The following is a 72,089-nucleotide window of genomic DNA, read 5'->3' as shown; positions in this document are numbered from 1 at the left end:
AGGGGAATTCTATCAAACATGTAAGGAAGAGTTAACACCTCTTCTCTTGAAACTGTTCCAAAAAATAGAAATGGAAGGAAATTTCCAAACTCTTTCTATGAAGCCAGCACTACCTTGATTCCAAGACCAGACAGAGACCCCACTAAAAAGGAGAACTATAGACCAATTTCCCTGATCAACATAGATGCAAAAATCCTCCACAAGATATTAGCCAACCAGATCCAACAATACATTAAAAAATTTATTCATCATGAACAAGCGGGATTTATACCTGGGATGCAGGGCTGGTTCAATATCCGCAAAACAACTAATGTGATTCATCACATCAATAAAAGAAAGGACAAGAACTATATGATCCTCTCAATAGATGCTGAGAAAACATTTGACAACATACAGCATCCTTACTTGATAAAAACCCTCAAGAAAGTAGGGATAGAAGGAGCATACCTCGAGATCATAAAAGCCATATATGAATGACCCAACACTAATACCATCCTCAATGGGGAAAAATTGAGAGCTTTCCCTCTAAGGTCAGGAACACGACAGGGATGTCCACTCTCACCACTGTTATTCAACATAGTATTGGAAGTCTTAGCCTCTGCAATCAGATAACACAAGGAAATAAAAGGCAACCAAATCGGCCAGGAGGAGGTGAAACTTTCACTCTTCACAGATGACATGATCCTCTCTATGGAAAACCCAAAAGATGCCACCAAAAAACTGCTAGAACTGATTCATGAATTCAGCAATGTTGCAGGATATAAAATCAATGCACAGAAATTGGTTGCATTCCTATACACCAACACTGAAGAAACAGAAAGAGAAATCAAGGAATCAATCTCATTTACAATTGCACCAAAAACCATAAAATACCTAGGAATAAATCTAACCAAAGAGGTGAAAAATCTATACACTGAAAACTATAGGAAGCTTATGAAAGAAATTGAAGAAGACACAAAAAAATGGAAAAGGATTCCACGCTCCTGGATAGGAAGAACAAATATTGTTAAAATGTCGATACTACCCAAAGCAATCTACATATTCAATGCAATCCCTATCAAAGTAACACCAACATTCTTCACAGAGCTAGAACAAATAAACCTAAAATTGTATAGAACCAGAAAAGACCCCAAATAGCCAAAGCAATCTTGAAAAAGAAAACCGAAGCAGGAGGCATCACAATCCCAGACTTCAAGCTATCCTACAAAGCTGTAATCATCAAGACAGTATGGTACTGGCACAAGAACAGACACTCAGATGAGTGGGACAGAACAGAGAACCCAGAAATGGACCCACAAATGTATGGCCAACTAATCTTTGACAAGGCAGGAAAGAATATCCCATGGAATAAAGACAGTCTCTTCAGCAAATGATGCTGGGAAACCTGGACAGCGACATGCAGAAGAATGAACCTGGACCACTTTCTTACACCATACACAAAAATGAGCTCAAAATGGATGAAAGACCTCAATGTAAGACAGGAAGCCATCAAAATCCTCGAGGAGACACCAGGCAAAAACCTCCTTGATCTTGGCCGCAGCAACTTACTCAACACGTCTCCAGAGGCAAGGGAAACAAAAGCAAAAATGAACTACTGGGACCTCATCAAAATAAAAAGTTTCTGCACAGCGAAGGAAACAATCAGCAAAACTAAAAGGCAATCGACAGAATGGGAGAAGGTATTTGCAAATGACATATCAGATAAAGGGTTAGTATCCAAAATCTATAAAGAATTTATCAAACTCAACACCCAAAAAACAAGTAGCAAGGGTAGAAATGGGCAAAAGACATGAACAGACCCTTCTCCAAAGAAGACATCCAGATGGCCAATCAACACATGAAAAAATGCTCACATCACTCATCATCAGGGAAACACAAATCAAAACCACCATGAGATATCACCTTACACCTGTCAGAATGGCTAACATTAACAACTCAGGCAACAACAGATGTTGGCGAGGATGCAGAGAAAGAGGATCTCTTTTTCATAATTGGTGGGAATGCAAGCTGGTGCAGCCACTCTGGAAAACAGTATGGAGGTGTCTCAAAGAAGTAAAAATAGAACTACCCTATAACCCAGCAATTGCACTACTAGGCATTTATTCAAGGGATACAGGTGTGCTGTTACGAAGGGACACATGCACCCCCATGTTTATAGCAGCACCATCAACAGTGGCCAAAGTATGGAAAGAGCCCAAATGTCACCGATGGATGAATGGATAAAGAAGAAGTGGTATATACATACAATGGAGTATTACTCAGCAATCAAAAGGAATGAAATCTTGCCATTTGCAACTATGTGGATAGAACTGGAGGGTATTATGCTAAGTGAAATTAGTCAGAGAAAGGCAAAAATTATATGATTTCAGTGATGTGAGGACTTTAAGAGACAAAACAGATGAACATAAGGGAAGGGCAACAAAAATATAAAAACAGGGAGGGGGGACAAAACAGAAGAGACTCATAAATATGGAGAACAAAATGAGGGCTGCTGGAGGAGTTGTGGGAGGGGTGATGGGCTAAATGGGTAAGGGGCTTTAAGGAATCTACTCCTGAAAACATTGTTTCACTATATGCTAACTAATTGGGATGTAAATTTTAAAAAATAAAAAATAAAATTTAAATAAATAAATAAATATTTACTGACCGGGAAAATAAAAATAAAGACTATTTGTCCACCTTTTGGGCAAAAGAAGCCAGCATCTCCTAACAGTTTTCAGTTTATAAACCACTTCCATGCTCACACTGCCATGTAACCCTCACAGTGGGGTAGGCATTATTAGCTCTATTTTACAGATGAAGAAACAAAGCACACTTATATATACCCTGTTGGTATTTAAAAAAACAAAAAGCAAGTGATGGGCAACTAGTCTTATGTATTTATACACGATTTTTTTTAATGTTTATTTTTTATTTTTGAGAGAGAGAGGCTGGAAGGGAGAGAGAGCACAAGCAGGGGAAGGGCAGGGAGAATGGGGGACAGAGAATCTTAAGCGGACTCTGAACTGAAGCAGTGAACCCAACTTGGGGCTGGAACTCGCAAACCGCAAGATTGTGGCCTGAGCCGAAGTCAGACACTCAACTGACTAAGCCACCCAGGCGCCCCTACTTACACAGGATTTTTAAAAATTCTTCACCAATTGAAATATATCTTATGCAAATATTTTGTGTAATTCCCAAATAGTTAGATTGATCATATTTTTAGTAAGCAGTTTCCATTACTCCAGGGCAAATTGAGATGAATGAACATCTAGTAAGTAATGAGTGATATATATGCATAAATCAATTCAGGAGAGACTTTTTAATCATTTTAACTACAGCAAGAAATTCACAATATTATTAGTGATTATTATTAGGGCTGTAATAACACACAAACAAAAGTTTTCATCTTTCTGGGAATTTGGAAACACTTAATATGTAATCTTCCCTGTGTCTACTGGAGGTTTTTCTTTTCACTTGGTGTTTTTAATCAATATAATATTTCACCAAGATACTATTCTTTAAAATTGTCTATAGTGGATTTTCCAGAAAGGAAGTTCAGTGTGGTGTTTATGAGCATAGATTCTGATACAGATTGCCTGGGTTCAACTCCCAGCCCAGCCATTTACCTTAGGCAAATTATTTTACCTCTGTCAGTTTGCTCATTCATAACATGGGAGTGATTATAATAATGGTATATATCCTCAAAAGATTTTTTCGAGGATTAAATTATTTAACACCCACTAAACTCTTAAAAATAATACTTTCCTTGCATGCTGTAGTCCCTCAATAGTTGACAGACATTGTCAATACATTTATTCTTTATATCTAACTTATAAGGAAGGTTAACGTAAGCAGATTTAACTTGAGGAAAGGGTAGGTCTCCAAAGGTTTGTTTACAAATTAGAATGCACTGCCTCAAAGAAACAGTATTGCCAATAGTAGACAAATCCGTCTACAGTGGTAGACAGGAATCCAAAGAAGCTCATACATGTCCCTTTCACCCATGATGCAGTTGAGATTGTATGGTACTTCCAGCCACTGCGCTGTCTGAGCCCCTCTAAGTTCTGGGAGCACAAGTTACAAGGTATGGTAGGAACTGTGCATGTCCCTTGCCACACCAGGGAACACCAAGAGGTTATGGAAAAGACGTAGGAGGGGGCTGTGAGGGACAACATAACTCCAGTATAGGATGTGGGAGAACTCTTCTTTCTGATGTTTGAAGAAGGCTCAAAACTCCAGACTTCAAGAGTATCAGTTGCAAGGAAAAATTCCAGGTTGCCAGCATATTTAATAATTTTTAGAAGTAATCTACTAAAAACTTTGTGCCAGCATTATAGTTTTCAAGATGAGAAAAGTAAATACCAAAAGACCTACTCAATCTTATTTTCCATTCTGGTTAATAGGTGGATCTGCATGAGTAATGGTGGGAAGAGCACGTTTTCTCTGAGGGCAACAAGTCTCAAAACAATATCATGAATGAAAAGAAAAGGAGGGAGAGGCTGACATGCTTCTGGGTTTGGCACTCTGCCACCTTAGATTGCAAGTGGATGTGTCCTGGGCATTGTATTTGAAGGCCACACTTTTGCCTTCTCCGTTCCTCTCCAACCATTTCAGGAAGGAGCTGGGACAGAAGGACTCACAATGTAGAAGGGAAATGAAAAGGCATCTTGGCTTTTGCACATACTGTTTCATCTGCCTGGATTCTTTTCTCAAACCAAATACTAGTGGTTATGGCCAACCTGGGCTTTGAGTCTTATTTAGAAATCCCTGGTTCCAGAAAACAGCTTTCCATATCCGGCCAAAGTAGGTATGTGTTTATCTCCATTACAGCAATTGTGCACTCTATTGGAATGGCTTGTTTGTTAGTCTTTATTAATTTGTGAGCTCCTTGAGAGTACAGAAAGTGTCTTACTCATCTTTGGGTCTTTGGGTCTGCAATGCCCTATGTTGTGACTTTCACATAGGAGCTACCCAACAAATACTGCTTAAATGAATGAACGAACTAAAGCAGGAATTTCAGGGAGGTGGAAAGATGATTCTTCAGTCCTTTCCTATTCTTTGTTTTGTTTTGACTTGGAACTGAGTGTACCCTGATCCTTTGTCTCTGTAGAATAAACTAGAGCTAATATAAGGTCCAGAGTAAAAACTGCAAGAAGCTGGCTGTTCAGAGCTAGTTTGGTCCAGGCTGTAAAGAGGAGAGATGAAGAGAGAATTGTGGTTTCCCTGCTATCCAGGCAAGTTGACAGGAGCAAGAAATCAGAAGTGTCAGAGCAAAACCCCTAACTGGGAAAGAGCTGACATCCAGTTACAGTAACCTCTGCCTTCTGTGTCTTTTAGGAATGCGAGCATAGAACCAGGCAGATGAACAGGTATTGATCAAATAGAAGAATGAAAACTCCAACAGTGGCCACTCAATGAAAGCTCACTTCTACAGAGGGCAGATCTGTCCTTTACTGACACACACTAGGTAAGTGTGAATTGGGAATAAGGAAGGAGAGAACCTAATTACGGAAAGCGAGCCGGGCGCGCTGGGTAAGGCCTCCTCTCACCTGCTAGGTGCGCCATCTGTGAGCTCTGCCTGTGGAAATATGCAAGTTACTGTCCTTATTGCTGCTAAAATAGCTTCAGGTTATTCAGCATATTAGTGGAAAGAGGTGGTCTCAGAATTAGAGAGAGGCAAATACCACTGTATTCCAGTTATGGAGATCAGAGCTGAGAAGGTAAATGCCACTCAAAGAGACAATTTTCTAGCTCAATAAAACTAAGGAATTCTTAGCTTTTAAACTCGGGTTTATCAGATGGAAGGAAGTACTGTTGGAGAAACGGGAGATTAAATGTCAAGACTAAGGCAGTATCTACATAGAGCAATCACACTGGCCAAAGTGGAACGAACCCATGATGAAGGTGTGCAGTGATCAACCATGTCAACTGTGGTGTGATCTAACTCAGTCTGTAAGAAATAACCCAATGAGCTCTGCAGTAATGTGACTTTGGTTACAATCCTAAATTGAGAGTCTCTGGGCTTCCTTTTAAAACTTTATAAGGAAACGCGACTCCATTAAACTGGCCAAAACTTCTCTCAAAGATTAAAAAATTATTCAAAATGTAGGATTTCTGCAAACCACCGATGCCTTCTAGAAGTTACTTCTTACTTAAACATATTCACTATGGTTCATGTTTTTCATTACTGATATTTTCCCATGTGACGTATTTTTCTTCAAGTATATAGTTTATCAGGTTTGCCAAATGGCCTAATAAGTAAGATATCAGATTCTGGCTGCATTTTGTCTACCTTTTTATTAAGTGTGATGTGCATACAATTCTCATACACAGCGTAACAGTAGCAGCAAATGGCCAACAGCTAATAATAACATCAGTGACCATAACTGTGAATTGACCATTTAGATAAACGCAAACCATCCCTTCTCCTGGACCCTTTATATGAATTTAGAATTTAAATTAATCTTCGTACCTTTGATGTCAAGCCTTAATTTCTTCTCTAGGCCCCAGCACCTTACTTCTTCCATTTTCTTAGATGTTTACACACATGCAAGGGAAATTAATAATAAGAGCTAATATTTGTTGAATGCTCTTTACATTCTAGAAACTGCACTGTTTTCTTTGTAGACTGTATCTTTTTCCCAATAATCCTAAAGGTAGCTACCATTATTAACATTTCTACCTAAAATATGAGAACACTGAGACTGATTGAGATTAAGCCATTTATTCAAGTACACAGGTCGGATATTTAGATTATTGTTCAGCAAATGCCCTCTCCCCTTCACATTCTGTGCAGAGTAGACTTGCCTGCATTCTTGATATTGGACTTGGCCCTACAACTTTCTAGGTCCATGGAATGTTAGCAGACATGATGTGAGCAAAGGCCTTAAATGTGCTTCGTGGGTTTGGCTTGCCTTTTGCATTCTGGTCATCTGCCATCAGAAAACATGCTCCAGGGGGATGCTGCCTTTCATCCTGGACCATTTAATGGAATACATGAAATAATGAAAGCCCTCTTCCTCCTTACACTCAAGCCCCATATCTATACTTCCTGTCTCTCCCTCCTGTCCCAAATCTCACTTCTGGACACAGAGAAAAAGTTAGAAACAATATATGTGCTGGCCCAAAGAAAGCAAACTGCTCTAGAAAAGTCCTGAAGTGTCTGCTTTTACATATATTTTTCTCATCTTTCATTTTAAAGGATTTAGAGAATAGTTTTGCCCATATTTCCCCTGGTTGCAGAGACCCAGAAAACTACTTATGAGTCAATATTTAACAGCTGCTCAAGTAGAAGTAGATTCTTTTTGATAGCAATATCACTTCCTGATGAGATGGAGACCCAGAAATTCACAATAGTGGTTTTCATTAAAGAGCATCCTTGCACTTTTTATGGCAAAAATTATTAGCACTTGTCTTTTGGCAAAATTCCAAGCCAAGCAATTATATTATACCTGTTCATACTCCTCCCATTCTTTCAAATGTCACTCTTCTTGCTTTCTTCCTTGAAACAATGCAATGTTACTGTGAGTGTCGAATTCAATTCCAGAGGCCAGTGAGCCACGGTTTCTCTTTTCTTAATATCAAAGCTTTTAAAGTTTTAATTAATTGTTATAAAGCAATTATATGAAAGGAAATATGGTATTTATAACTTTGATATCAACTGGCTCATAATACCTAAAGCCAGTAAGATCATTAAGAGTGATAAATTAGAAAACCTCCTTAGATCTACTCCACTCCCAATGCCTGTGATATTTTAGGTATTTTGCCAGAGTTGAGGTCTCTCTAGCAATACTTACTGCTGAATCCATATTTCAGATTCACTTGATAAAAACTAGAACCACATGGCAGAAAGTATAAATGAGCCTAGATTTTATTTTACTTTAGGATTCTAAATTTGTTAATATCATCCTTAAACCTGGGACTTCTTATAATGTCTCAAATTATGCCCTTCCAGAGGTTGAAAGTGCTTCTCTAACTCATTGTATGAATCAGAGTTCTCCAAAGAAGTGACAGCAGAAATTCTGTGTGTGTGTGTGTGTGTGTGTGTGTGTGTGCGCGCGCGCATGTGTATATATGTATATGGAAGAGGCCACAAACCTCTCTATGTATATAGAGAGACAGAGCTTTAGTTTAAGGAATTGGATCACATGATCACGGAATTTGGAAAGTCTGAAATCCTCAGGGCAGGCTAACAGACTGGAAATTCCGGCAGAAATTGATGTTGGAATCTTGAGTCCAAAGGCAATCTGGAGGTAGAATTCTTTCCTCTGTTGGGGGACTTTAGTCTTTTCTCTTAAGGCCTTCAACTGATTAGATGAAACCCACTTACATTATGGAGGGTAAGCTGTCTTACTCAAAGTCAACTGATTTAAATAGCAATCACATCTAAAGAATACCTTCACAGCAACATCTGGATTGCTGTTTGACCATAGCATAGCCAAGGTGACAAATAAAATTAACCATGACATGCATTGATCACCAAAGTGGAATGACTATATTCCTGAAGATGCTATAGACAATCACATGGCATGTGGGAATTAAAAATAGAACTTCTTAATATTTATTTCATCCAACAAAATTATTTTTACCAGTATTTAGTGCATAGATTGACAGCAGTACCCCCCTCCATCTATATGTGAGGTGTCACATGACATGACCAGCATTTAAGTTGTCCTAGGAGGAGGTGGGTAGGCGATCTCCAGCACGGAACACTGACAAGGGTCCCTCACAGCAGAGGTTTCATTCTCGTTTACTTGAGCCCCTGGGTAGACAAAATAATAGCCTCCCAAAAGACATCAATGTCTTTATCCCTAGAAACTACTGTCAATATGTTACCTTATGTGACAAAAAGCACTTTACAGATGTAAACAAGCTAAAAATCTTGAGATGGGGAGTTTATCCTGAATTACCCAGGGGTGGGGGCAATATAATCATAATTGCTTATAAGAGGGACTACAGGAGGAGCCAGAATCAGAAAAGGTGATGTGGTGACAGAAGTGGAGACTTAAGTGATGCCCTTTAAGAGAGAAAGAGGCCACAAGCCTAGGAATATGAGTGTTCCCCAGGAGCTTGGAAAGGCAGGGAAGCAGATTCTCTCCTAGAGCTTCCAGAAGGGATGCGACTCTGCCAGTACCTTGATTTTAGCCCAGTGACACTCGTGTTTGCAAAAGCAATGTATTAATAATAAAAATAGGTAGAAATTTCTTGCTAAATTTCAAGAAACATCTCTGCATCATTTTTAATGGGATTTAAAAATGTTTAGCATGATTTTTTATTAGTGCTGCCCTTCTGCAATTGCGAGATCGTGTCTTCGTGAGTTATTTCAACTATGGCAGTCATTGAACCAACTATAAAAAAAACCCTTATAGAATCATGCTCTCAAATTATTTCTTCATAAAGGCAGTGCATTGAGATTTCAAAACAATGTTATATATTCATTCACAATGAGAGCCCAAGACACCAGAAAGACCACCGCTGATGACTCTGGTTTGGGCCACCCTGCCAGGCTGTATTTCTGGGCAGGATTTCTACTTCAAACTCGTAGGAAAATGCAGCATTGGGGTAGACGGTCACCTCAGCTCGAGATCCAGCAGTCTTAAGAATGTGAAGAGAGAAATTGAGAAGGGAATGTCCAAGGGCAGCTCTTCAGTGCACACCTGATTTTGTTTTAACTTGAAGATTACTGCCCCCAGGTAGAGCCATCCAGCCTGTGGCTGTGGATTTCTAGGGAAAACAGACAGGTTGATTATAACAAGGCAACCTGAAAAAAAGGGAAAAGAAGAAACTACATGCTAATTCTCCACCTTGGCTAGAATGCCTTTAAGACTTATTCACACCATCTGGCGCCCTCACAGACCCACCACTAAACCCTTTACCAATTTACTTAGAATGTCAAGGACATCACCTTGAATTCCTTCAAGTTTTCTGCTGTCCATCTCAACACATTTTCCTTCTTCTGAAACAAGAAGAAAGTGTTACTTTTCTTTTTGAAGGCTAGCCCTTTCTACCTTCCCTGTGACTTTGCTCTATCAACAATCCCTTCTCTTTCCTCCATATCCATTCTCCCCTGTCCATTGGCTCCGCTTCTTTCTCAAGCATAATTAGGTCCCACTTACCCTTAAATATAAGCCATGTTTTTTAAGTTCATTTATTTTATTTTGAGAGAGATAGTGCAAGCAGGGGAGGGGCAGAGAGAGTGGGAGAGAGAGAATCCCAAACGGGTTTGCACACCATCAATCCGGAGCCGAACACAGAGCTTGATCTGATGAACCACGAGATCATGACCTGAGCCAAAATAAAGAGCTGGACACTTAACTGAACCACCTAGGTGCTCCTATAAGTCATATTCTTAATTTTGTTACAGCCACAAACCAACATTTTCTCTTATTCCTTTCTTCTAGTGTCAGATTTGAAGAAATTGATGTCTCCCATGATCTCCATTTCTCTCTGTCCCTTCCCTCCTTCACCCTAGTGGAGAAGGAAAGTCTTTAACTGGCTCCAACTATACAAGCCAATAGTCTCTTTCCATTTCTTCTACGTTCCAGTTGATGATTTAATACCGACTCCTCATGACTTCCTTTTTCCTTTACTATATACCACCCAGATTAACTTGCGACCTTTTAACCATCTTGAATTTTTCTCAACATCCTTCACCCCCTGAAGCATAGGATCCCAAACTTTGATGTTTATAAGAAAAATGTTGACAACTTGTTAAAAATATAGAGTTCTTAATGCTATCCCTAAATTCTGATTAAGTAGGTATGAGTGGGGGCTGGACATCGGTATTTTCAACAAGCCCTTTCCTGCTGTGGTGCTCAGGCTTTCACTCTCACTCAGGGGAAATGTTCCGTCACTGTCAGTTCACAAACTGGCTCCATACACAGAGGGCAGGGAGAGAATGAAAAGGAAGCCCCCCCCTAGATTGCTAAGTGGCAGGTTTCTTAAGCAAGGGAACTTACATATGAGGCTTGTCATGGTGGCCTCAAGACCAGTAGATCACTTTATCTGCCCAAAAGAATCTTAAAATTATATACAGAAGCCCTAACTGGGTTCAATCTTGTTCTCTAGGCTGTGTCCTTGAAATAGTTCCCACTGTGGGACTGGTCAGCAGAGCATACATCCCAAGGATGGGAAAGGTTAAGGAGCTTCCGATTGCCTGGGTGCAGTCTGAAGGTCAATTGGCAGTCACACTCTCTTAATTACTTCCTCCAACAATGCCCTCATCTGTGTCCCTCACCTCAACTTCCACTGAGATGAATCCTCATTCTACATTTCTTGGTTTACATTTTTGTTCAACATCAAAACTTACATTTCCAATCAGTTGTTAACTTCATTCTTTCATTTTACAACTAGACCTTACACTTAAATGTAGTTTAGAAACAAACCCATTGGCTTCCCCCCAAACCTGTTTCTACTCCCATCTTTCTTAACTTTTCTAACCACCATTTTCCTAATTCTGTGGGCTCCCAAATCTCAAGAAACCTCAGTCATTGTGAACGTTCAGGATCATGCTCTCTCTTGACCTCTGAGGGGAGGCTGACACTACCTTCCCCTTCTGTTTTCAGTATCCTAACTCGTCTTTACTCTCCCAGCAACCCAACATGCCGCTGCCAGCTTAATCTTCCTTAGGAACAATTCTGTTTCTAGAAAACCTTAACAATTCTTTCCTATTAACCAAATTTTAACTCAAACACTTTAGTTTGCAATCAACATCCTCCTCTCAGGTTCTGAAATTCCTCTGGAAAATTCACATGTGCACATCCTCCTCCCAGTTGTCCTAAATGCGGGATATTAATCCTTTGTCAACCAAGGGTGCGGAAAGTATTTTTTCCTTTTGTTTTGTCACCTGTGGATTTTTAGGGTATTTTGTGCGTGTGTTTGAAAGTTTGAAACTTTTGGGGCACCTGGGTGGCTCAGTCGGTTAAGCATCTGACTTCGGCTCAGGTCATGATCTCATTCATGGTCGGCGGGTTCAAGCCCTGTGTCAGGCTCAGTGCTGACAGCTCAGAGCCTGAAGCCTGCTTCAGATTCTGTGTCTCCCTTTCTTTTTGCCCCTGCCCCGCTCAGGCTCTGTCTCTCTCTCTCTCTCTCTCTCTCTCTCTCTCTCTCTCTCAAAAATAAATAAACATTAAAAAAATTTTTTAGACAGTTTGAAACTTTTAGATGGTCAAATTTGTCAACCTTTTTCTTTTTTTGCTTCAAGTTTTTTTGTTTGTTTGTTTGGTTGGTTGGTTCAAGGTTATGTGTGGGTCACTCCAGGGTGCAGTCTATCTTGTTTTATATGACTCTTGTGCATATCTTCTCTTACACCTTAGATAGTAAATTCCTTTATGGTAATAATGTTATCTTTTTTATAGGTGTAATGAACATATTAATGAACACTTACTATGAGCTATTATTATTTTTAGCACCTTACGAATACTGATTCATTTAATCCTGATTTCTACCTATATGAAGGGTACTACTATTAGACTGTTAGTTCTGTTTTGCAGATGTGGAAACTGAGGTAACTTGTCCAACTATCACACAACGAGGTCATACTAGTAGCAATCCTGATGGAGCCTGGATTAGAGTCCAGGCAGTTTGACTCCAAAAACTCTACATGGGATAAATTCCCTATGCTGCCTTCTCCTGTGTGGAAAAATAGTGGGCACTCGATAAGTGCTCGTTGAAGGAATGAAAATTAATACATAGACAAGCTGCGTTGGTATTTCTAGGCTACACCCAATTTCCTAGAAGACCTCATGAGAGTTTAAGAGGTCACAAGAAATGATCAAGCAGCCATAATGTGAAGTGCCAAAGAACCCCAAACTGAGACACCAAGTTATGATGCTTGAGAGCACAGCAGTCTTGAAGCACCTGGTTGGCTAAAAGGAAAATCTTGAATGATGAATGGAGGGAGCACAAAAAACGTGGGATCCAAAGCAATGGGCAGTTTTCCACATCATTATAGCAGTATTTTGTAACAATTTCTTTGGCAACTGACAGCAGGCATTTAAATCAGCTATTTCCTCCTCAGAATTCCTCTCCAAAGAATAATAATGGCCTCTGCGACTCTGAAGGAAATGTAGCCCCTACTCGGATACAATCTTATCTGGGAAATTGCCATGGTATTCGTCACAGCTGTCACTGTGCTGAGCCCATTAGAGATGTGCTGAGTGGGGATCTACAGGGTTGTGTGTTCTGAGGGCTCTTGCTACACATTCTTCCTGGTTGACGCGGGAAAACAAAATAACACTCAACGTTTTAGGGGCCAGAGTCTTCTCAGGACTGGGTGGGCAAAAGAGAGCCATTCATACAGCCCTCAAGGAGTTACTCTATGGCTCAGGTTGTAGATTTATAAAGACTTTTGCAGTGACACCAATAGGAAGGGCAGAACAGAAGAAAGAGCATACAGAGAAAGCCCAGCTTTCTATTTCTTTAATTGGAGAGCCTGTGGGGAGCTGAAGACCTAAGAAGTTGGGGTAGGAGGTTAACATCGGAACCTTGGACTGGAGTTCTTTTCAGTCTGTTTCAAGTAAACAACAGGCGGTTACAATTTCTATTCTTCTTATGTAGAGAATGTTAGAGCTGGGGGGGGGGGGGTCTAACTCCTTCTCCGTGATATGTAATTTAAGAAACGGGGCCCAGAAGTATAAAGCCACTGATTGGGGCCCCACATTTAGCAGGCAGCAGGACCCACGATGCCTGGATTAGGGCCAGTGGGACTTTTCATGTTTGGTTTTGTAAGGGAATGCTCCTGCAAATCTAACGTAAGGTTTCTTGATTTAAAAAACAACAACAACAACAAAAACTCCAAATCATATTCCCTTTTAATATTTATTTTGTTTGCTTTTAACCCACAGTTGCCTTTATAAAGAAACAAACATAAAAATAGCCTTCCACTCAATATACCAGGGGAGATCATTTACACTGATGTTACATTGTCCTAGAAACTAGCTTACTGCGCCATGTGAGTTACTTATTCCTAAAAAGTCGTTTATCTGCCTTGACTCAAAACGAGATCAGGCATCTCTGCCACGCACAGCACAGCGCAGCGATTTCTAAGCTAGACACTCTGGGACTGGGTATAACTTACTTTGTACGGACAGCATGCTGCCTGGGGCCCAGTGTGGTCCCACCCCTCCACCCCTTTCCTATCACCATAAGACCCTCTCTAGGTCCCTGAGGATTGTGGGCATTGTCCGGAGGCTCCACGGTTTTCTTTCTGTTTGTTTTTTCGTTGTTGTTGAGGAAGAGGAAATCGGCAAGGCTGGGAGAGGAGAGCTGAGGTAATGGGACACCTGTTACACGGCAACTGTTACGTAATTTACATAATCTCAGCAATATCTTGGATGTCTTCCCATCGGCTCGCTTAATGTCTATCCTACTCTCTTTCTCATGCTCTCATTTTGATTGAAGAAGCTACATCTCCATTCCCACCTCAGCGCCTAACCCAGAACAAGCACTCAGCAGAAGTCCATGGACTGCCTGCATGAATGATTGGGCTTTACTTCTTTGCATCACCTCCTATTTCCCATCCCTCTTCTTTGCCAAGGCCAGTTGTAAGACAAACAGTAACAAAAGCAATGACTGAAATAGGGGCAAAATACTTAGCTTCTTTGAACTAGTTTTTATTTGATGATTTGGTAGGACTTTATCAAATCATGCCTGTGTTTCCTAAAACATTCTCTTTGCTATAACTCACTTACTAACCATTTTGCTTTCTGTGGGTCCATAAAATAATTTTCTCTTTGGTGGTAAATGAACCAGAGCAAAGGTCTGTGAAACTCTTCTCAAGTGCATAGTAAAGTGTTCTAATTACAAAGGCCCCTGAAGACTTATTGTTGATAAATGGCAACCTGACACATATATCCAGGGTAGGAAAAAAAAAAAAGTCACGTTAGAATTATTAACACAGAAAGAAAAGGACATACCCTGTTTAACTTTTGTATAATATTTCCCTAGCTCACATAGTTTTTATTCTCTTTATAAAAAGTGTGTTTTGCATTTATAACCATGGATGTGTCATCAATCTTTTTATTTATACTAATATCATTATTTGCAATATATCATAATTAAGTATATCTCAACTGTACCTAATTATACCCATGTGTAACATGAAAAATGTTTCTGTATTAATTTAAAATTGTTTTTAAATACTACCTTTAATTTTTAAATTTGTATTAAAAGAGAGCATGGCAATATTCCAAGGCCAGTAAAATTCCAGCATGTATGTCTTAATTGAGACATGTGGGCCTATATGTGCATACGTAAACAAATTTAAAGTTTCTCTTTATTTTTAAGCGTAATGTGATTAAATCAGTTACGAAATAATCAGATGTCTTACAATCATATTCTACTGTTCAAACTGAAATGAAATATACCCCCTTTATTTAAAAAGTCTGCAGAACTGATTAAGTAGATGGCAACGTAATATCCATTACAAGTGCTTTTTCTGCCATCTAGTGGAAAAATGAAATCTGTGAGGATTCACAATTTACGTTTTAAATTCTATTGTCTTAAAATATTTGGCAAAGCCTTATTTGAAATCTCAAGAGAAGAAAACAAAACAGTATATTCTCTCCCTGTTTCTGATTTGATCTGCCGGTGGACCAGATGTGGGTCATCCTCGGCATTCATTCCCCATGATGCCGAAGGGGCTGCCGACAATAATGTAGAGGGTGCTTCACGCTTTCTGTAAAACTGGTGGAGGCCATGGGCTCCAAACAAAATACCAGCACAACTGCATTTATTGTCCAAGTGACCAATGATATCTCAAGTCCGTCCAACCCTTTCTGTTCCATACTCAAATCCTGTAAACTGGAGGAGAGAAGGTTGAGAGAGATGGCTTGTTGGACACTGTCTAAATCAGTGGCTTTCAAACTTTTTAAACTGCATCTCACACGTACTTGACATTGCAACTCATTCTGCGTACATAAAACAGAAGCCCACGTTCCACAAAGTAATAACCTTTCTATGTGATCACTCTATTTTACATTCTGTTCTGCTTTATTCTATTTCACTTATTTTGGTATTATTTTATAACATTTTAAATTGACTTCATGATTCACGAATGGGCCTGACGCTTGAAAAACACTGGTCTCCTAAAAACTCCTAAAAAGTTACCTCTACTGCCTTAAAAATATGTGATACTAAGTCTAAAATTATGACCAAATAGTTAAATAAAATAAGGTATGATGGACATTGGTTAATTAATACAAAGACCTTTGAGGTCTTATCAGTTCAGGATATTTGATCAGATGACTGTTCTCTATCATCCTCTCTATCTCCCAGAATAGGAGGCTTGACCTCATTTTCATGAACACCTCTGTTAAGTCAGCCATCAAAGGATTCTATCCTCATCAGTCTTGTGTCTTTGCTCTCTTTTCATCTTCATCTGGTTCAGACCCTTCCTGTTTTCCCCCTGGATGATTACAGAAGGTTCCATACTGCTCTCCCTGACTCCATCTCTCACCCCTGTGAACCTTCCTTCACACAGCTTCGAAGACTTACCCTCTGCCTCACAAGTCAGATAAAATCATTCACTGCATCCTCTGCCTGAGGAATAACACCCGAGTGACTTAGGGTGACATTCAAGATCCTCCCTGTTTAGTGCTTTGCTGGCATTTACTATTTTAAACTATCTCATTAGGTTGCGAGCTAGGTCTTTATCTCTATCTCTTTTTAAGCATACTCTATTTGCCCCAGCAGGTGCTTAATAAATATTTGTGGAAGGCGCTGAAAGGAACTTCCTTTCTGACCTTCAGTTTTGTGCATGCCCTACATTCCAGTTGCCATTCTACTAACCATTCCCTGAACTCTTCTTTTATTAATTAATTCATGTATTTGTTTATTTTTAAAGAATGCGCATTTGCTTGAGCTTTTTCCTGAGCTGCCTTACTCTCTGTTTTCTGCCTACGGAAGTTCTTTTCACCTTTCAAACACCAGCTCAAATGCCATCCCTTGCGAGAAACTCCCTTGGTCCCCAGCAGAATAAACTCCCACAGCTTGTTGATAGTAACCCCTAGTTTCTATTCAGAACTCATGCTCTCTCGTGCAGGTTTAGACGATGCTTCTCTGTGTCTATCTCACTTGATTGAGAACGTCTTGAAGGGCAGGGAAGATGCTTTGGGCATCTTTCTAGTCCTTAGTGGTATTCTAGGTCTTAAATATATGTTTGTTTACTTAAACATACTTGTTGCATATATTTATTTTTTAATTTTTTTTTTCAACGTTTATTTATTTTTTGGGACAGAGAGAGACAGAGCATGAACGGGGGAGGGGCAGAGAGAGAGGGAGACACAGAATTGGAAACAGGCTCCAGGCTCTGAGCCATCAGCCCAGAGCCTGACGCGGGGCTCGAACTCACGCACCGCGAGATCGTGACCTGGCTGAAGTCGGACGCTCAACCAACTGCGCCACCCAGGCACCCCGATATATATTTTTTTAAATAGGTAGAACTGGAGCCTGAGCCTGCTGGCAACCATTTTCAATACAGGCCAGCCAATCTTGGATGGGCTATTTTGGAGTATATACACAAGTTTCAGAGCAGCATTTGACCAAGATTTTTACTTTGAATTATCATTCTCCACCCCCCTCCCCCAAGGACACTTTGTTTCAGTGCATGGTGAGGCCTTCTCTGGGGGCCTCTCTTTGTGAACCCCTGCCAGAGGAATGTGCAGCCTCCAACCATTGTTCAGCCTCCTTAATGGTGGGCTGTGAGCACTGAAGGGGGCGGTACAGCATGAAAACAGAAACCAAAAAACCAAAAACTGTTTCAGTATCTGCTGGGCACGATGTCCTGCTGAGAATCCCAAGAAGTGGAAAAGCCAACTGCCACCCTGATACAATGAAAACCCTATTGAGTGGCCCTTTGTCATGTTCCCATAATAATATGTGCTTCTTTCCTGTCACTGGACTTCCTTCTTGTATTGCATTGTGTGTGTTTCCATGAGTTCGTTGTAGGTAGAAAGTCTCATTCATTTGTATATGCAGCAACTAACCTACCACCTGCAATAGCACACATTCAATAAATATTTGTTGAATGAGAATGAGAGACACAAAGAATTATAATGGATAAAGAACTATTAGATATGATGTCCATCTTCAAGGCACTTATGCACCTGTTAGAAAATAATTACCTAAACATTCTGACCATAATGTTTTACACTTAATAGACATTCAATACATGTTAATGAATTACAATTAATGAAATGAGAGCCAATTTCTATGTCCAAGAAAAATGCTACTTATCAAGAGGTCTAAGTGGCTGTTTCTGTCCTCTAGGAGAGAATAATCAAGTGTGAGGTAATAAAAATGTTCATAAATACATTACTCAGCAGTTGGTTTTCCTGCCAAATGTGTGTTAGAGATATCGCTAGAAGTTGGAATAGTCAGAAAAGACTTCCCAAAGGAGGAAGTTCTTTGTCAAGAACTATGAAAAAAGCTAAGATTTTACCCAATTTGCAAGCTGGAAAGTTAGTCTATCATTTTCATAGGTACTTGAAGAGGACACAAAACTCCTCGGTCAGAGATAAGGGACTTTATTACTCACAGTATAGCAGCCCATAGGGACTTGGTGTCCACACTGGTTCTCCTGGCCCTCCAAATCCTGTAGGACTGGCACAGAGCAGCCCAAGGGGGTGCAGCACACTCTATGGGTTTGTATCATAGCTGAGGAGCACTGAGGTAAGAAAACCCCAGTCTTACAAAGGGGTTGTTAGCAAACCTGTCCAATCTGCCCTGGAAGGTGACACTATCCTTCTTAACCTGTAAGAAAACAAATCTGTCCTTTCCCAGAAGGAGATCTCTCTCTGTTCAACGCTGTATGCTATACAAACACCCTTCAAAAAACAGCCCACACCAAAAGTTGTCAATGTCTTTACTAAGAAGATGGATACAAACACAAGACATCCATGAAGAATGAATTTCCAACAGTCTTACTTTCATTCTTGAAGGTTGGGTATGATTTGATCAAGCAATAGGAAGAGAACAGATATTCTGGGAATAAGAAAATTTTCCTGTGCACATATATATTTCATGACAGACCTCTCTGGGCCTCAGTTTCTTGACCTGTAAAGTTGGAATTCCTACTTCACAAGGTTGCTGTAAAAATTACATGAAGTAATCTATGTATGGCATCCAGCCTGGTGATTGACACATAGCAGGTGACAAACTGTTACTTCTCCATTTTCCCCAGAATGTACAGGATGTGACTCTGTAGCCTGCCCTGACACTAAGAAAGGAGTAAATGGAGGAACTTAGTCATTCCATTTGCAAACATTTTATTGAGCATCTACGATGTTCCAAGTGCCAGGCTAGATACCACGCCTGCCTCCTGAAGCTTATTGTCCGCTTCAAGGGGAAAATACAGGAGAGTAGAAATATATTGCTTCCACCAAGTAAGCTTGTAGAAGCTAGATGCCCAAAGTTTTAGGGCAATTCTATCTGACCATGAAGCCAGGGAATTATTGACATGGAAGGACCATAAACCTAAAATAAGAACAATGGAATGTCAAAGTTCAGTGATGGAATACACCATTCAACAACAAGCTTTTTCAGGATCTTTTTGGAAAAAGAATACTAATAACTGCAGCAAGATTTCATGTGAACATTATTGTCACCAATGTATGATTGTTACATCACTCATTTGGTAAATACGTGTTGAGCATTCACTACATGTATGGTGATAAGGGCAAGAATTCAAGAATCAAGAATAGGAATTTCTTTGAGGGTAAGATGGCCCCCAAGGGACAAGGGATTGATTTTTCATAAGTTGGTGTCAAAATTTATCTATATATAGATGGAGAGAAGTGTGAGAATCTGAGAAATACTGTGAATAAGGTATTCAATTTAAAGTTAAGATAATTGATTCACTGAGGGGCGCCTGGGTGGCTCAGTTGGTTGAGCATCTGGCTCTTGGTTTCCACGCAGGTCATGGTGTCAGTTTATGGGTTTGAGCCCCACTTAGGGCTCTGTGCTGACAGAGTGGAGCCTGCTTGGAATTCTCTCCCTCTCCCTCTCTCTGTCCCTCTCCTGCTCTCTCTCACAATAAGTGAACTTTTAAAAATATTTTAAAAAAAAGATTGATTCATTGAACAATCCTAAATTACACCTTAATTAGGAGAGAAGGAAGTGGTTAAAATGCCTTTATCTATGGAGACAGTACACAATTATTTGCTATAGACTACATGCATCAAATATTTAATAGAATAAAATAACAATTCTTTTGAGAGATGCAAGAATTATAACAACCATCCCTACTTTGGGGGGGTGGGGCTTGATAATTTCACCACTATGTTAAGCCTATTTGATGCGTTAGAACGGTACATGAAGGGGCATCTCCAGTTGGTTTTGGTACTAGTGGTAACAGTACTTTGTTCTTACCTTGTTTCCAGTGCAGTGTAGACTGGATTCCACTTGTTTGTTTAGCATCTCCCTACTGGACTAGACTGAAAAATGCTCCTGCCATTTGAGAGCTGAGTGATGGGGGCTTAACCAGGAGGAGAAGTAAATTCTACCCGAAATGAGATGCTGAGGACAAGGTATGAAAGCAAAGCCAAAGGGAGCAGTGCTCGATCTTCACTTTTTATTATCGTGGGTCACAAGGCGGGCCTTAGCCAATGCTAAGACCTGGCCTCACAGTGGATGGCTGAGGGAAATGTTAGGTCCAGCAGTCAAATGATTCAAAACTCTCCAGCTGCCAATCTTACCCTCTCCCCTACTGCCCTGTGTTGTCCAGCTGACTACATCCCTTCATGTTAAATGATACTTCCAGGACTCGGCTCTCCCCAGAGAGGGAAGACACATCATTAGCAACATCTTAGCATGGATTCCTTTGTTCCAACTTGAGTCTGTGAGAGAAACAAGAAAGATGGCACAAAATGCTGGAAGTGGAATTAGAAAAGACTGGAGAAATCCCGAGGGAGAAGCATCCTCTCTCCTCCACACCTTGTTTTCCTTATGGGCTCCCTTGTTAACCAGATTTACTGCTACATCCCAACATTTTCTCAAACCCTTCTGAACTGATGAAAGTGACAGCGTGGGAGTCCTAATAATCCATCACAACAGCCCTCTCTCCTATTTGCGTTGTGTTGGTGGCTGCTGCCTGGAAGGCTGGGGTCACACCAGTTTTCCCTGAGACTGCAGGGCTCCCACGGTCCTTGCATGGTAGCGTCTCAACCTAGCAACGGCGCAGGAGATCGTGACATCAGAGCACTTCCCTTCGTCTTTGGTCCACTGAAAACACTCTTCTCTTCCTCTCTAAACTTGGCCATAGTTGGTAAAGTCCTTTCTGTGTCTATTAGGTAAAGCCAGAGGAGAGCAGGAATGGTGTACATCTGGGGCCAAAATTAAGCCTTACCAAATTCTCTCTCCCTGGCTACCCCTCCTCCCTCACCATGTTCTATATGCCGACTTCCGCCTGAGGTTTCCTTTAGCCAGCTGTTTGCTCCTATATTACACGATGGTTCTCAGTGTTCAGCAGGAACAAAGATCACTGATATTCCCATCGGGTTTATCAGAAGCAACTGAGAACAATGAGCTCTTTTTATGTTGAAAATAGAGATTTTGAAATTATTCATAATCCTGCTTCTCCCAACACATTTCCATCCCCAATGGGCTCCTTTCACTAATTAGCTATGTAAGACTTTACACTCAATTAATCTTTTAGTTTTATTGGTAGGATGTCTTGATCTTCCTTCCTGTATAACTGTGAAAATAAAGAAAATATCATTTCAAATGGAGTCAGGAAGTCCAAAAGGGGGAGTTTTCACAGTCACTTGCCATAGGAAGCACAGCTCCACATTTCATTGTGGGCACCTAGTTTGTTTTACTATCCTAGTTTTATGCAGCATTCTTAAACAGCTCTTCACTCTTGACTCAATGGAATGTTTGTACAAAAATAAGCATTTAGTGTGTTTCAGGTACATGGCAAAGAATCTTCCACACACGGTCTATGAGGTAGGGATAAATCCCCCCATTTTTCATAAAAGGACGCTGGATCTCAGTAACTTGCCCAAAATCATGGCGCTGAACAGGAAACCAGGTGAGTCTGACTCCGAGAGATCGTAAGAACTGCAGAGCTTACACCATGTTGGGTTCTTCCTTATGCTACAGCCTTGCACCTGTCAACTCAGCATTCTGGGGTGCCTCTGCTATGACACCAAAAACACTGGCAACAGAAGAAAAAAATACCTAAATAAGACTTCATCAAAATTAAAAAATTGTGCAAAAAACACTGTCAAGAAAGTGAAAAAACAACCCATAGACTGGAAAAAAATATTTGCAAATCATGTATCTGATAAGCATTATCATCCCGGAATGTAAAAAGAATCCACAGTAACAAAAACAACTGAAAATTGGGCAAAGGACTTAAATGGACATTTCTCAAAAGATATACACAAATAGCCAGTAAGTATATAAAAAGATGGTCAAGATAACAATTAGGGAAATGCAAATTAAAACCGTAATTAGTTACCACATCACACCTATACAATGGCTATTATTTAAAGAAACAAAAACAAAGCATTGGCAAGGATGCAGAGAAACTGGAATCCTTGAACATTGCTAATGGGAATGTAAAATGGTACAGCCACTGTATGGAACAATATGGCAGTTCCTCAAAAAATTAATTCCACATTAAGCACAAGGTCCAGCAATTCTGCTTCTGGCTATATACCAAAAGGAATCAAAAGCAGGCACTTGACTAGATATTTAGATACCAATATTAAAAGCAGCATTATTCACAATAGCCAAGACAGAAACAACCCAAATATTCACTGGATGAATGGATAAACAAAATATGGTAGACATATTAATATGGAATATTTTTCAGCCTTAAAAAGGAATGAAATTCTGATACATAACGGAAGAATATTTTTAATTTTTTTTTTAACATTTATTTTTGAGAGAGATAGAGTACAAGCAGGGGATGGACAGAGAGAGAGGGAGACACAGAATCCGAAGCAGGCTCCAGGCTCTGAGCTGTCAGCACAGAGCCCAATGTGGGGCTCAAACCCATGAACCATAAGATCATGACCTGAGCTGAAGTCTGACCCTTAACCGACTGAACCACCCAGCTGTGTCTATAATGGAAGAATCTTGAAAACCTAACACTTAGTGAAAAGAGACATGAAAGGACAAATACTGTATGATTTGACTTATATGAGGTACCTAGAATAGTCAAATTCACAGAAAAAAGTAGAAAAATGTTCACCTAGAAAAATGGGCTAAAGGGAAGTGGGGAGTTACCACTTAATGGGTAGAATTTGTTTGGATAATAGAAGTTCTAGATAGTGATGGTTGCACAACAGTGTGAATGTTGTTACTGTCACTGAACTGTAAAACCTAAAAATGGTTAAAATAGTAAATTTTATGTTGCACACATTTTGAAATATAAAATAAGGCAAGGGGTGCCTGGATGGCTCAGTCAGTTAAGCATCTGACTTTTGATTTTGGCTCAGGTCATGACCTCACAGTTTGTGGATTCAAGCCCCTTGTCGGTCAGGCTCTGTGCTGACAACATGGATCCTGCTTCAGATTCTCTCTCTTTGCCCCTCCCCTGTTCACTCTCTCTCACACACACAAAAAAACAAACATGAAAAAAAATGTAAAAATATATATACATAAAATGTGGCTTAGGGCACCTGGGGGAGGCACAGAGAGACACAGAATCCCAAGTGAGCTCCAGGCTCTGAGCTGTCAGCACAGAGCCTGACGAGGGGCTGGAACTCACAAACCAGGAGATCATGTGACTTGAAGTTGGACGCTTAACCCACCCAGGGGAAGCCTAGGCAATGCTAATATAGCTATCTCCTTTAAGTACCAGGAGAAAAATATTCCATTTCATACCTCAAGCCTGATTTTACACTGTAAATTTAGTCTGCCCTCAAATAGTCTTCATTCACATGTAACTAATCAGCATCTAAATATAAGAATACCTACAGAAACACAAGTTGTACACACAAAAGCATAAACTAAATCAAAAGTACATGCCAATACCACCAAAATGGTTTTATTTTTGTCACTGACAACATGCATAACACTGCCAATTGTATCATTATAATTTGTTTTGATTTTGTTAAATAGTACTTAAGTATGCATTAAAAATATATGTTTACATTTAAGTGTAACACATTAAAGTTCTTTGTAAACATACTCAATATATTTTCCTGCTTTGTTTCATACATAAATAACTTAATCTACAAAATCATAAATAAAACTATTAACTCTTGTGGCCTAAGGGTATATACAAATTTTGGAGCCTGACAAATGTGTTCTCTTTATGATTTTGTAAGTAACAACATGCAATATATGCAGTGTTTATTAACAAATAAATGATTTAGCATCACAAGTCGTTATTGTCTCCCAACCAGGTTCTGCCAATAGACCTTCCAGTGCCCTTGGTAAAGAGGTTATCCACTTACAAAGTCAAAATAATTAAAAGATGAGATTTTTACAACAGTACAGAGGTTGCCACTTAGATACTACTAAGCCTTACTTTGTCTGAAGAAAAAAGCTGCTAGAGTAAATGCTTGTACTATCATTTAAAAGAATGCTAACAAAACCTAAAATAAGATCAGATTAAAATATTAGTCTTGGGGAAAATATCCCATTGAGATTCTGTTACAGGAGCAGAATTAACACTATTGTAAATTTCCCAAAATTTATTTTGAACCATCACTTTGATTCATTAAAACTTTCAGGGAAAAAATAATGACACAAAAAAGTGACCTTAGAAAGTTGATACTTACGATTCCTGATATAGAACATTTGATTATTTACTTTTTGCTTAATGACTGCAAATATGTATTCCTTCAGAAAATATCATATTTGTTGAAAGATACTTCCTCTTTAGTGATTTATTAGATAACCACTCAAATTTTTGTTCTGTAATAAAATTAAAGAATTTTGCCTGTTGGAAATGTTTCACTATGCTTTATTTTTCTAGGCCATCATGTTTAGAGTATAAAACTTAGAAAAAAATATTGCCAATTAATATTCTCATTAAATGTAAATAATCCAAATGACAAATAAAACTAAGCACTGTCATTACTTTTAAAATCTAAGTTTCTAAGTTTTATTTTTCAGTCAATACAAAAACAATCTGGTTCATACTATTAACTGCCAGAAAAACTTCTGTTTAAAAAACTAAATATTCTTTGTTAAAGAGCAGATGAAAACAATGATTTCCATGCTCTTATAAGAAAGATTCTGATATACCTAAGTCTAAATCAAATCCATAAATAAGGTGGCTGAAATTCTGTCAACTTTTAACCCAATACAACATGAATCCACGGTTATTTTGCATAAACAATTCAAAATTAAATTTTATAATGGAAATGTCAACAAGTCATAACTACTACATTACTTCTGATGGGCTCCACTATACTTCAACCAGGCACAGCAGATGTGCACATCTGATAGACAGACTGCTTAGAAAATTAAAGCTATCAGAGCTATAAATAAGGAATACATAAATATGAACCAGCATTAGAGCTGTTAAAAAAAAGTAAGATGTGATGTAAACACATCTGATAGTTCTCTCTGTAAGCCATTTTCCACTGATTTATAAAGCTATGGTTTTATAATTCTTTTAAAAAGGAAAATGTTTCTACACTGCTGCATGCAGTAATTTCATTGTACATTCTTGACTACAATGCAATCTTCAAATCCTCTTGAAGAGCCTGACATATCTCATCAGGATTTCTCCAGAAAGTCAGCTTGTCGCATTTTCAGCAGCCTAGAACAAGAAAGTAAGTTTCATTATAATAAAATCATGGAAAAGACACCACAGAGATATATTTGTCAATACTGTACTGTCATTAACAAACAATTCCTCCCCCACATATACCAAGCCACTTGCATCAGGATAATGCAGTGTTTTTCACTTTTTGCAGTACATTAGAAGGACCTTTTGAACTGACTGCTAGGCTAACAGTGGAAAATTGTTATATCATCTTAATGCAGTTAACGTAAAAATAAAAATATACTGCTACTTGAAAAACTGACCCACAGCAGACCTTGTCCACACACTGTATCCACCTTATCCAGTCTTTATTGGTTTATCTGTTTCTGCATGTTTCATTTTAGTGTGAAAAGGGGATTAAGAATGGAAAAGACCTTTCTGTTACAGGGCAGAGAAAAAAAGGGCAAAAGGAATACTGAACACATGGCTAATCCTGCTTCACCTATTCCACCAACTTGTATACTTTCCCCAATTATTCTGCAGGAATTTCCAGACACTATATTATTATCAGTAAATGATGTGATCTTTTATTTCTAAAAGATAAAAATTTAAACAAGTAATTTCTTAATTCCAAATATGAAAATGATGATTTTATTTATTTTTTTTTTAATTTTTTTTTTCAACGTTTATTTATTTTGGGGACAGAGAGAGACAGAGCATGAACAGGGGAGGGGCAGAGAGAGAGGGAGACACAGAATTGGAAACAGGCTCCAGGCTCTGAGCCATCAGCCCAGAGCCTGACGCGGGGCTCGAACTCACGGACCGCGAGATCGTGACCTGGCTGAAGTCGGACGCTTAACCGACTGCGCCACCCAGGCGCCCCGAAAATGATGATTTTAAACAAGTGTTTCAGAAATACAGGGTAAACTTGTAATTCATGTATGTTTCAACTTCATAATTAAAACTTGCTTTTATGTTTAGTCTAAGTCCGAAGGCCTTTCATGAAAATCACTTAACGTGATGGGAAAATTGTAGTTCTCAATCTGAAACCTTCTCTCTGCAATCAACAGAACCTACCTCGTCCAGATAGTTGGCTATTCTAATTAGCCTTTCGCTTCTTTAGGTTTATTATTCACAAGGATTAGAAAACTAGTTTGAAAAACATTCCCCTTATTCTAATAGATTTCTTACTTCTTTCTACCTTTATAGGTTCTTATATTAGTTTTAGCTACATACCTTTAGGTACTTTGTCTTCTTCCTAACCCACTTTTTAGTATCATCTACTTCAAATAAGACTTGAAATAATATAGACAACTACAGAAATTTTTAAAAATTAAAGTACCTTTAACGTTTTGTCCAGCCGCATTCCATTTTCATACGAATTTTAGAGACTCTCCTCCAAGATACAGACATTGAAATAAGTATTTTCACCTAAACTAAGCAAACCATTAACCCTGTACAGCATTCCCATTACATGAATGTAGCACTACTCTGTTTGAAAGGACAGTAATGGCATCCTAGAGAACTAGTTACCAGATTGTCATTAGAGACTCCAAAATCTCGTAAGCATTGGCCCTGGGGAAAAACCAACCTTAACAAGTCTTGTCTTTGACACTTCCCTTTCCTGTGTACATTTATTCCCTCCTTTGGGAGGATGGGTGGGGACACAAGACTTATTGAATCCCTCATTTCTCTCCCAGCTGTCTCCAATGTCCTCATGCTGTACAAGACGTTCATACAGTGAGGAGACACGTCGGTCACCCTAAGATATCATCATACAGGACAGCTGCAAGAGAAAGGGCAAGGCTTATTCTGCATAGGAATGCATCAACAGTACAATTCAAGGCCCCTTGGCACTAAAAGTAGAAGATACAGGAAAGTAGGTTTTGCCCAGAATTTCTGAATTCACAATGTGTGAATAATTACTTACACACAAATACTAGCTCTAAGGAGACAACACCAAAATTCAGTGTTGATAGATCATTCATAAAAATAAAGTCTATTTTTTAAAAACTGCACCGAATGTCCTATCTGCTGTGAGAGATACACATAATGTGACATATCTATTGATGCTTAAGAAACGGACCTAATTGTGTTACACACAACCAGTTACTTTTACTATAAATGACTTAAACATTATCAGTATACAAATCTATGAGAAAGAAAGGCAAAATAATTAATGAAGAATGGTTGCAATTTTCTACAGTTAACTAAAGAACAAAGGAAAAACTGGATGTTTCAGACCAACAGCTCCTTGCAACATTTCAGGATGTCCTCGATTTATATTTTACACATTCTAAAATACAGTTAAGTACCATACAATTATATTCTTATCACCAGGATTTCAAGGTAAAGGCAGTAAAACACAATAGGAACAGTTTTTCCTTACCCTATTTTTAGTTCTGAAAGAAAAAGTATGGGAGAAATTAATTACTAGCAACCACCCAAAAGGGGGAAAACAACCATACATTTAAAAAGTCTATAAAATGGGGCGCCTGGGTGGCTCAGTCGGTTGAGCGTCTGACTTTGGCTCAGGTCATGATCTCACGGCTCATGAGTTCAAGCCCCACGTCAGGCTCTGTGCTGAAAGCTCGGAGCCTGGAGCCTGTTTCCGATTCTGTGTCTCCCTCTCTCTGCCCCTCCCCAACTCATGCTCTGTCTCTGTCAAATATAAACAAACATTAAAAAAAAAAATTTAAAAAGTCTGTAAAGAGTAAAGAGTGGTCAAGGAAAGACAGGTGTGGTTCACATTATTTTTAAAGTAGCATACCATCTAGAATGGTATTTGCCAAATATCACTGGTTATCTTGTGGGTGGTTCTGAAGGATTTGTTTCCTTCTTTAATACAAATTATATACAGATTTCAAAAATGCCTTTAAAGAAAACATGAAAAAGTTCTAATTAACAATTTTCTTCTTTGCTACAAACTTTTCAGGATTCTCCTCCCGGTTTTTTTTTTTTTTTTAATATTTATTTTGAGAGAGAGAGAGAGAGAGACAGAGAGAGAGGGAGAGAGCATCTGCCTGCAAACAGGAAGGGGAAGAGAAAGACAGGGAAAGCCAGAATCCTAAGTAGATTCTGCACGGTCAGTGTGGGGCCAAAGCAAGGCTCGAACTCATGAACTGTGAGATCATGATCTGAACTGAAATCAAGAGTTGGACACTTAACCAACTGAGCCACCCAGTGCCCCAAGTCTGAATAGATTTTATAATTATTTAAAAACCTGACTAAAAGAACTTAGTAATCTTACATGCACAGTTAACAAAAGGTTCACATTCAGAATACTTAAGGAAAGACTACCAGTAAAAAAGGGAAAATAAGCCAGAAAAAATGGGCAAGCAACTTGAAACGGTTATCTCGCAAAAGAAAATGGCCAAAAATATGTAAGAACATTCAACCTCACTGGTATTAGAAGAAATGCAAATAAAACCATATAAGAAACCTACACATACCCAGCAAAAATGACTAAAATTAAAAACACTCCCAATATTAAGTATTGACAAAGACGTGGAGCAAGGAAGGGAAATTTGTATGCTGCTGCTGGAAACAGAAATTAGCACAACTACTTTAGAAGAGTTTAGCATTATCTATTCAAGTTGAAGATAAACATAACCTAACAACCAAGAGACTTTATTTCTAGAATACACACCCAAAGGAAATGCATGCATATATGCATCACGAGACATGGACAACTATACTCACAGCAGCATATTCCTAATAGCCTCACACTGGAAGCAATCGAATGTCCACACAAGGTAGAAAGGATAAATAAATAGTAGTATATTTGTGTGATGAAGCATGATTATTCCAGTGGAAAGGACTGTGTTACAGCTACACACAACATAAATGACCCTCACATGATCCCACTCATAAGTGGAATCCAAAAAAACAAAAACAAAATCAGAATCAGACCTATAAAAAGTGAACAAACTGATGGTTGCAGAAGGGAGCAGGGAGGCAGATGGGCATAACGCGTGAGGGGAGAGGGAGAGACAGGCTTCCAGTTACAGAATGAATAAGTCACAGGAATAAAAGGCGAGGCATAAAGAAATATAGTGATGTCATGGGACAGATGGCAGCTTTTGATAAACATATAACATAATGTATAAACCTGTCAAGTCACTAAGTTGTACACCTGAAATTAATGTAACATTGTATGTCAACTATACTCAAAAAAACCAAAACACAAAAACTCTCTCAAACATGTTAAATGGGGGCGCCTTGGTGGCTCAGTCAGTTAAGCCTCTGACTTCAGCGTGGGTACTGATCTCGTGGTGCGTGGAGTTCAAGACCCGTGTCGGGCTCTGTGTTGACAGCTCAGAGCCTGGATAGAGCCTGCTTCAGATTCTGTGTCTCCCTCTCTCTGCCCTTCCCCTGCTCATGCTCATGCTCTGTCTCTCTCTCAAAGATAAAGATTAAAAAAAACCATAATGTTAAATGAAGAACTAGGTAAAGATTGTGCTCTAAGATTCTCTTTATATCAAGCTCGAAAATTTTATAAAATTAGCCTGCAGTGTTTAAAGACCCATGTTAGACAGTAAAACTGTTCAAAGAAAGTATCTACCATAAAAGTCAGGACAGTAGATACTGGAAGGGGAACAGGACATGTTAGTGATGGGGGAGCTCCCAGGAACTTCTGGGTGCTAGCAGTGAGAACTGTACAGATAGTCTCTTTATGATAAATTTTTGCTCTGTGAATATGCTCTGTTTACCTTTTTGTGTTAGTTTCCTTCCTAAAGAACCCTAGCCTTCTTTCATTTTGTCCCGGTTGCTTTCAGTCAGGCTGGCAGTGTTCTGTGCACAGACAGGTGACTGCATCTAGGAGTCATGCACATAATCTCCTTACCACATCCAAACCCTGGGCCTTCTCTCCAGAGCATGCTCTGGGGTAAGGCTGATAATTTTCCAAATCAAGTGGTGGTTCCTTTTCACTTACCAGTTCCTTCCTTGATTTCTCATTCCTCTTATATTTTATTTTTCAGTAGCAAAGGAAAAATCAGACTGCACTTTCCACACTTTGCTAGGAAATTTCCTCTGCTAGCTATCCAAGTTCATCACTTACAAGTTTTATTTTTCTTCCAATAGTAAAACATAATTGAGCCAAGTGCTGTCACTTTATAGCAAGGACAACCTTCCCTCCAGAGTTCAATAATATGATCCTCATGAGGTCTCACCAGAAGCCCCTTTAACGTCCATTATTTCCAGCAACATTCTGTTCATAATAATGTGTGTATTCTCTAAGACAAATAAAGCTTTCTGTACAGCTCTCCTCTCTTTTCTGTGCCCTCACCAGAACTGCTTTTAATGTCCACAGTTCTACCAAGTTTTTTCAAGGAAATCTGGGCTCTATTAAGTGGTGTAAAATTTTCCCACCTCAACCCATCACCCAATTCCAAAGCCACTTCCTCACTTGTAGGTGTTTATTACAACAGCACCCCACTTTCTAAAAGTGAAATCTGAGTTAGATTTCTAGAGCTGCCATCACCAGGTTCCAAACAAACTGGGTGGCTGAAAACAACAGAGATTTATTTTCTCACAGTTCTAAAGGCTAGAAGTCCAACATCAAGGAGTCAGAAGGCTCTAGCAGAAGATCCTTCCTTGCCTCTTCCTAGCTTCTGATGGCTGCCAACAATCCTTGGCCACCACTCTCATCTCTGCCTCCACTGTCAAAAGCCATTCTCCCATGTCTGTCTGTGTCTCCACATGGCGCTCTTTTCGTGTATCTCGGTCCAAATTTTCCTTGTCTAATAAGAACATCGCTCATTAATCCATTATGAGCTCACCTTAACTTAATTACACCTGCTGATACACTATTTCCAAGTAAGGTTACATTCACAGGTACCGGCCTTGAACATATCTTTTTGGGCATAGACACAACGTTAGTCACAACACAAGGAAAATTCTAAACACAGCTGGAGACTTCTGTGAGAGACAACATGGTCCACGATAGTAGCAATTTTTGTAGTTGAACATATGCTACAAAGATCCTGGTTTTCAGAATTTCTAATGGTGACAGAAGTTAGTTTAATAACATTTAACTAGGATCTTTCACATAAATCCATTAAAAAATAAAAAAGTATTTTTATTTACAATGAACTAACATACAAATCTCTAACCTTTAGTGCTTCAGTGGCCTTGCGAAGTTCCTTAATAACCGACGATAAAGCTTCTGGGTTAATTCCTTGTTCACAAAGACGTACACAAATAGACAGAGTTTCCATATCTAAGCCAGTATTCAAAATTCTTGAAATTTCCAACAGAACTGAAAAAGACATTGAGAAAACTTCAAAAAAATTACATTTAAAAATATGCACACATTACTGTTTTTAATTCATAGAATACTGCACAATATCAAAGAACTAGCAGAGCATCCCTAGATTTTGAAATTGTCAAGTATACTGTCTTGCTCTTACTTAGTCCTAGAACCAAAACTAGACTTACACCACCCTCCCTCCACATAACTGCATTTTACACTGTGATTTATATTCTACCACTCAATATCTTAAGTATATGCATCATAATCAGGATTATTCTGAACATTTCCCCATTTTTTAGTAACCTTTTACAATGTAATTTAGTCACATAACATCCCATTATATGAAAACACCATACATTACTTAGCTACTCTATTTTAAGAGTTAAGTGGGTCTCATGTTTCCCCCACTGAAGTAATACTGTGATAAGCATCTGTACATACTAATTTCATTTTATTAGGATAAATTCCTAGAAGTGGAATTGTTCAGTAATGTACATATTTAAGGCTTTAAAAGTGGTTAGAAGCGTCTACAATTTGACGGAATCATGTCTGTTGAAATCTAATAGTAAAAAACAAAAGTTTATTTTTTAACTTCATTTTTTATAGTTACTTCATTTTATTGTAGTTTATAAAAGTAATTGACATGAGAAACACTAGCAAAAAGCAGCACAGAATATAAATATATTGGCTTCATTAAATTTTGTTTTATGGTGGTTGTTCCCCAGAGCATGTTTAGAATTTGTTAAGTCAATGGTCAACATATTATCTATTGCTTCCTGTATTATTTTCTCTTGGCATTATATTTAGAAGGTTATTCCCCATGCAAAGATTATAGAATTATCCATCAGTATATCCTTCCATCACTTCAAAGTTTATTTCCTGCCCACCTATAAACATTTAAATATTTAACTCCCTGGAGTTCGGGTGGAAAATAGGATCTGAAATAAGTTCACTGCCTCAATACTATTTGTTGAGTGACTTATATTTTTACCATTCAATTAAGATGCCACCTTTATCACATAGTAAATTCCCATTTACCTATGGATTTGTTGCATGTCTATCTTATTTAATTACTAACTTTTATCAGCATGTAGAAGGTTCAAGATTCTTTGTAATCTTTCATTTTTGTAAGCTTTTTTGTTCTCTCAGTGAACTTAAAAATCCTGATCAATTCCAAAAACAAACTCCAGGTGGATTCTGACTTTGCATTGCATAAAAACTACGGTGTTGAATGGACAAGTTAACAATACTGAATGATCCATTAAGTCAAACTCCTTCTGAAAACTATTACACTATTCACAATGTGCATGAAATGGACCCTTTTCATATCAGACATTCATTTTCATCTCCAGAATTTCAAGTTTTAAAAAAAAAAAAGTCTCCCATGCCGCTAATTAATTTTTTGAACACATGGAGTACAGTTCTAAGGTCCTTGTCTTGCTAATTCTAACTGTGTCAATTTTGGGTCTGTTTCAACTGATTCAATTTTCTCCTATCATTGGTTGCATTTTCCTGCTTTGTATACTTAATAATTTTTTATTAGATGCTTGACATTGTAAATTTTACCTTGTTGGTTGATAAGTATTTCTGTACATATTCTTAAGCTTTGTAATGAGATGCAGTTAACTGAAAACAGTTTGAGTCATTTAAGATTTACATAGTCCGGATTAGAGCCCTGTTTAGTGCACAGCTAACTGTTCCTCATCACTGAGGAAAGATGCTCCTGAGTACTATACTCAATGCCTCGTGAATTATGAAGCTTTCCACTCTGGCTGGTAGAGAGAAGCCTTGTATAAGCATGGTGTACTGTTCCTTCTAATTCTTTTGGATGCGTTTTCTAGCTTTTTGGGTACTTTCCTCATACATATGTGCTAATCAATGCTCTTCTGAATATTTGAGGAGGACCGTTCTCCTGATCTCCAGAATCCTCTCTCTGTAAGCTCTTTCCTCTCAGGTATTCTGTCTTGCAAACTCTACCTGCCTTGATCTCCCTGGACTCAATAACCTCCTTTTGCTAACTCAGGGGGTCCAAAGAGTTCTACCTGGGTTCGCAACACCCCCCAACTGCTGGGAACTCTCTAAAGGTACCAAGAACAGGGAAGTACTGGGCTCACTTCATTTACTGTGCTTAGGATCACTTTCCTTCACAGCCTGATGTCCAGTGTCTTGAAAACCATTGTTCTGTATCGGTTTTGTTGTTGTTTTCCAGGCAGGAGGGTAAATCCGGGTTGTTCCTCCACCATGGCTGGAAGCTGACAGCCCTTTCCATTTCATTTCTTCAGTCTGGATATGCCAACATACCAATAATGCTCTTCAGTTGTATGTAGGCTGTAATTCATGTTATGTTGAATTTATTTCACTAACTCTATTTTGAGATTTCTAATTTCCCCTCAGAATTGCTTGTTGTTTTTAAGTTTATCTGAACTTTTTAATGTTTATTCACTTTTTGAGAGAGAGAGAGAGAGAGACCACGCGTGCGTGCGCACGAGTGGGGAGCGGGGAGAGAGGGAGACACAGAATCTGAAGCAGGCTCAAGGTTCAGAGCTGTCAGCACAGAGCCCAACAAGGGGCTTGAACTCAAGAAGCCCTGAGATCATGAGCTGGCTGAAGTCAGACGCTTAACCAGCTGAGCCACCCAGGCGCCTCTATTTAACCATTTTTGAAAGACAGAGCAGGAAAGAGTGCAAGTAACGGTGGGGAGTGGGGGTGGGGGTGGGCAGAGAGAGAGGGAGAGAAAAGAATCTCAAGCAGGCTCTGCCCAGTCAGCAAGGAGCCCTAACGTGGGGCTAGATCCCATGAACTGTTAGATCAAGACCTGAGCCAAGATCAAGAGTTGGGACGCTTAACCCTGAGTGACCCAGTGCCTCTGCTTGTTATTTCATAGTTACATGCTTTTTTATAACCACTTATTTCATGACTGTTGTTTCTGCCTTTACCTATTTGAAAGTATATTTTTATCTTTGGCCATTTTTGAGATTTGTGTTTTCTGTTTCTTTAAGTATAAGCCGGCAGGAAAAGAGAATGCTTAAGTGTCTGCTCTCTAGAGGCTAAGTACCTCTTAGGTGAGTTCAAATGTCACCTTCATTACTTAGTAAGCAAGGCAACCTTTCTATGCCTTTATTTTATCATTCTGTGAAAGTGGGGTAATAATACTTTACAGGATCATTGTGAGGATTACAGGACATACTCAGAACGCCGTGTCCACTGGCATCTGGTAGTGCTCAAAAAAAGAGTTACCTGTTACTACTAAACTTTCTCCCTCTTTTTCAATTTGTATGTGAGTTGTTTATGTTTTTCATCTACCTTAGGTACTTCTGTGACTTCTGGTTGGAAGCTCATCTTCCAAAGGAGATCTTTATTGATGTCCTGAATTGGAGAAGCATTCTTGGACCGGTAGTGTCACGCCAGCCCCAGCCCTCTGGACCAGACTGGTGGAAACACCCTGGCTCCAGACCCACAGGACACACGGACGGTCCTTCCCAATCCCTGGCCATGGCAGATGGCACATTTCTGGCCCCAGCTTCTCTCGGGCAGGGCAGCATGCTTTGTCAGGTTTCATTCCCAATCTCCTGCTGTGGTGCCCATCTGCTCTTCTCTTTGGGGAAAACCTCTCTTTCTAACCAGGAGATCTTCCTTTCTTGTTTTTAAACATTGCTGGGCTGATAATTGCATGTTAGTATTATTTCCGGTCCTTTTTATATGCTTGGAGCAGAAAGTTTCAGCAAGTGCTCAATCATCATCAATTTTGATAGTGAATCATCAATTTCTTTAATTTTTAGTTTTGATTGTTTTCACAAATTCATTCTACCTTACTTTGGTATATTCTAAGTGATTAGTGCAGATACCCATAATATGCATAATATGCTCGTAATACTTATTTTTATTTTGTAGCCAGTTATCTTTAACTCTACTGAAGTTTTTCGGTTTTCAGTTGATTCTCTTGTGTTTTCTAATAATCATTTTACCTACAAATAATAGTTTCACATCTTTCTTAACAGTCTTTTCCTTTTCTTATCCTGCACTATCTGCTAAAACTTTCCTATTAATGCTTAAAAAAAGCAGTGAAAGCAGGTATTTCTGATTTTATTTAGAATGCTTTTAACATTCATGTTAAGGATGACGGTGATTTCATATAGCTATCCTTTGGTGTAGCATTTACTGTCTTCTTTGCTAAGACTCTAAAATTAGGAAAAAAGTGTTGGGTCTTATGAATACCTTTTCAGCAAACACTGAAATAACCAGGTAGTTTTCCTTTTTACATAGCAAGAGAGTACATTATGTTGCCAGACTACAGTCACAGAAGAACAATAAGCATGGAAAATCCCTACTTTTACTGTAAGCAGTTAGCAAGCCTGCTCTTTACCTTGAAGTAGAATAGATGTTACCTCATTCCTCACATTGGTCACTGTAAACATTTCCCTGAGAAATAGCAGGAAGAAAGAACAGTCAGGGCCTTGCCTTCTTGGCCTCCAGAGCAAGAATGTGCAGGTATGCTCAGGTCTCATAGGCTGCATCTCTCAACAGCGACACTGCATGACTTCTGACACTAGGCTTAAAAAGATAATATAATTTCCTCCTGACTCTCTCTTGAGACACTCTCCCTGGCAACCCAGCCACCAACTGGGAGCAAACCCACATGTTCCAGACAACAGCCCTGCTGCAGGCCCAGCTAATAGGCAGTGTCAACTAGAAGATATGTGAGTGGGGCGCCTGGGTGGCTCAGTCGGTTGAGTGTCTGACTCTTGATTCCGGCTCAGGTCAGGATCTCACAGGTCATGAGTTTCGAGCCCCACGTCAGGCTCTGTTCTAACAGTGCAGAGCCTGCTTCAGATTCTCTCTCTCCATCTTTCTCTGCCCCTCCCCACCGCTTGCTTGCTCTCACGCTCTCTCTCTCAAAATAACTAAAAAAAAAAAAAAAAAAAATAGAAGATACGTGAGTGAAGAAGCTTTGGGATGATTCTAGAATAAGCACTAACTGCAATGCACGAGAGACCCCCAATGAGAACTACCCAGACAAGACTGGCCAATGTCCAGAACTGTGAGAGACAAGTAACTGTTGCTGTTTTATTTCACTAACCGTGGGATGGTTTGTTACAGGACAGCAGACAACCAGAACACATACTCTGACCCTACTCCAACTCGCCAACATTATCATCACCATCATCATTAACTGATACCGACAAATTCTCCTCTCCAGTTTTCTCTTCCTGGTAGACTCCTATCCATAAATGCTCTGCTCGTTCTTCATGCCTTTGTTCATGCTTTTCTCCTCTGCCTTTTTCTATGTAATTCCATGCTCTCTTTCAGGTCCATCTCAGTACTAGTATTTCTTTCCTTTAAGCTTGCTTATAAGATTTATGTTGATCTTTACTTCCTAACTTCATAACCTGTCGGTAATAAGTATTTCTATAGTGCCTACTGTGTAATTGGTACTTACATGTATTTTATGCCTATGTTACTGCTGTAAATATAGTTATGAAAAAGGTAAATATGGTCCCAGTCCTCATGAAATTATGGTGTAGGTGAGATAGATATTGAAGTAATAACTGATCCTTGTTTAAAGGGAAATAGGGACAAGAAAAGCATACCTCCAAAACAAATTACAAGGACATCCTACTTAGTTGTGACAGTGTTTAGGAAAGATTTGTTCTGAAAAAGTGACAATTAAACTTAGACTTCAAGGGTGAAGACAACCTGAATAATGCAGAGGCAGGAAAAAGTGCAAAGAGAGGGAGAGTGAAGAAAACAGCTTGTGCAAAAGTTCCTGTGCTAGACAGAACTTGGTAAGTTCACAGAATAAATTCATAGATCTGAAAGGCTCTTCATGTAAAGGCAATGTAATTACAGGGGGAACATAGGTGTAAAATATGAGAAAAGATAGACATGAACACACACTAAGGCTCTACTGAAGATTTCAGAACTTTGGCAAGATATAAAAACGGGAGTATACAAACAAATTTTCATTTTTAAAAGACTTTGGCTGCATAGTATGGAATAGATCTTGGAAAGAGAGTCCAGTTAAGTTGTTGCAATCTTGGTGATGGAATGGCAGATGGCATGAACAGGAGAGATAGAGACAAGTGGTTCAATTTGAGATGTAGGAAGAACTGAAAGGGCTTAGTAAAGAAGGCAGGGAAGGTCAAAGAAAGAAAAATGACTGCTAGGTTTATTTCTCCCATCAGTAATTAGACTGACAGCAAGGAATATACATTTGTTTCACTGACACTGCCTTGTACACTGTGAACTCTCTTAACTCCTTTTTCTAGCTGACTACCTGGTATATAACTAAGCAGCACTACAGTGAAAGATAAAGAAGTTTTTTTTTTTTTTAACACAATTGTTAAAAACCATAATTACCAGTAGGAATTGGAGGCATAAAGAAAATATAGGAAAACAAAACTCAAAGTATGAAACTATCAATAAAGAGTATCTAAAATTTCAAAACGCTGAAAAGCAAAAAAAGGTCACTGAATATGCTGGAGGACAGAGAGAGGGGCAGCTGAAAAGGCTGACATTAAAAAAAATTTTTTTTTAATGTTTATTTATTTTGGAGAGAGAGAAAGAGACAGAGCACAAGTGGGAGTGGGCAGAGAGAGGGAGACATAGAATCTGAAACAGGCTCCAGGCTCTGAGCGGTCAGCACAGAGCCTGACGCAGGGCTCGAACTCATGGGCCATGAGATCACGACCTGAGCTGAAATCAAACACTTGACCAACTGAGCCACCCAGACATCTAGAAAAGGCTGACATTTTAAAGAAGGAATCTGGGAGAGAATGTTAAGAATCTAAAAATGAGAGCAGGGGACTGATACAAGACCGTATACTAAATTAGGACCAGAATCGGCCAGGTTCCTTTCAGAGTGAGCCACATAGATAAAATATAAAGTCTACTTGCTTCTGAAGTATCATCAAAATGCTTTTATTTCATAATAAAAATAAAAATGTTCATAGCTGAGTTCTACAACCCTAACATCATTCAGATATGTTAAAAGATTAAATTACTATTAGCTGACTCTAGTACTGATGGGAGAGGAGTAAAATGAGGAGAAATATACTAGACCTTGAAGGAGGGAAGTCAGATTCAAAAACTTTTGGCTCTCATGGGTGGATATAAATACAGGGAAACCCCACATTAACAGAGTTTCATATATTAATGCTATTTGGGTAGTTCAGTCTAGCCCGTTGGGCAAGCTAAAGTTTTATTTCTGGGAATGAATGTGAAGGAAGATGGGATTATAAAATGACAACATGTAAACTTGTCCAATTCAGTGTATGGTCAATTATTTATAGTGTGTCACTGTGTTTACCTTTGTGTCTCAATTATTATAGACAACATGGAAAATATAGTTTTCTGTTAACTTTGCAATAATTCAACTTCACATTTTATGTGACTGTCTTAGACTCTAATTATGGCATGACATATGGCAGGGATTTTCTGTAAGTTTAGAGTTCTAATGGACATAATAGTCCCTAACTGCCACATTTAACAAATGGTGATCCAGTGCCAACCTGGGGCCTTTCTATCTTGAGATTTGTGGGCAAACTGTGTATAGAGGAGCAGCATTCTCAAAGTCACATAGCCTCTCTATGAATTTTTATTTTTAAAACAATCTGTCAGGGGCACCTGGGTGGCTCAGTCAGTTGAGCATCGGACTCTTGATTTTGGCTCGGGTCAAGATCTCACGGTTTGTGGGTTCGAACACCGCGTCAGGCTCTGCACTGACAGAGTCTGCTTGAGATTCTCTCTCTCCCTCTCCCGTGTGTGCGTGCTCTCTCAATAAATAGACTTTATGAGGCACCTGGGTGGCTCAGTCGGTTAAGTGTCCAACCCTAGATTTTGGCTCAGGTCACGATCTCAGGGATCAGGAGTTTGAGCCCCACATCGGGCTCTGTGCTGGCAGTGTGAGGCCTGCTTGGGATTCACTCTGTCTCCCTGTCTCTGCCACTCCCCAGCTCTCCCTCTCTTTCAAAGCAAATACATAAACTTTAAAATAAACTTTAAAGAAAAAAATGTCATTTCTTCACTTTTTCACATGCTTATACTCTCAATAATCATTTTACACACACTTCTCTCAATAAAAATCTTGATGCAAACAATACAATCAGTTCTCATTTGTACGTTGGCAATTCCACCAGCAATAAAATGTGAGTTTTCCATTCAAATGGGATTCTATGGCCATATAAATAAGGACCTGAGCATAGCTAACATAAGAAAACTAACAGGAAGTGAGGCCTCTTACTCTCCATTCGGTTAGAAAACCCACTGGCTTCCAAGCAAAGATGTAAAACAAAACCAGCATCGCCCCACTTTTTGAAAGTTCGTCTCCACTTAGCTTTTACGAAAGATCTATATTAATAGCTATTTTTGCTAACCAAAAGAAATCCAAAGAGGGTTAAAAAAAAAAAAAAGGCAGAAAGTGAAAATAGTGTTCAGTGCTTGTTTGCAGCAAGCCATTATCATGTAACCCCAGCATTTTGAGCATCACTGCCAAGCTCCTTCCCCAAGAATTACACTCAGTATCTCACCATCAAGCTGCCAGAGCTTTGAACTATTACCGGGAGCACATGTGCTTTATCTCTATTTCTTTTGTATATCTGTTAACAAGATGTGTCTTAAGGTATCAGAAAAGTCCAAGAAAGATTGTTTTCTGGATTTGAGAACACTCAAAAAATTTTCCATGTAAGTTAATACTAACTGCTTCTTCACTTTATACCATTTCAGCTTAGGAAAAGTTTCATGGGAACACTGCTTTCGGAAAGCTGGGGAAACCTGTAATGTTATACACATATCACTTCTTATGTATTTAAGTCCACTTAAAAAATAAAACTAATATGCTGTGGTACACTGAGAAAGAACGGGAAATAAGCTGAAAATGGTGTTAAGAACAAAATTCTACGTTTCGGAGAAACACCAAATAGATTCTTGGTAAGTAAAAACTTAGATGCAAAGATTCTAATAATATAAGTAGTTCTTTAAAAAGGAAGCAGCGGGGCACCTGGGTGGCTCAGTCGGTTAAGCGTCCGACTTCGGCTCAGGTCATGATCTCATAGTTCATGAGTTCGAGCCCCGCGTCGGGCTCTGTGCTGACAGCTCAGAGACTGGAGCCTGCTTCACATTCTGTGTCTCCCTCTCTCTCTGCCCCTTCCCTGCTCATGCTGTGTCTCTCTCTGTCTCAAAAACAAATAAACATTAAAAAAATAAAAAATAAAAAGGAAGCAGCAACCTGTGCAGAAAAAGCAAGAAGCCTTATTAGAAGCCCCCATAAGAAGCAGGTGAATCACTAAGTGGGGCCCTACAGTAAAGCAGACAAGGAGATACAGCGGGAAGGCTGACACTACTTAGTGAGAACTGCACACCACAGTTAGAGTTCAATAAAGATGGAGACTGATGTCAGTATCCACTGGAAAATGTCAAAAACGCAATGTTTTAACATCCATCAAACACACATAGATGGATGCGAATAAAAAGGAGACAAAGGATTCTGCAAGTGGGATGTACACGTAACATAACATAAAAATAAAAGTAACTACTTTTTGATCACCTTTGATACGCCTTTACCTGGTTGTCTTAAATATTCACAATAACCTCAGGAGGAAGTGATCTCATCTTACACAGAATAAAGAAAGAAGCAGGCTCAATGATGTTTAAGTAGCTTGTCTAAACTCACCCCCAGGAGTACAAAGTGGCCGAGCCGGCAGCGAGTAGAGAGAACAGAAAGGGTAACTCCAAGACACGTCTAGCACGTGTGCGCAGGCTTTACGCCCGCTTGCTTGCGGGCACGAAAACAGGTTAAACACACCTACAGTCTCAGACACGGGCGTCACTTGATCCAGGACGAACAGAGCAGTTATGAAGGGGTTGACCTAACAAGCGCCTACTGTACTGCTAAGAGACAAAGGACACAGAGGTGACCAAACACACAAGGCCACTGTCTGCAAGGGGCTTACAGACCTGCAGACTGTCCTCGCTCGGGACTATAAGGAAGGGGGACTCTGCACCAGGTCCGGCTCAGAAGTGGGTGCGTGGGGCGACAACGGCTCCCGAGGCCTGCAAGGGGGGAAAGGACAAGAGGACCCGACGCAGCGAAGGGGCGTGGCGCGCGGGGAGGGGGCGGCGCGCGGCTCCCGCGCGGTAAACACGGAGCGCGTGCCGGGCTGACGTGGGGGCCCGAACGTCGTGCGCGCGACAAACTACGCAAGAACGAAGAGACAACTCCCAAAGGATGGGGCCATCAGCCCTACGGCCCTGGCGGGTCCCTTGGGAGAACCCTCAAAGATGCTGTTTGGGGCAGGAAGTGGACCTAAAGTCCTTCTGGACTCATCGCCGCCTGGGAGGCCTGGCTGCGGGAAACGGAGACAAGGTAAAGGGGGACTAACGGGCACTCACCATCCATGGTCTCCCTCACCGCGTTCAGATTCGCCGCCGCCGCCGCCGCCCCGGCACCGCTGCTACTCGCCATGGTGGAGGCCGAGGGAGGCGGGAAAAGGGCCTGACCCGGAACTGGAGCGCCTTCCTTTCTCCTGGGCAATCACACCGCGCGTCCCCAGCTCACGCCGGGCAGGCTCCGCCCCTCGCGCTCGTCGCCAGCGTGAGGCTGCGTTGATTTAAATTTGGAGCCTCGTTACTCTGCGCGGAATGTGAAGCGAGGAGTTGCCATTCGAATTTACTACGCGGCCTCGATGCGATTGGTTGGTTCGCGGACAGCGGTACGTCGCGATTGGCTAGCTCCCCACAAGGCCCGTGCCCTGGTTGGCCTAAGACAGCGCGGAAGCGGGGAGTTAAAGAGTCTGTGCTTGTCGTGGGAGCTGGCCTGGCCCCTCGGGAGCGCCCTGGAGTCGCCTATTGGGGGGCTTCCTTTTTACACACACCACTAGGTATGTTCTTTGTAGTCCCTGGCCTTTCCTCTTGTCTGGAATTGGAGAGATCACTTTTCCTTTCTCGGAACCCACCTGCCCACTGTCCCCGGGGTGAATGGGAGCAGCGAGGGAGTAGGTGAGGAAGAGTTGGGGGTGGGGGGGGACGCCAAAGTATGATCGTGTAGGGTTGGGGGTGACACTGGCTTGAGTGTCCACCCTGCTCCTCACCCAACGAAACCAGCTGCTTCAGCCTTCCAAGAAGTGGATTCTTTATCCACGGTCGTATCCCCCGATGACTGAAAGCAATGCAGTCTCGCCTTCTACCCTGGAAGTCAGCGAAAGGAGGATGTTTGAAGAGAGGCAACCAAAGGCGGTTAATTTCTTAGCCCTCATCAGTCATACTTATTTGATTGGTGCTAATGTGGAGGAAAGGCACCCGTGCACAGGCTTCCTCGTCTCGTATTTGCTTGTTGTAAATAACTGTTGTTTAGTAACTGCAGTTTAATAGGCAATTGCTGGGATATCCGAAGGTTGTTCAAAATACTTCGAGATGTGAAATAAAGAAACCATAGGTGTAAGTCCTTTAGTTGAAAAGAGTTTTGTGTCTGTTGTTAACATTTAGTTGCCTCAGCTCCATCCTGAACACATTCATATTTGGCTGACTGCTATTTATATGCCACTTAACTTCTCTGAGCTTATTTCTTCTGCAAAATGGTGTCACTACTACCATACCTCTCTAGCCTTCAAGGTTATTTTAAGGATCGCTTTAGAAACTATATGTGATGCCTCTTTGTAAACTATATTTTTTTAAAAAACCCAAGAGCGTTAGATTTTGAGGGTTTTTTTTTTTTTTTTGCGAAATATGCTTATTGGATACATTTTAGTTGTCCCAGCGAATGTGGAACTTTATAGTTTTATTGTCCATACTTATTTCTTTTTAGTTTTCTCTCTGTGCTATGGGAGATGTCAAAGAATCAAAAATGCAAATAACACCGGAAACTCCAGGAAGGATCCCAGTTTTGAATCCTTTCGAAAGTCCTGGTGATTATTCTAATCTCCATGAACAAACGCTCTCCAGTCCTTCTGTTTTTAAATCAACGAAATTACCAGTAAGTTATTCTTGACTAGTATTTATAAGTTAGTGTTTACAAACTATTAAAAAATTTTTTTTTTCAACATTTATTTATTTTTGGGACAGAGAGAGACAGAGCATGAACGGGGGAGGGGCAGAGAGAGAGGGAGACACAGAATCGGAAACAGGCTCCAGGCTCCGAGCCATCAGCCCAGAGCCCGACGCGGGGCTCGAACTCCCGGACAGCAAGATCGTGACCTGGCTGAAGTCGGACGCTTAACCGACTGCGCCACCCAGGCGCCCCCAAACTATTTTAAATGTAAACATCTTTCTTAGCAAGTTAAGGGAGAAATTTATCATGGAGCACATATATCTGGAATGTGCTTTTTTAGTTGTAATGTTCACTATAGTGTAGTGGTTGGGCTAAAAATAAGTTAGCTAGGTGGATTTTTTTTTGTTTTTGTTTGTTTTTTTTTGTTGTTGTTAGCATTTCTCCTTTTTTTTATTCAGTAGATAATATGTTGGCTTCCTGTAACTAGATGTAGCTAGATAGTATGATTGTTGATATATTAACTAATACCATATTCCAGGAGAAGCTATGTTCTCTAGTTATCTATTCTCATTTATTCAGGAAACCTATTTGAATGCTGCTTTGTATTCGATAAAGTGCTAGACATAGAGAACAAGTCAGGGTCATCAGACACAAACTCTCAAGAAGCTTGTATTCTAATACAGAGATCACCAAACTATTTCTGTCAAGGGCCAGACAGTAAATATTTTAGGCTTTGCGGGTCATCTTGTTGCTGTTACAACTAGTCACTATGCCTTGTATCACAAAAGCAACCATAGGCAATATGTAAACAGTGAGACCTTGCTGTGTTTCAATAAAGCTTTCTTTATGGATATTTAAATTTCATATAATTTTCACATGTCATGATAATATCCTTTTAGTTTTTCCAACCATTTTTAGCTTGCAGATTGTAGAAGCCAACCTCTACTCTAAAGGAATAGACATAACTAATCTAGGGACTTCAAAACAATATATGTGCCACGATTAGTGGTTAAACACAAGGGTGATATGGAAGGGAAAATGCTCTCTTGGAGGTTAGGGAAGACTTCATCCCTCTAGGTTATGTTTGCTGTTATTTGCCACCTAACAAGAGCAAGAACACTGGAGTTCTTTTGAAGTATAATCTCTTAACCTAGTAAATTACCTGGAAAAACTGCCAAGTGTGTGGCTGTTTATATACTACACTTTCATACCAGCTTAAACAAAGACCAAGTGGAGGAAAATTTTACAGTTATGTACTTTATATTGAGTCATGAATCTGACCTCGTGATTTTTTATTGAACCTTATTAAATGTTAGCTATATGTTAATATAGAATAGATAATGGATTGGCTGCAACTTAATCCTCAAAGCCACAATGTGTGGCATGTTGACCTTTTAAGCCTGATTTTTGTCAAAAATGCATTCTGAATTACAGATTAGGTTTTGGATAAGTTTTTGGTTCAGTTGGATAGTTGACTACAGAAAAGCAGCAGTGATTACCATTCATAATTATTTTAAGAATCAACTATTTTATGAACCTTTCTAGGCACTTCTGTAGTTAGTACTTCGTTTAGTTTCACTTCATTCGTAAGTAAAAGTAAAGACCTATGATAACTCTTAAAAAAGATTTTTACTTGGGCATGGTGCATCACTGATGAGTATTAATTGTGAAATTTCTATACTTCATTATTCTACTGTGACTTTTTTCCATTATTATGTAATTTCAAAAATCACCCAAATGGAAGATTTGGGTATTTTAAAATAGATATGGTCCAGTCAGTTGGTTTTATGATTTGATTATCATTTGCCATTTAATTTACTGATAAAGCCAAATTTTAAAATATGAGCTTTAAAATACTTTTGTATTATAACCATTCACATTATTTTTGAAGCTGACAGTTGTTAGCATTGTGATGAACTATTTTAGTTTGCTTTTACTTATAGGTTCACTTTCTTTTGTTAAGACTCCAGGGAAATTTAGATGGTCTATTGATCAACTAGCTGTAATAAATCCGGTAGAAATAGACCCAGAAGACATTCATCGTCAAGCTTTATACTTAAGTCATTCTCGGTAAGTTTTCTTTTCTTGTGTCTAAGTGTAATAACATACTTTCAAAGGGACATCAGAAATTCCAGTGATTGAATATATTTATATGTAAAGATATCAGGGAAGAAAATTTTTGATAGACATTTATTGTATCTAAATGAAGAGTAAATTCAAAGAACTATATCCAGAAAGATTCTCTTGCTAACAGTTCTAAACCTGAGTAGGAACCTTTTTTTTTTTTTAAGAGATAATCTTCCTCTGCTACTTACGGGACAACTGTGCTTTCCAAGCACTTGGTAGAAGGAAGAACATTTTGAAATTTGTATCATTCTACATGGTTGTGGCTTCTCCCATTAATTTTTGTATTGTTTATTTTTTTGGTGGTAGGGTAAAGCAAAATATTCTTTCATTGCCATCTGTGTTTGGGGAAGCTTAAAATCCCTTTACCAAGTTAAGACACATTGAATGAAAGGGTATCCTTTAGCAACAGAGAGCTTTTCTAGACATTATCCAGCTTTGATATAGGACCCTTAGGGATCTGAATTACATCGTGTTGAAGTCAACCTAGTAATCAGAGCAGCCTTAACTTGTTTCTAAGCATAGTGTGCCCCAGACTTGTGTTTTGTGCTGCGTGATGATGTCCAGTGTAGTGAGAACGTGCACTTCTTTGGTGCAACAGACCTAGCTTTTTGATTGTGATTTACTGTAAACTCTAATTATAAATAATAGCCTTTGTCAGTAGTTTTGGGGGATTCTTGTTAATGTCGGTTTTATAATTTTTTTTTTTTTTTTAATTTTTGAAACAATTGAGTACTGGTAAGACCAGCTTTTATTTTTCAGTCCCAAGGTACATTCAGTCCACAATAATGGACAATTGTTTACCTCTTAACTTCAGAATTCAGTCACACAAAAATGCACACCTGATAAGATGTTTTTGCAAATACTCGTCTGGATGTTTCTGCCCCTTCCTCTCTTGGCTCAGTAACTTGATGACCATTCACTCATAATTCATGTCCATCCAAAGTGTAGTAGAAAGGGAAAAGAATGGGGACAGCATTAAAGAATTTTTAATTAAATGTAAATAACAGTTTTGAAGAGAAGGTGAAAAAAAAGAATATCTAAAAGCAAATGAGTTACAAATTAGGCTGATTTTTTTTGTTTGACGCAAAATATATGCTTTATTATTTGCCTCTTGGTATACTCAACCATGGATAGCTATTAATCTATCAGTTATGAAGTCTTTATTTAGCACGTTGAGCAATACTGAAGTAGGATAGGCTATTATTCCCATCTAGAGAGTCAACAATACAATTAACCAAAGGTGTGACACAACATTTCTATATTTATTAATAAATGATGTATTGTTTAGGTAGGTTTATGGAAAGAATCTTGGTGTATTTCAGTAGATAGATTTGTAATACAAAAGAGGGGAAAAGAGTGGTAAAGACCCTAATTTTAATTACTATTGTAATTCAATGTATGGTTATTGCTTCTACCAAGGATAATGAGTACATTCTCAACAAAATGTGTTGATTCATTCTTAGAAACAGTGGCTTCCAGTGTCTCTTCCTGTGTAATATGAGTTCCCAATTTCAGTGCTTCCCACCCTTTTGATACTGCTACACATAAAAAATGATAACTGTAAGACAGACGAGTGCAAACAAATAAGTCTGGCCATACGGGAGGTTAATAATCCCGAAAAGGCCCTCCCTGACTCAGGACTCATTGAAGGCATACCAGTAACCTATATGCATCATGCCAGTGTTCTGTGATGTAATGGTCAGGATACTCTGTCCTGTATGACTTCTTAGAACCTCCCGTGATCAGGTTCTACAATATTTGCCAAAACCGATATTCACTGCTTCTAGCAGTCACTTGACTATTTCAGGTTCTTAAAGTCCCTCTGATGAAGCAGCAAAATGTTTCTGAATGAGGTAATACTAAATCAGAGCTAAATACTCTAAATACTAAATACTACATGCTGTTATTATTATGCACTGTCATTTTGACCTGGTTGTGTTCATGATAAGGTAAAGAAAACTGATTTATTTGCCCCCCAGATGGCTGTTGTTCAAGCTGAGATGTGTGGATTATCATTGTAATCTAATTTCTCATAATTCCCTTACTTGAAAAATTCATTTGATTTTAGTTTCTGAAACATACATTCTTATATAATTTTTGTTAAGCCACAAAAAAAAATACATGAAAATTTTTGAGAGAAAAATAAATTGTTGTAAAAAGAAGAAGTGTTTTAGTAATTTATTGACAGAAAGCAAATGTTCTCTCCTGGAACAGATGTAAGAAGTCCTACAAGGCTAACTGCTCTGTTCTTAGCAGGTCTGTGCCCGGTACTTGAGACCTGACATGTTACGTAGCTGATAAATTTGTGTTGCTATATTGCATATTGTATCAAAGTGAAAAAAATTCATTTAGACAGAATTTTACATTGTCAGTATTTTATTTCATAAATAAAATTTTTGCCTCTTTATTCAGAACTGTAAGGATAATCGTTTCTTCTATTTCAGAGTAAGAGTTCATTCTAAAATTATAGCTATGATAAACTTGCAGTAATTGAAGAAAAAGAATTTGGACAATTTTTAGATTTCTGTAGAATGAAATACTTCTTAATTTGTGATGGTTAAAGGATGAGGTTTATTCAGATTACTTTATGTTGTAACTAGTAATTTAAAAATTATATCACTGTAAGCCTTTTTAAAGAAAATACTCTTCCATTCACACTGAATGGAAAAGAGGGAGGTAAGCCTAACAGCCAGTGCCAAATATCTAAATACTGTCATTTACTAATGTGATAAGATACCAGTTTTTCTTTAAGATGAGCTTAACATTTGCCAGTTTTCAACAGAAGGAAAGTATTTCTTTGAAAGCTTATTATTTCAAATGTTCAATCAGCTGAAGTAATGGCATGGTTATTTTTCTCCTTTATCTCTGTATAGAATAGATAAAGATGTGGAAGACAAAAGACAAAAAGCCATTGAAGAGGTAACTTAAAACTGTTACTGATCATTAAGCCAGTTAAGCGTCAATTCTGCATGCATGTCCCCTCTTTTAGGATGACTTCCTTCAATCATTTGCCATTCCAGATCCCCACCAGCCTGGCCTGTCCCCAGCTTTGTCAAGCTCCCTTCTGTGCACCCATAAGACGATGTTGTTCATCCATTCCCCTGCCTCTTCTAGAGCGCTTACAGTATTGTAATGATTGGTTTAATACTCCTCTCCCCTAGACTAAGGGATTTTTTTGGCCAATATTGTACTTCGTTTGTCTTTTCATGCTCCGGGCCTAGCACAGTTTGTCTTCCTTGTGCCTTCAGAATACTGATGAGCACAAGCTTTGGTTTCAAGTTGGAGTTTATGTAGAGGAAGTTGAATTATTTTCAGACCTGAAAATCTAGATTGGCATTGGTAATGGTTTTATCTGTTAATTTGAATTTTTAAGACATACAATATATTTCATGAAATAAAATACCTTACTGAAAAACAGAAAAAAGTGTATTCCAAATGTAGGGTCTGTGGGGTTTTTTTAATAAAAATAATAAACTAAGTTTTTCACTTGCTCCTTTGTTTGATGAATTTCTCTTAGAGCGTAAATAAGGATTAGCAATCTAGTTATTTCCCTTTATGTCATGGCAACATTTATTTTTCCTTTTTCCCTTGCTAGCCCCCTCTGCTTCCCTCTATTCATTAGCTGTATTTGGCCCTTCTGCACCCCAAAGACTTCAGCTGTGGAGTGTTTCGAGATCCAGTGATGTTCTCCCCCTCCTGCACTTACTTTTCTAGTGTCGATATTTTCCCTTTGTGTTTCAGATACAGCCTATTTCTTCAAAAACCATTTCACATACTGTACTGCTCTCAAACATTATTTACTTCTTTATCCAGAAACTTCAGAATTTGCCTTCTGATCGAATCACTTGATTCCACCACAGTTAGATATTCTCAGACTGGTTCCCATTTCCCAACGTTTTAGGAAGTATGCTTTCCCTTTTGAATCCTCAACTTTAAAGGGAAATTCAGTAGAAAATACAAGAAAATGAAGTCAGACTGAAGATTAGGGTCAGTGTATCTGACACAAATATATCAGAAGCAAATTAAATATTTTTAAATGTATAAGTATTTGAAAGAATAAATACATGTAGGTAGTAAAAACAAATTTAGACTTGAAAGAAAAATTATAAAATGAAAACGAAGAGCTTCTTGTTTCCCATCTTACTTCCTGAAAGTAACTCTGTGATATTCATACTTTCAGATTAATTTTATATATATAATAGCCAATGGCCTTTAACAGTTTTGCATAAATAGGATCATCATTCTCGTATTGTTTTACATCTTGCTTTTTTGGCTTAATAATGTTAGTTTTTTTTATTACTATTTTTTATTTTTTATTTTTATTATTATTAGCACATTTGATTTTAATAATAGTGTAGTATTCCTTTGTATGAATGTGTCGTATCCTAAGTCAGCCCCTATTGATAGATGTTTAGGGTTGTGTTTGGTGTTCTATCACAAATAATGGTTCAGTGAACCCACTTGTACACATCTTTGTGTAATTGAAACATACTTGCTAAGTCAGAGGCTTTGTTTGTAATTTCAGTTTTGATAAATTTTGCTTATACTGCCCTCCCAAAAGGTGGTAACAGTTTTTACTCCAGGCCGCATTATGGTACTTTCTGTTTTCTCATTATCTGCAATACTGATTATTTTCGAACCCTTAATTTGTGTTATTCTTAACACTTTAAAAATTTCATCTTGTTAATTTGGATTTGTATGTCTTTCATTTTGAGTCAACTAAATACATTGCTTCATTAGTCTATGGGTCCTTTTTTTTTTTTTCTGGGAATTGTACATATCATAATCTCTGCCACCTTCCCCTCTTCTTTCATATCTTTCCTCGTGTCAGGGAAATTAGTTCTTTATCGTATGTATGGCAAAATATAAAGAAAATGTTTTGGGGGTGAGTCCCATGTTGGGTGTAGAGATTACTTTAAAAAAATTACATCTGTAAAAAGAAAAAATACAGGAAAGAAAATGTTTTGAATTCCCTCTAAAACAGAGACGGAAGAGGAAAATCTTGTAGTAGGCTTTATTTTATATCTTGGCTGAAAAAAGGAAAGATACGTATCCAAATGCTTTATCTCCATTTGAGTATACTGGCCAGTGGTGTACCAGTTAATGTTTAACAACTGGCCCTTTGGTTGTGGTAAGAGTATGAGTTTTAGAGACTCCTGCTGTCTGTAGTGTAAATACTCCAACCATGGCCGTTTTTGAGACGTGACATCACTGAATGATAAAACAAGGGCAGTGGTGCACCACTATATGTGGGCGTTACACCATACTGATGCAAAAGACATAATCTCAAGAGCATGGGTCCTCATAAGTGTAAAATAATTAACAGGTAATGAGTTGGGGCATATATTACCTTTATTTTTGATATAGTTTATTTAATTGTAACTTTACAAGTTTTTAACATTAGCTTTAACAACTGATGCACAAATTTCCTGAAAACTTACTAGATTTTGAGAGCCAGTGTAAGCCAGTTCCAGCACACCATTCATACTAGCTTACCTGTATACATCTATCTGCATTTATTTCTTTCCTCTTCATCCTCCCTTTTGTCATCCCCACCTTCCCCCACCCAAGTTGGGAGGAATTAAAAATATTTTCTGCCCTTCGATTAATATTGAGTAGTTGAAATATTTAAGTGGTTGAAATATTAACATTTCTCTTTCTATATATACTGTAAATTTCTTCTATTTCACCTTTGGTCATTTGTGCTTTTAAGTATTAAAATTTTTAAATGTAACTATAAAGTCTGTGTAACATGTTTGGTGATTATTTGATTATTTGAAAATAACAGATACTTTTTATATTTTGGGAGGAATTCACGCCTAATTGTATGACTTTAATTTTTCTAGTTTTTCACAAAAGATGTCATTGTACCCTCTCCTTGGACTGATCATGAAGGGAAACAGCTTTCAGAGTATCATTCCAGTAAATGTGAGTTGTACTAAAAATCATATGAATAGATAAAAATCATAGAATCATAAAACTCAGTGAATATAAAGCAATATATAGTAAAGTGTCCACTTGTCTGCTTTGGTAAGGGGCTTGATACACATTAGATTTCTGGATACCAGAAGATTTAACCTTTTAAGGATCAAGCTTCCAAGTAAGGAATGAGCAAGTCACGAGAATAAAAGGTACAGCATAGAGAATACAGTCAGGAATACTGTATTGGTGTTGTATGGTGACAGATGGTAGCTATGCTTCTGAACACAGCACAACAGAGTTGTATAGAGTTGTCAAATGCACAGAGCCCTCTTTCCCTGCCCCTCCCCTGCTCATGCTTGCACATGCTCAGTCTTTCTCTCTTTCTCAAATAAATAAACTTAATTAAAAAAAAAACTGTTTAAAGGTTACAGTTTAAAACATGATTAAAATGTACTGAGTTCTTATTTGGAGCCATTTTATGCTGATTTAACTTTTTCTTCATGACCGTTGTGAATATCAGTTATGGTGGTTGCAGAGGATTCATTGATGCAGAAGTAGTTGGTATTGAATGAAGAACTGAGTGGTTAATGATTTCTGCCCAGTTTTCCAGGTTAATTTCTAAAACGAAATTCTTATTTTTATTTATTTTTAAAAAATTTTTTTTTCAACGTTTTTTTATTTTATTTTTGGGACAGAGAGAGACAGAGCATGAACGAGGGAGGGGCAGAGAGAGAGGGAGACACAGAATCGGAAACAGGCTCCAGGCTCTGAGCCATCAGCCCAGAGCCCGACGCGGGGCTCGAACTCACGGACCGCGAGATCGTGACCTGGCTGAAGTCGGACGCTTAACCGACTGCGCCACCCAGGCGCCCCTAAAACGAAATTCTTAAATTGCTTTGCTTTTTGCTAATTTACTGATTTCTTATAAAGGTAGAGGAGGTATGGACACCAGACCTCTAGGGCAAAAGAATATAGCTGATTATCTGGCAATATTGGTAAGGAAATTGAAGGACAAGCCAGGAATCTTTCAAATATTTTTCCACCCCCAGGAAGTGGTTGTATTTGCTCTCAATGTCCTTTGAGTTGTGAGCAATGTTAGAGTATTATACATATAGGCTCATTTTCAGTGAAGTTGCCCACTCTTTTATGTAGCATGCATTAATTATGCTGTCAGTATAAGAGAGACTGTTCCTTTCTTTAGCAAAAACGCAACAATAATAGGTAAAATGGCTTGAGCACTCTCCATGTGCCCTACAGTGCTAAGTACTCTCAGTAATTCCCTACAGCAGCTCACCTGCGGTAGGTACTATTATTGGCCTCATTTGATGAGAAAACCTCGTTTTAGAAAGGTGAAAGCACTTGTTCAGAATTACAGAGATGATAGAAGTGGTAGAACCTGGATTCAAAACTAGGCATTCTCAGTTGGATTCTGTATTCTCAGCCATTATAAACTGAAGGTCGCGTGCAGTAGTAGATGGAGACCTGGGCTGGGAGACCTCCTGCTACTTTAAATCTGTAGGGCTGATCTGGATCAAATTATTCAATCTCTTTAGACCTCAGCTCTTTACTTGTGAAACAAAGGAATTGAACGACATAGTTGTCTGTTAATGTCCCTCCCAGCCCTAAAATTTCTATCCAAGGTAACATTTTCATAGACACTACTTTAATTTTGGGTTTTTGAACAGATGAATCAGCCTTCCTATGTGGTCTCTATACTGTGTTCAGAGGCAAGAATGGTTTTGTTTATTCACATTGGCTTATACTGTTAACTTTTACTATTACTAATACTTATGCAGCAAGGCACTTCAATGAATATAATCATGTGTTTTTATTTATGGTCTTCAGTGAGATTTTCTTTAGATTTCACACACAGTCTGAGAATCTCTAGGGTATAGGCTATGTGTTTCCCTGTTTTGACTAGGCAGTGCCCCCCTGCTCTCCAGAATGACTGCACAGTCTACACAACCAGTAACAGTGCCTAGGATTCCTGTGTCCCCACAGCCCTGCCAACATTTGGCATTATCCATCTTTCACATGCTTGCCTTTCCTATGGGTTGTTTGACATTCTAAGTGATTGTTGAAATTTTCATTTCTTCATATACTAATGATCTTTGAAATTTTCTTTCTTGTAAAATACCTATTAATAATTTATTGGTCATATTTTTAGGATTTGCTGTCTTTTTTCTCTTGTTAATGTCTAAGACACCTTGTATAACATAGTTATATTGGTTCTAAACATTTGAAATACCATCTCTCATTCCGCCATATATACACCATTTTTGTTCTTCATGTCTTTGGTTGCATAGAAATTCTTATTCTGATGTAATCAAAACCATCAAATTTTTTTCTCATTTTATTGTGTTCTTAAGCTTATTTAAAAAGTCCTTCTAAAGACATTTGCAAATGACATATCGGACAAAGGGCTAGTATCCAAAATCTATTAAAGAGTTCACCAAACTCTACACCCGAAAAACAAATAACCCAGTGAAGAAATGGGCAGAAAACATGAATAGACACTTCTTTAAAGAAGACATCCAGATGGCCAACAGGCACATGAAAAGATGCTCAATGTCACTCCTCATCAGGGAAATACAAACCAAAACCACACTCAGATGTCACCTCACGCCAGTCAGAGTGGCCAAAATGAACACATCAGGAGACTATAGATGCTGGCGAGAATGTGGAGAAACGGGAACCCTTTTGCCCTGTTGCTGGGAGTGCAAACTGGTACAGCCACTCTGGAAAACAGTGTGGAGGTTCCTCAAAAAATTAAAAATAGACCTACCCTATGACCCAGCACTGCTAAGAATTTACCCAAGGGATACAGGAGTACTGATGCATAGGGGCACTTGTACTCCAATGTTTATAGCAACACTCTCAACAGTAGCCAAATTATGGAAAGAGCCTAAATGTCCATCAACTGTTGAATGGATAGAGAAATCGTGGCTTATATACACAATGGAGTACTACGTGGCAATGAGAAAGAATGAAATATGGCCCTTTGTAGCAATGTGGATGGAACTGGAGAGTGTGATGCTAAGTGAAATAAGCCATACAGAGAAAGACAGATACCATATGTTTTCACTCTTATGTGGATCCTGAGAAACTTAACAGAAACCCATGGGGGAGGGGAAGGGAAAAAAAAAAAAAGAGGTTAGAGTGGGAGGGAGCCAAAACATAAGAGACTCTTAAAAACTGAGAACAGACTGAGGGTTGATGGGGGGTGGGAGGGAGGGGAGGGTGGGTGATGGGTATTGAGGAGGGCACCTTTTGGGATGAGCACTGGGTGTTGTATGGAAACCAATTTGACAATAAATTTCATATATTGAAAAAAAAAAGTCCTTCTAGGGGAAAACAAACACTTGCAAAAGATTTGAAAAGTGTAATAGTGCTGCAGTAGGTGTCTTTCTAATCTAAGAAGGTCAGAGGAGGAATGCTGTTGGAAGATAATTTAAGCTGAGACTTAATTAGCCAGACTCAGCAAATGAGGGAGGAAAGTCAGAATAGTATGAGAAATACCTAAATGTGAGAGAGAAGCTGTTTGTTTATTTATTTATCTTAAAAAAATTTGTTTTAATGTTTATTTTTGAGAGGGAGAGGGAGGGGCAGAGAGCAAGGGAGACACAGAATCTGGAAGCAGTCTTCAGGCTCTGAACTGTCAGCATAGAGCCCAACATGGGGCTCAAACTCAAGAACCTGAGCTGAAGTCGGACACTTAATTGAGCCACCCAGGCACCCCAGCCACCTGTTTTTTTTAAGATGTTCAAATAACTAGTGTTTAGTTGGAGGACGACTGTGCTAGAGACAGAGACAAGGTTTTGAAGGGCTTCCTACGGTGCTAAGGTGTTTGGACTGCAGACTGAAGGACATAAGAGTTTTCGGCAGCATAGTGCCTTGATTATATTTGTTATAGAAGGTCACACTGCTTACAGCAAAGAAAGCATTTGAATGTAGAATTTTCTTTTTTATTTATTCTGATAGCATTTAATAGGAGGCTTTAATTCACTTGCCCGTCCACCCACTTACTCATTCACCCATTTATTTATTTAGGTTTGTTAAGTTACTATATTTTGTAATGTTGTTTTAAGCTTTCTGGAGTTTTTTTTTCTTCTTCTCCGTGCCTTTTCCTCCCTTTTATTTTGTTTATATTAGTCATTTTTTTCATTGTGTGTTTGTTTTTTTTTTTTGATTATTTTCAAGTTACAAAACTTAGTAGCCATTAATTTTCAGTTAAAAAAATTATTTTCACTTACTTTTGACTCCTGTTATGAAAAAAAACACTGAGCATGGTTTTATCAAATTTTAGGTTTTGTCAAAATGATCTGGCATTTTAATTCAGACAATTTATCTAACCCATATTGCAAAAACATTAAGCAACAGAGGACTTGAGGACTTTGAGGTATGCTAACGTGCATCCTCAATCTTTTAAGGTTAACATAATGGAGAGTAACCGTACTTTCCTTAAAAATTGTTACTTGGTGCCTCCTTATTTGCTGTGGCAATCCTTTAAGTTTTATCTTTGTGCTCCCTCAAAGTTAAAAAACTAACAGAAACATGCCAAATTATTATATATGCAGACATTTATTTTTTAAATGTCGTAAAGTAAAAGTTTTCACTCTGTTCATTTTTTTTACTCTGAAAAAAGTAATCCTAAAGTAAATGAAGAATATAAAATATAAGATTTAACACTTAAAATGTTTTACAGGTATTAACATAACTAGTGAATCTCCAGTTGGAAGAAAGCTTACCATCCATGCTGAGAAAAGCAATGGTAAGTATAAATATAATCTAAAATGAAGAATGTTCCACATTAAACTACACTACATTTGATTTTAAATTCAGTTTGTGTGATAACATTTTACTCTGGAATTGAAATTATTTAATTATGAATGAACTATAGGAAAGCTCATTTTAAAAAATAATCAGAATAGATATATCCTGCCAGTTTTAGAAATAGCAGTAGTGTGTGTGTGTGTGGTTTTTTTTTTTTAACTTTTTTATTTATTTCTGAGAGACAGAGCATGCGGGGGGAGGGGCAGAGACAGAGGGAGACACAGAATCCAAAGCAGGCTCCAGGCTCCGAGCTGTCAGCACAGAGCCCAACACGGGGCTCGAACTTGCGAATTGAGAGATCATGACCTGAGCCGAAGTCGGATGCTTAACCAACTGAGCCACCCAGGCGCCTCAGTGTGTTGTTTTCTTGTTCAAAGCATGTGAGTTGTTTTCTGGTTTGGGACAGCATTTAAAAAAAAAAAATGTGTGCGGATATTGGGAAATCTACCCCCAAATACAGGTGACCCTTGAAGAAGTTGGGGGCTTGGGGTACCAGTACCCCATGTAGTCAAAAACCCATATATAACTTTTGACTCCCCCCCCCAAATTTAACTACTAATAGCCTACTGTTGACTGGATGCCTTATTAATAACATAGTTGATTAACACATATTTTGTATGTTATATGTATTATGTAGTGTAGTCTTACAATAAAGTAAGTTAAAAGAAAATGTTAAGATCCTAAGGAAGAGAAAATACATTTATAGTACTGTACTGTATTTATTGAAAAATGTGCACATTTAAGTGAACCCATGCAGTCGAAATCCATGTTATTGAAGAGTCAGGTGTATAGGCTGGCTTCTTTTTTTTTTAAGTTTATTTATTTTGAGAGACAGAGAGAGAGAGAGAGAGAGAGAGAGAGAGAGAGAGAAGGGTGCTTGCAAGCATGGGAAGGGCAGAGAGAGAGGGAAAGAGAATCCCAGGCAGGCTCTGCACTGTCAGTGCAGGTCTTGATCTTATGAATTGTGAGATCATGACCTGAGATGAAATCAAGAGCCAGACATTGAATCGACTGAGCCACTCAGGCGCCTTAGGCTGGCTTCTTTTTTGATTCCAGCACCAACAGTATAACCAGGAATTAACTCTTGGCGTTATCAGGTTTATATCAGTGCTGGAAACTGCTTAAAGAAAGTTGGCATGTTAGTTAATAGAATACATAAATGAAATCATTCAGTTTGGCTGAAACAGCATGGGGAGATGGCTGATTGGGAAGCACATGCTAAATTGCATGTAATATGCTTACATTGATTTATCTGTGTTTGTATTTATTTATCTGCTTGCTTCCAGCTGCTTGTCAGACATTGCTGTCTCTTCCTGTGGATTTTAATTTAGAAAATGTATTAGGTAAGTATTGTATTTGTTTAAACCTTTAATAACTTAAATAGAAGGTTTTATTTTGATGGCTTTTCGTAAATGGAAATAGGTGGCAATGTCTCTAAAGAAGTGGGGAAACCATCCTGAACTTTCTCCTTTTAGCATGGCCTTAATTAGCCTTTTTGTGACAATGAATTTTACTGTAGACATAAACTATTTATGGGCACATCTTATTGGTATTACCTATACTAATCATGAAGTACTCAAAAAAGAATAATTTCAGATTGCCAACGTCACATATGCAATTAAACCTTGCCCTCTTTTTTGAACAAAATTCAAACATACAGTACATGCTGGTTTCTTTAAAAATATCATATAACTGAAGCATAATTGCTCTTCAAAATGACTAGCTTTGCCTTTTATTCTGTTAACATTAAATATAGGTGACTATTTTAGAGCTGATGAATTTTCAGATCAGTCTCCTGGAAACCTCAGTTCTTCATCCCTCAGAAGAAAGCTATTTTTAGATGGCAATGGAAGTATTTCTGACTCCTTACCTCCAGCTTCTCCCAGAAGTCCTCGCAGTGGTGCTCAAGCCTCACTTGAGGTTTTTTATTCGATAGATTTATCTCCTGTACGGTGTAGGAGTCCTGTGCAGACCCCAAGTTCGGTAAGAAGTGCACTAAAAGTGGTGGTTAGTTTGCTATGAGATGGACCTCGATGCTCATTTTACATTCCAGGAATGGTTGTTGTGGATTTTATATTTCATGAGGATTAGGCTAGTTCACATTTTGTCATTAGGAGTGTTTTTGGTCAGATTCTGTTTCTGATCTAGAGGTATATGGGATGACCAGATTTGTCACGAGTCTCTAGAAATTTCAGTGTAAGTTGTTTACTGAACTATGTAAGATTCTCAGTATCCCACAACTGGATTGCCATTAATGGAGTAATTTAATTTAGAGTTGTTCATAAACAGCTGCTAGGATGAAATAGAATGGTTTGTTTAAACACTGCATTTATATTTTATTTTGATTAACAGACTCTATTTCAAAATTTTTGTAACAGTCTTCTTAATTGTCCTTGCTATAAGATGCCTTGCCTTTTGGTGGATGACCAAACTTTATCTGACCTACTTTATAAGTGTGTTTTGAAGATGAAGATAAATAACATATGGTGTATATAACAAATTAAGAAAGAGAACCATGTGATTTTATTTATTTATTTTTATCACAGGGGCAGTTTTCTTCCAGCCCTATTCAGGGGAGCACAAAAAAATACAGTTTGGGAAGTATAACCAGCCCTTCACCTATTTCTTCACCCACTTTCTCGCCAATTGCACTTCAAATAGGAAAGACTCCGCTCTCGGGTATGTCTCAGAATAAAATACCTATTTGAAATTTCATGTTACTATTATTTGTTATTAAAGAGGTTCTTTTTTAGCTTGTTCGAACTATAGAGCTCTAACTAGGTGAGCTCCACTCACCTTCTGAAATTTAGAATCTGGCTTTTTTTTTAAAGGAACAATTTACCTTCAAAAACTGGATTCTCAGCAAAGTTCTGTGCTACTATTAAACACAGGTAATCTGATTAGCAGTATTACATCAAGCATTCTTATAAAGGGAATCAAAGAAAGATGGCAATTTTAGAGTTCAGTTGGTTTCTGTATGCCTTCTGACCTGTAGGGTCAGGCTTTGGTAATCAGATATTCATATTTTGTAAAGATACATTTGAGTAAGGTTTTAAGGTATAGTGTGTGGAGATTTATATATTTCTCTTTACACTATGTCAGTATCTCTGAAAAAAATTATAGCTTCTTTTGAAAAAATTCACAATCAAAAGCTATTCATAATAAATAAAATTGGAAACCTAAAAACTACTTTTATGTATGTATGTGTACTTTTGTACATACTTTTGTACATACTTTATGTATGTATGTGTACTTTTATATAAATACTTACACATGTACTTTTGTGTGGAGATAGACATACACGGACCACAGTTCTGTATTCTGCTTTTTTAGCAAAGTATGGTATCATGAATATTTTCATAGGTCATTGAAATCATTTATTTTTATTTTTATTTTTATTATTATTATCTATTATTGAAACAAAGATTTTGAATCACTATATAATAACCCATATCATGGATGCATCATTTGTTTTCAGCCATTGATAACTTTTAAAATGTTTCTAATTTTTCTTTATCAAAAACCTGATTATTTTTGTATTTACATTGTACTGTACATATTTATATTTTTAGGTTAAATTCTCAGAAGTAGAATTATTTGATCAAAAGGGGTGAATATCTTTAAGGCTCTGGATGAATTTTATCAAATTTTCTACATAAAAGTTTGTATCAGTTGAAATTTTTATCAACAGTATGTAAGAAAGTCAGTTTCTCCCATCTAGAAACACTGGTATTACCATTCTTTGTGAGGTTTCTTAGTTTGGTATATTACAAAAATGCCTCTTACTGATTTTTGTATCTTTGATTATGATGATATTGAACTCTTTCTGAATATTTATTGGCCATTTATTTGGGGGGAGGGATTCTTAGTATTTTACTGTTTTTGTTGAATAAATGCTTTCTTATTGCTTTAACTTCAATATTTTTTATTGTTTGTGTGGCTGAACACTTCGTATGTTTATTTACCATTGGGAGGATTGGTTATGGAATCTTGCCTATTTTTTTTTTGAATGTTTGTTTATTTTTGAGAGAGAGAGAGAGAAAGAGAGCGAGCAGGGAGGGGGCAAAAGTAAGGGAGACACAGAATCCGAAGCAGGCGCCAGGCTCCAAGCTGTCAGCACGGAGCCCAACACGGGGCTCGAACCCACGAACTGTGAGATCATGACCTGAGCCATAGTCGGACACTCAACCAAGTCACCCTGGCGCCCCTTGCCTATTTATTTTTTTTTAATTTTTGTTTTCATTAAGCCAATGAAGTTCTAAGAAGTATTAACATTGTAAAGCATTTTTATCATTTTGATTATCATTAAGGTCTTTGACTCATTTTGTTTTGTTTTAAATATTTATTATTGAGAGAGAGAGGCAGGCGCAAGTGGGGAAGGGCCAGAGCAGAGGCAGGGCTGGGGGTGGGGTAGGCAGAAGATCCGAAGGAGGCTCTGCGCTGACCGCGAGCTCAATGCGGGGCTCCAACTCACAAGCCTTGAGATCACGACTTGAGCGGAAGTCAGACACTCGACCGACTGAACCACCCAGGCGCTCCATTTTAAATTCTTTGTTATTGCAAACACTATTCTACAGTTTTTTGCTTGCCTTTTAACAAATTGCTTGTAGTATTTCACAAGGTTTTTACATACTTCATTTACCAGGTACAGCTATTAACTTGTAGCTGTCAGCTGATTTATCCAGTATTTTCTTTGTATATGAATAGTATTGTTACTATGATAATATTGTATGTGAATATGTAAATGAGTAATATACAATGTTAATATAATATACAATATATTATAGTAGCAATATGTTTATGAGGAAATAATTCTCAGGAAGTAAATTATTTTGATAATTGAAAGGAAGTACCAGAGGAATTCTTTTTGAAGAGTCTTACCCTACTTAAAGAGACACATTCATTTGCACTGTTGTTTTTAACACCTAAATTTCACTTAAGTAAATAGTACAGTGTTACAGAAATCCAATTTTTCTGGCATTAAAACACGATAATTACCATTCAGTAATGTCTTTTCCATTTGTATGTTTTTGTGATGTAATTTTTCCTTTCCAATCTTTTAGAACAAAGGAAGTTTACGTTTCATTCTCCTGATAATTCGTCTGGAACAACAAATTCTAACGGAATTACTAATCCATGCATCAGAAGTCCTTATATAGATGGTTGCTCACCGATTAAGAATTGGTCTCCTATGAGACTCGAAATGTGTACGGGTGGTACTCAGTATCGGACCTCACTGATTCGGATACCCTTTCCCCTTGAGGCTCACAGTGAAAATGAAGACCAAGTGAATCTTCCTCCCACGGATGCCTCATCACCAGCCATGGACACCGCTGCACACCTGCGGCAGTTGGACAGTGACACTTCTCCACGTGGCACACGTGTAGTAGTGACCGCCATGTCTATCACACAGAATCAGTCCAGTGCTTCTGAGAAAGAATTAGCACTGTTGCAGGATGTTGAAAGTGAGAAGGAGAACAACACTGTGGACATGGTTGATCCTGTAGAGATAGCAGATGAGAACACTTGGATTAAGGAGCCAGTTGATAATGGGAGTTTGCCCATGACTGATTTTGTGAGTGGGATTGCCTTCAGTATTGAAAACTCTCACATATGCATGTCACCTCTTGCAGAAAGCAGCGTCCTTCCTTGTGAAAGCAGTAACATTCAGGTAAGATAATTTAATATTCTGGAGTCCTTTACTTTCTCCTGTATTCTGTTTTTCTCAAAGATTGTACTAAGAAAGAAAATGGGTTAAATGTGAGGACTGTAGCAGGAGCCCCTGGGTGGCTCAGTCGGTGAAGCGTCCCACCTTGGCTCAGGTCATGAACTCACAGTCCATGGGTTCAGGCCCTGCATCAGGCTCTGTGCTGACAGTTTGGAGCCTGGAGCCTGTTTCAGATTCTGTGTCTCCCTCTCTCTCTGCCGCTCCCCCACTCGCACTCAGTTTCTCTCTCTCTCTCTCTCTCTCTCTCTCTCTCTGTCTCAGAAAATAAATAAACATAAAAAAATTTTTTTTTAAACATGGCGACTGTAGCATTATGTAACATTTAAAAAAAATATCCATACATGGTGATACTAAGAGGGTTAGTTGTTTTTTTTAATTTGGACTGATGGTGCGTATTTAGTATTCATGTTAACTGATACTTATTCGGAGTAAGAAAGGATGACAGCAGAAAAGAAATCAAGCTGCTCTGTTTCTACAGAGTGCTAGGGTCAGGCAACCTCTCAGGATTCATCTCCCCCTCTCGTGTGAAGCTAGCGCCAAGGAAATTCAGTTCCTGGTAAGGTACTTGTCTTGTAAAATTTCAGTAGTTCTATTTTTCCTTTATGTGGTTTGGGAAGAAAAAAACAAGTTAAAGGACTTTTATGTATATGCTTTTTGTACTTTTTAAAAATGATTTATAACCAACATTTTTCACTTAATCACACATTTCCAGTTTGCAGTATCTGACAACAGGAAAGCGTGATTCATTTGACAAGTAAACTTCATAGCCAGCACTTACTTTTTTTTTTAAGTTTATTTATTTTGAGAGAGAGAGAGCGCACAAAGAGAACAGAGAGAACAGGAGAGAGAATCCCAAGCAGGCTACACACGGTGAGTGCAGAGCCTGATGGGAGACTCGAATCCGCGAACCGTGATCTCATGACCTGAGCCGAAATCAAGAGTCAGACGTTTAACCAACTAAGCCACCCAGGCACCCTGCCAGCATTGACTTTCAGAAGGACATTTGTTCCATTAATTGCCATAGTTTTTTGGTTTGTTTTTTTGAGAAAAAGAGTGCGAGCAGGGGGGTGGGGGGAGGGAGGGGCTGAGGAGAGAGAGAGGGAACCTTAAGCAGACTCCGTACTCAGCATGCAGCCCAACACAGGGCTCGATCCCACAAAGCTGGGATCATGACCTGAGCCAAAATTGAGTCCGATGCGCAACCATCTGAACCACCAGGCACCCCAATTGCCATAGTCTTTGAGCTGAGAACTTTAACATAGTCAAAAAGGCAGTTCTCACCTGCCATTTCATAGTAACAACATTTAACAGTTATGTAGCTCTTAGTGTATGTCAGGCGTTATTCTGAGTACTCTACGTATGTTAATTTATTGAATCTTCACAACAGCCCTATGAAATAGGTGGACTGTTGTCCCCATTTTACAGAGGAGGAAACTGAGGGTCAGAGACGTTAAGTAATTTACCTATATCGCTAATAAGTGGTGGTGCAAGATTTGAATCCTGGCAATATGGCTTTAGAGTTCATGTTATTTAATCCAGATTTGGACGGACTCCTAGTAATAGCGAACACGGACACAGTGCTTCAGTGTGTCAGGCGCTCTCCCAACCACCTTATCTGTAGTCATTCATTTAATTCTCCTACCACCCTATAGTACCCTAGTGCTGTCAGGTTTGGAATGCTAAAGTTTAAAACTCACAGGGGGATCCTAAATGACCCCAAATTAAATATAATCATCTGCTCAGATTTTTATGTCTATAATGGTCTCTCCTGACTTCTAGGATCATTGCTCAGGAAAAATACACTAGAATCACTTTTATATATTTTAGCTTCTAAATTTGGTTCCTATATGAAAAAGCACTTAGAGTCAAACTTAGCCTTCAAGGTATTGTTAACTTCTTTTTCTCTCTCTTTTCCTCACTACCTTTTTTTGTTTTTCCAGAGCATTTATAGAAGGATCATAAAATGCTTTCACTGCCATACACTTTGATCATCTAATTCAACTACCCATTGGAAGCCTATATCACTACTAAATTATCATCCACTGTCTGCTTGAGTACCTGCCAGGGGTATTCTGGTCCATTTTCGGGCTTCTCTTATCATTACAATCTCTTCCCCACATTGAGATAAAATATGCTTCTGTCTGTGATATCTTATCTACCAGTCAGTTTCAGTTTTACCCTTTGGGCCATATCATAATCTTAACCTTTTGCAGAGCATTTTGTAGTTTAAAAATGTTTTCAGGTGTTCTTGTCTTCCTACCGCAAAGGTAGCTTCTAAACATTTGAAGACAGCCACATTTTCCCAGGGTCTCTTGACTTGCTGGGTGGACGGGTTGGCCTCCGCGTGTGGTGGTGCACAGCTGTCATTCTAGAATCTCCCTTCATCAGACTGGGAATTCTCTTCCCCTTTCCTGTGTCCTGTGTTCTCCTGTTTTCTACATTCCATCCTTCTCTTTCCTGGTTTACCTCACACTTTACTGGAACAAATTTTCTGGTATCTTTGTGAGGAGAAGTACATTTTTTAGATACTGCATGCCTGATTGTGTATTCTTCATTCTCTCACATGAGAGTTTGGAAATAATTATCCTTCAGACTTTGAAGGCATTGTTTCATTGATTTTCTTTCATGATTGCTGTTGACCTGTCTGAAGCCATTTTTAAAAATATTTTTAATGTTCATTTATTTTTGACAGAGACGGAACATTAGCAGGGGAGGGGCGGAGAGGGAGTCACAGAATTCGAATCAGGCTCCAGGCTCTGAGCTCTCAGCGCAGAGCCCTCCATGGGGCTCGAACCCACCACCCGTGAGATCATGACCGGGGCCAAAGCCAGATGTTTACCCGACTGAGCCACCACGTGCCCCTGAAACCATTTTAATACTTAATCTTTTGTAAATGGTCTCTTTTTACCCAGCCCTGGACATAAATGGATCTTTTCTTTGTCTACGGTGTGCGGAGATGTCAGTGCTTCTTTGGAGTGGGTACCTTTTCGTCTGTGGTACTGGCACTCAGCAGGTCTTTATGACCTGTAAACTCGTGCCCTTCACTTGGATCTTTTTATCCTAGATTTCTCCTGTCTCGCTTTCCTTTCTGGAATTTCCTTTTAATTCTCCAGTTTTTAAAATCTTTTCACTCTATTTTTTATCTCCTTTTCTAATTTTGGGGGAGTTTCTTCATCTTTATATAGTAATTCTTCTATTATGTTTTTGTTTCTGCACCTTTCATTTCTAAGGTTTTTGGGGGGCCAGGGAGTTGTTTTTTGCTTTTGGTATCTAAATATCTGTAGCACGACTGGCAAGCATCGCGTGGTCTGGCCTTTGCCTACTCAATCGGCTTCATTTTATTTTCCTTCCCTTTGTTTCAGTCACATTAGCTTTCCAGAGTTTTAAATAGCCACGTTCCCTCTTGTCAAAAGAGCCTTTCCACACACTGTGTAGAATTTCTGTCCCTCCCACTTTACTTAGTGAACTCCTATTAGTCTTTTAGTTCACAACTTAATGGTTACATCCTCAAAGGAGTCCTTCCTGATCACTGTGGCCAAGCCAGATCTCATTATATGCTTTCATAATTCCCTGTACGCTTTGCATTCTTGCCAGTCAGACCATCTATCACGCAATCATGTATGTTTGTGTTTATCCCAGAGCTTATGTAATAGCTACTCGTTAAATATTTTGGAATCAAAACAGAATGGATATAGAGGTAAGTTCAACCAGAAGGACTGTGTAAAGTCAGAACACTGATCCAGCGTTTTGACCCCTGAGGAAAAGGTTTGGTGAAGGAAGCAGAGCCCCCAAAGGAGACTGAGAAGGACCAGGCGGCGGTGGGGGGAAGAGGGGGACACGAGGAAAGCACAGTGTCATGGAGCATCTTAAGGAAAGAAAGGTTAGTACTACGAAAGTAAGAGCAAGGGATATAGAGCTTGAAAAGTAGCTGTTGAATTAATAACAAGTAATTTGGTGAGTGAGCAGCCTCAAGGTGGGGAGGTGAAAAGTGAATGGAAGGAAGGTAAAGGAGGTGAAGGAATGATACACTATGTGCAGATAACTCTTTGAAGAACATTAGTTGTGAAGGGGAGGGTTGCCATAGCTAGAGAAGAACATTAATGTCCAAGATCGTTTTGTAGTTTCTTTTTTAACTTTGTTTTTCACTTTAGATGGGGGAACTAGCATATTTAACTGGAGAGGGAGAAGAGTAAAAAGAACAAAGAAAACCAGAAATTGGTCACGATAATTATTAATAATAGGTATCAATTATGTATCCTTTTGAAGTATGAGAGACCAGGGCGAGTATCTCACAGTTAGAATCTAATCCTCATGATACCTTCCAGCAGATGTGATAAATATAATCTGTAAAAAAGTGATGAATTTTATATATGAAGGAACCAAGGCGTGCAAGATGGGATAGACTGTAGAGCTCTGGTGGGGGATAGCACAAGTGACCCTTCCACTTTTGTAGGGGGCGGGGGGCTGGGGTGGACATGGGTGCACATATTTGTAGCTGGGGCTAGCATGGCTTTAAGGGCCTTGGGCTTGGGAAAGCAAAATGGCAGATTTCAGCTGATTTACTAGCTCAGTTAGTTTTCTCAGTTTCAGGAAGTGAGAGCTTCTGTGACCTTGTTCCCTCTTATTGACAACAGCAAGAATAGGAGGGTTGTAGGCTAATAGTTTGGTCATTGTGAATAGAGTTCACATGAGTGTACTTTCAGTGCACTGCCTTAACTAATGGAAGACAAAGTCTTCTGTGACAAGTAGCAAGCAAGAGGGACAGAGGACGAGGAAGAGGAGGATGGTGGGGGAAGGGTGAAAGTGCTGAGGCCTGATTTCAGGGAATGGACTACAAGCCACAACTCTTGCCAGCTGCCAACCTGAACCTGGAAGGTTTTTGAAAGACCGCATCTGATTCATGTGGGGGAAAAATATAGTAACTGTGTAGGGTGATGGCAGTAGAAACACCATTTAAAGGCAGAGTAGTCCAACTGGAAGCAGATCTACATAGCATTCAGAACTCAGTTTCAATTAGAGTTTGGTCATTTACAGGCTGTGGGATCTTAAGACAAGGTTCACTTGACAGTGAGTAGAGCGTGAGTTTTTAAGCTAAAAAAGCACCTCATCTACAGCTAAGAACAACTATAAAATGTTTCTGATGCTCCTGATGCCTGTGGGAAGTTACGAGATGATGTGTACTGTCTAGTTGGCCTGTGGTACTCATCATTAGTAGTGGTCTCGATGAGAGCCAGTGCAGTCAGCCAGCATCTCATGGGGCCGCCCATTGATTATTCTCTTCCTGTGGAGTGGGACAAACTCCTGTGCCTGTCTTACTCCCTACTGTATTCACTTTTCCCTTGATGTATTACTATTGAGTTCCCTAAGCCAGTTGTTTGGCGCTAGTGATAAAAGTGTAATTGGCAGGGGGGCCTGGGTGGCTCAGTCATTTGAGCATCTCACTCTTGACTTTGGCTCAGGTCATGATCCCAGGGTGGTGGGGTCGAGCCCCGCTTTGGACTCTGTGCTAATTGTGGAACCTGCCTAAGATGGTCTCTCTTCTCTCCCTCTACCCCTCTCCCCCACCCTCTCCTTCTCAAAAATAAAATAAAAAATGAGTAATTGTCAGCTCCTCTGGAAGCAATCTGGTAATTATATTTTTGATCAAATAGCTGTTGAATGGCAACACAACCAGGTGTTTCCCCTAGAATGTAATGGAAGGTTGTTTTTTTGTCTTTGTTTTAGGTGTTACAAGGATTTTATTCAAATACAGTGTTACTCCTAGTGGTCAACACATAGGCATCCATCTCTGAAAACTGGAAACATTTTTCTTAAGATTATGAATGCACATAGGATATTACTTAGGATATTCTGATGTTGGTGATGGGGACAAAAATACACAATCTTTTCCTTCCTTCTGAACCTAATTTGCAAGAAAGAGTTTAAAAAGTGCAGAGTGAATCCCTCCCCTCGTGGGGTTTTGTGTTTGGTGCTCAGCACTGCGCAGGTAGATGCCGTGTGTGTGTGTAGTGCACAGGGCTTGGAGCCTCAGCTCTTCATCACTGCATTCTGATACTGTGAAAGTCCCCTTTCTGACCCTTCACTTCCTCATGTGTGAAGTTAATAGGGTTGTTGCACGGACACAGTAAGAATGGCATTATACAGAGTGCCTTACAGGCCCTGGCACTTTTCTAGGCACTCAGTAAATATTTATTATACATGTACCCAAACTGCAGTTTGCCAGAATCCCTTGTTTAATTTGGGGCTGCCAACAGTACATCCTAGAATGCTACAGTTAATTAAAATGAAAAGTTGAACTAACACCTAGAGCCATTGTATACGTGGTATTATTATGAAGGAAGATTTGTGTGTCAGCAGTGGGTGTGAGTATAATGTAAATGACCTTTTAAAAAATAAATTATTTTGAATACTTTTAAAGATAGCATGCCTGTTAGTAAATCTTAGAGATACAGTCAAGCCATTCAAAGACAAGCCTGGTAAATAAATTGGAATTTGAAGTTGATTGTAATCCTCACTTTTATCTACTGAGTGTGATCACAAGGTAACAGGAAAGTAAGTTTATACTGGCTTGTTCACGGATTCTAAACGAAATTACAAGATATATTTTAGTAAAAGGAATGGTGTAGTACAATGACTCCTTTAGAGAACAACCAGTTCTATGTAGAACTACATTTTATGTTTGCATATTACTTTTCAATTGCATTCAGTATGATCAGGAATAAATAATACATTGTTTTGTTCAGTTGTGAGTGGTAGTATATAATGATTCACTTATATTTATATAATTATTAACTATATATTTTAAATAAATATGCATAATTTTATTAATGTTTATTTTTGAGAGAGAGCACAAGCTGGGGATGGGCGGGGGGGGGGTGGGGGACATAGACTCCGAAGCAGGCTCCAGGTTCTGAGCTGTCAGCACAGAGCCTGATGCGGGACTCGAACTCACAAACTGTGAGATCATGACCTGAGCCAAAGTCAACCACTTAACCGACTGAGCCACCCAGGCACCCCAATGTACATAATTTTAGAAATACATTTTATATATTTTTAATTTTACTTATTTAAACATAAAAGAAGTTTCTCAGATTTTGTGGATAAGTGAATTAGTTTGCAGTGTTATCCTTGGTATTTTTCCTTCTCTTCCCTATCAGATGGATAGTGGCTATAACACACAGAATTGTGGAAGCAATATTACGGATACGGTTGGAGCAGATAGTGATGCACAAACCTTGGAAGTTGAGAATAAATCTCAAGTTCTTAATACAAAGGTATGGAAAAAATAGAGAAAGCTTGATATGGTTGTAGGTTATAAGCATTTACTAAATGTGATTTTTTTCAGGGGCACCTGGCTGGCTCAGCTGGTGGAGCATGTGACTCTTCATCGTGGGGTTGGGAGTTCAAGCACTACATTAGGTGTAGAGATTACTTAAAAATAGAAAGAAAAATAAATGACCATTTTCAATATTTTTTCCACCCCATTTTGCTTAAAATTTTTTTAATCATCATGTTTAAGCCTCATCCTATTTTCAGTTCATTTAACCACAGAACGTGCTTTTTAAATCAAAACACTTCATTTTCCTAAATAACTCTGGCTATGGGAGAGATTAAGAGGTTGGAGAGGGAGAACTAGTGCTATTTTGGAATTGGCACCTGAACGCTTTTCCTTAAAACTAAAGGGAAAGATAGGTTTTTGCCTTTAACGTTTCAAACTGAGACTACACATCAAAATAAGAACTCTCAAAGGTTAAGTGCTTTTTTCTTAAAAATCCAAGAGCCTTTGGAGACCAGGAATAACACATACCTTACCTACTAAGTATTTGTACAGAGATATACTTTTGATTAGGACATTTACTGAACTTTCTAGATAGGATGGTTATACTATATATATATATATATATATATATATATATATGCATATTTGAATAAACATTAATTTTAGGCACTAATTGGGAGAATCTTTGATTTTTATATGCCAATTTATTAATGAACACAATACACTGAACACAACTCTCCAGTGAATATGAAGATTTAATGTGGAGGCCACCTTAATTTCTCTTTCGTCCATTTTGTCATGAGGTGGGATTGTAGTTGCCCATTTAAAAGTAAGCAAGCATTAGGGTATAGGAAAAGTACTCTTTTTGTTGCAGAATATGGACTTCTAGAAAATCCTATCTTCACTTGTACCTTTAGTATTCATAAGGAAATCCTCATTCCAGTTTTAAAAAATATTCACATAATAGTTGCACGCTTGAATGGTCCTATCCAAGCAGCAAATAAGGTATTTTCTGTTTTTTCCCCCCACAGGAAGACCGCATAACACAGAGGTGTTGAATGAGAACAGCAAATCCTCCCAAGGCAGCAGTCCATAGAATAACTTCTCAGAACCAAAGACCATCAGTGAATGGCTCCTCACATATTTTTTACGCACAGGATCAATAATGTGATCGTGATTGGGAAAAAGTTGCTTTAACTAACAGGTTTAGCTTTTCTTCTTTCCCCCTTAATGTGAAAAATCAAGGGCTTAATTTAGTGACATGGGAACAACAGAAAAACTCCTGGAACTTTCAAGTCATTGAAGTACAAGTGTATTTTTTATTAATAAATATTTTTGTACTTACCTTGATTGATGTGTTTAACAATAAATTTGAGAGTAAGGACTTTGCCCCTATCCTACAGGGTCAGTGAACTGCTTATTAGTACACCTTACCGACAGCACTGAATTTGGCAGTAGTTGTGAGATCATGTAAAATTGTGAGGGTACTGTTTTACATAAAACGAATTTACATTTATAACCTTTGTGAAAGAAATAGATCTTAGATAAAAAGCAAACTTAATTGAAAAAATAGAAAGATGAAGGCTTCCAGACTTTTTTGTTCTTGATTTGTTAATTTCTGTGCAGAAATTCTTGGTTCCAGTGATAGCTGTTCCAGTTACTACTTTTGAAAACGTAAACACTAGAAAGGTCCAAATAGCATCTTAGTATCACACATTATTGGGGCACCTGGGTGGCTCAGTCGGTTGGGCTTCCCACTCTTGGTTTTGGCTCAGGTCATGATCTCAGGGTCATGGATTCGGGCTCCATGTTGGGCTCTGCTGACAGAGTAGAGCCTGCTTGGGAATCTCTCTCTCTGCCCCAACCGTGCACACATACACATGCGTTCTCTTTCCAAATAAACTTAAAAAAAAAATCATACATTATTAGTGGGGATGCCCAGAATATATCCCCATCCCTAGGGCTGGAACATTGTTTTCAGCTCAAGTTTGGCTGGGGAGGAATAAATCAGTGGGGACTGGGTGACACAGTTCCTGTATGACTTTAGGCCTATAAAATTATGGTTGGGCAGACACAAAACTGATTTTTTAAAATCTTAAAAGTTCACGTTGGGAGTAGAAGGGAAGTATAAATTTTTTGGACACATTACCTCTGGAGAACGTATATGCATATTTGCAAATCACCTTTTCAAAGTTATCTTATTCAAAAGATGGAGGAATAATTCATATGCAGCCCTAGGAAATAAAAACATACTATCATTGTGTCATTTTCTTTATTTTTTGCACCTTATAAATTTATTGCTAACCTGCAAAA

General features: G+C 38.7%; 2 protein-coding genes across 5 annotated transcripts; one reads left to right on the top strand and one right to left on the bottom strand.

Annotated features, from left to right (window-relative positions):
• Positions 1-23,951: 23,951 nt before the first annotated feature.
• Positions 23,952-42,537, bottom strand: MZT1 (mitotic spindle organizing protein 1). 3 transcript variants are annotated; one of them, XR_005794027.1, is made up of 5 exons: positions 42,294-42,537; positions 41,859-41,954; positions 31,768-31,913; positions 27,243-27,437; positions 23,952-25,705 (listed from the first exon to the last, which is right to left on the bottom strand). XR_005794027.1 is itself a non-coding variant. In XM_040487384.1 (4 exons), exons 1-4 carry the CDS (start codon positions 42,364-42,366, stop codon positions 25,682-25,684), a joined length of 339 nt encoding a protein of 112 aa, XP_040343318.1. In that variant the 5' UTR covers positions 42,367-42,518; the 3' UTR covers positions 23,952-25,681. The 3 variants fall into 3 exon arrangements, 2 of the variants coding, with proteins under 2 accessions (XP_040343318.1, XP_040343319.1); XM_040487384.1 differs by lacking the exon at positions 27,243-27,437 and having other exon boundaries at positions 42,294-42,518; XM_040487385.1 differs by lacking the exons at positions 27,243-27,437; positions 41,859-41,954; positions 42,294-42,537 and adding an exon at positions 36,271-36,432.
• Positions 42,081-71,126, top strand: BORA (BORA aurora kinase A activator). Of its 2 annotated transcripts, none has more exons than XM_040487383.1 (12): positions 42,081-42,267; positions 43,705-43,872; positions 45,851-45,957; positions 48,888-48,933; positions 51,861-51,942; positions 56,642-56,707; positions 58,056-58,112; positions 58,706-58,752; positions 59,316-59,448; positions 61,833-62,440; positions 69,655-69,771; positions 70,808-71,126. In XM_040487383.1, the coding sequence occupies exons 1-12, from the start codon at positions 42,130-42,132 to the stop codon at positions 70,832-70,834; spliced, it is 1,596 nt and encodes a 531-aa protein (XP_040343317.1). In that variant the 5' UTR covers positions 42,081-42,129; the 3' UTR covers positions 70,835-71,126. The 2 variants fall into 2 exon arrangements, with proteins under 2 accessions (XP_040343317.1, XP_040343316.1); XM_040487382.1 differs by having other exon boundaries at positions 58,526-58,752.
• Positions 71,127-72,089: the final 963 nt, after the last annotated feature.

The sequence above is a fragment of the Herpailurus yagouaroundi genome, unplaced genomic scaffold (assembly GCF_014898765.1).
Source record: "Herpailurus yagouaroundi ecotype Mexico unplaced genomic scaffold, PumYag 164, whole genome shotgun sequence".
NCBI lineage: Eukaryota > Metazoa > Chordata > Mammalia > Carnivora > Felidae > Herpailurus > Herpailurus yagouaroundi.
Note: the sequence above shows the minus strand (reverse complement) of the source record. Positions and strands in the feature narration are given on the sequence as shown.

Coding starts and splice junctions, on each gene's coding strand:
- BORA (XM_040487382.1), top strand. CDS start 42,130: ATGGGGCCATCAGCCCTACGGCCCTGGCGGGTCCCTTGGGAGAACCCT. Junction 51,943..56,641: donor AGAGTATCATTCCAGTAAAT/GTGAGTTGTACT, acceptor AATGTTTTACAG/GTATTAACATAACTAGTGAA. Junction 56,708..58,055: donor CCATGCTGAGAAAAGCAATG/GTAAGTATAAAT, acceptor GCTTGCTTCCAG/CTGCTTGTCAGACATTGCTG.
- MZT1 (XM_040487384.1), bottom strand. CDS start 42,366: ATGGCGAGTAGCAGCGGTGCCGGGGCGGCGGCGGCGGCGGCGAATCTG. Junction 41,955..42,293: donor GGTGAGGGAGACCATGGATG/GTGAGTGCCCGT, acceptor CCCCCCTTGCAG/GCCTCGGGAGCCGTTGTCGC. Junction 25,706..31,767: donor AGGCCACTGAAGCACTAAAG/GTTAGAGATTTG, acceptor TTCTTGTTCTAG/GCTGCTGAAAATGCGACAAG.